Genomic DNA, 72,089 nt, shown 5'->3' with positions numbered 1-72,089 from the left:
CGTATGGGAAATATGGGTTCGAACGTTACATATACGTTCGAACGTTATGTCTGTTTACGTTTGAACGTAAAATGTTTTGGCGCAACCGTTCGAATGTTATTAATTTTACGTTCGAACGTAAAATGTTTACACCAATGTTCGAACGTTAAGTAATAACATTCGAACGTTCATTGTAAATTTAAATTAAATGACTTTAATTTAAAAATTATGTGGTTTTTATTATGCATAATTTGTGAACAAGTCTAAAAAATTGAATTGTATATATTTATATATACAACTTTGTAATATATAAATATATATTATTGATTTATATATATTTGAAATGCAGTGATTTAGTATTAAAGTTGAAAAATATAACATCAAAGAAGATTAAAAATTGAAATTAAAAAACGATAGAAATATTCAATAATATTTTTCGTTACAAATATTAAAAATAAAATACAAAATTTGATAGAATATTGTAAACAACAGTCAGATGATAACGTTATCCGCAAAAGTCAAACTCCGTACCTCCTCAGTCAAGGTATCAACCTTGTCGTTGAGGATAGTTACACGATGGGTGAGTTCGGCAACAGACGCCGATATAGCCTCGAGCGATCGATCGATCTTATGATCGATATGCGCAGTCAGCTGTGAGATGACCGCATCAACCCAAGCAGGCCGCACATCTCCTGCAGATGTACTCGGCGTATGCTGACTACTACTCCCGACATGACCTGGCTCAGGCTGCGTCGGAGGAACTAGATCCTTTACAGGGGGTGGCTGACGTCCCCTCGCATGTCCAATGCTACGTCGATGCGTGGTCATGTCGAGGGGGCTCATCTGATCTTTGACCCGCTCCTCTGGCTCGGTCGGCACTCCCCGTGCAAGTAATAGTCGGCTGATGAGGACACCATATGGGAGATTATCCGTGGAGACGATGCTCGCCTCGTAACTGATCCTCTGAAATATGTGCAATGGCAAATCTATAGGATCTCCACGTGCCACTCGTATAAAAAATTGTGCCCGAAGCCGACTAAATGTGGTTTTATGAGCCACAGGATCGACATTTGTTGCAACAATAAGGTGCAACATGTGGAAGAAATGCAGCAGATGGTTCTGGTTGAAGGCGTTCTTCTGCTCGATCTACATGCGATCCCTCCCGGTGAGGATGTAGAAATCCTCGTCTCGGTCATCATCCCGAGCCTCTACGCCAGTATCCTCAGCCTCTGACTGGCCTGCATCTCTGGCTGATGCTGGCTCACATCCCCGGCCAGTAGATGATGTAGAAGTGCCTACATCCTCACGGGGTGTCGAGTGTGCAAATGTCTCCACTCCTCGACGAATCCCAAGGTGCTCGTCGATGACATCTGCTGATACCTCAATGGAAACACCGCGTACAGTCACGGTGTGAGAGGATGCATCCTGAGGCATGTCACACATCCCCATATAGAATTCTTGAACCATTGAGGGGTATACCTTCCCCCTCAATGTGCAATTATTTCCCCAGCCTCTACTGAGGAAAACATCTCTCAGGTTCGTCTGCTGCCAATAGAGTTCATCGAACTCATTAATTAAGACCTCTCGCTCTACCATGACAGTACGAGCTCCGATACGGGCAGTGTCCGACGTGGCTCCTTCCCTCCCTCGTTTCCTAGTATGCAGTGGAAGAGCCATATCCTGAAAATAGAAAAGGAAAAAAAAATTATTTACAATAATGCATTTTTTTGTATTAATTTTAAGATGCTCTGCCGTAACGTTCGGACGTTTATTTATACGTTCGCATGTAAAATAATGTCAATATATTTACATTCGAACGTAAAACAAATACGTTCGAATGTAACAATGTACGTTCGAACATAAGCAGTAAATAAATATTAGTTGACGTACGTTCGGACGTTAAAACAAATACGTTCGAACATATTTGTTTTACGTGTGAACATAAATATGAACGTCCGAACGTCGAAGCATGAATAATGTAGAAAATCATTACGTTCGGATGTTATAATTAAACGTTCGAACGTGGAAGCCGTAACGGCTCTGTAATTTAAACGTCGTACGTTCGAACGTCTTGGTGAAACGTTCGAACGTTTCGACGCAGAATGGCTGACTCGACTCAGCCATTATTGAAATCTCAAAAATTTCTCTACACGGTTCTAAATACCGAAATGTCACCGTGGAAATGAAGTATACACTTCAAGAAACATTTCTACGGTGACTATTCGGCCAATGACTAGCCGTGGTGGCCGGAAAATGAAGTTGAAAATCCGGCAACCACTTATCCGGTTTTAAACAAAACTCAATCAAAATCTCAATAAAATACATGTTACTTGAATAAAAGATGAATGCCTACCTTTAGTGACGGTTGTGGCGGAGTTGACGGCGGCGGTGAAGGAGGCGTGGCGGCGTGCAACGGAGTAGACGATGATACGTATTGGAAATGTCGTTTCGACGTTCGGTTTTGGCCTTATATACACAGAACGTTCGAACGTACTTATTATTACGTTCGAACGTTTTTCAATTTAATATTATATTATAAATGTTTATGTTATATATTAGGATGTTATATAATATTATTGACAATTAGATTATTGGTTTTTTTGTGAGTGCTTGTTATATTTCTAAAGTTTAGCAATATGTTTAGACATGTTGTTGTGATTTTGTGCTTACTCTTGAAATAATTGTGATTATTGTTTGTGAATTTTGTGAATAGTTTATGAGCTTATGGTGTTTATTGATGATTTAATAATTAGTATATAGTTATAGATATATAAAATGATGTATATATATTATAGTATAAGTTAGTATATAATAAAGAATTTAATAAGTCACAATTTAATATATATTATTGATTTATATATATGGTATAATTTATATATTATATACATTTATGTTCTCATTTAAAGTATTATGCTATCATACGATACAATGTAGTATATAGTTATAGATATATAAAATGTAGTATATATATTATAGTATAAGTTAGTATATAATAAAGAATTTAATAAGTAACAATCTAATATATATTATTGATTTATATATATGGTATAATTTATATATTATATACATTTATGTTCTCATTTAAAGTATTATGCTATCATACGATACAATGTAGTATATAGTTATAGATATATAAAATGTAGTATATATATTATAGTATAAGTTAGTATATAATAAAGAATTTAATAAGTAACAATTTAATATATATTATTGATTTATATATATGGTATAGTTTATATATTAGTTACATTTATGTTCTCATTTAAAGTATTATGCTATCATAATATACAATGTAGTATATAGTTATAAATATATATATATAATGTAGTATATATATTATATTATAAGTTAGTATATAATAAAGAATTTAATAAGTAACAATTTAATATATATTATTGATTTATATATATGGTATAGTTTATATATTAGTTACATTTATGTTCTCATTTAAAGTATTATGCTATCATACTATACAATGTAGTATATAGTTATAAATATATATATATAATGTAGTATATATATTATATTATAAGTTAGTATAGTAGGAATCGTACGTTCGAAAGTTTCAAGTTAACGTTCGAACGTTAAACTAAGAGTGGGAAATTTTCCGCTCGATTAAGGTATATGTGTGATTATTCAGATGTTCGGACGTTTATACTATACGTTCGAACGTTATTTGATGAAAATCACCAGAAAATTATGTACATCCGAACACCAAATATGTTAACGTTCGAACGTTAGTTAAATTAGTGCGGGAAATTTCCCGCTCAAATATGGTAACACTTTGATGAAATGTACGTTCGGACGTTTAAGTTAAATGTTCGAACGTTTATCTGTAAATTTACAAACGTTCGAACGAAAAATTGTGATACATTCGAACATATATGAGGAAAGTGCGGAAACTTTCCCGCTAGATTTTATGTTATAAATAAGAAGGGTACGTTCGAACGTGTACTATAAACGTCCGAACGTTATGGGCGGGAATAATTTTAGAATATAACGTTCGGACGTACAACTTAAACGTTCGAACGTTTAAACTAATAATTTGCGGTATTAATCAGTACGCGCACGAGAGGAAGCGGATCATTTCTTCTTCTCCCGTGCGCACAACAGAGAGAGAGAGAGAGAGAGAGAGAGGGTGTTAGAGTGAGAGAGAGTTGAGTTAGAGAGTTAGAGAGTTAGAGAGAGTTGAGTTTTGGTAAGAAAAAATTTTTATTTCTTGTCTTTATTTGAATTTTATGATATTTATACAATCTGTTTTTGTTATAGAATATTTCTAATAAGTTAGTGTTGTATTTTTTTGAACGATTGCTTGTTTTGGGAAGTTGGAAGATTTTGATTTGTAAGAGGATATTGTGAGTGCTAGGTATATTTCTAAACTTTATCAATATGTTGTTGTGATTTTATGCTTACTCTTGAAATATTGTGATTATTGTTTGTATAGTTTGTAAATAGTTTGTGAGTTATTGTAAATATGTTGTGATATGAATTTGAAATATTGTGTTTATTATTAGAAATATATTTTCATTAGGCTTTGTTAATACATGTTTATTGCTTACTCAACTTTAGAAATATGTTAATACATGTGGCATGTTATTTTGTGAATATATTGTGAGTTATTATGAATATGTTGTGATATAGACTTGAAATATTTAAATTATTATTTGTGAATGACGTTTGAATATGTTTACATTGTTACAAATATATTGTCTTTAAGCTTTATTAATACATGTGGCATGTTATTTTATGCTTACAATTGAAATATTGTGATTATTATTTGTATAGTTTGTAAATAGTTTGTGAGTTATTGTGAATATGTTGTGATATGGATTTGAAAAATTGTGATAATAATATTTCAAATTAAGTAATAACAAATAAAAGTAACTCTTTAAGAATTATAATAATTAAAATTATTGTATAACCATTGAAATTTAAGAATGATAATTAAATATTTATAATAATATTTGAAATTAAGTAATAACAAATAAAACTAACTCTTTAAGAATTATAATATTTAAAATTATATTATACTTCTTTTACAATTTAAGTATAACAATTAAAATTATATTTTAAGAATGATAATAATTAAAATTATAATATAACCTTTAAAATACTCTTCAATAAAAAAGTCTTGAAACTACTAAATAAGTAGAGTTTGAATATGTAAATATACTTATTTATTATAAACTAAAGAGAAAGGAAATAAGGATCAAATAGATTCTTATATAAAAATTATATACTTATTGTCTATATAAGTAAATAACTCACTCAATTAAGTATAACAATTAAGATTATAATTGTGGAATGATAATAATTAAAATTATATAATAACCTTTAAAATTATATATAACAATTATAATCTCTAAATTTTGGTCTAATTGCTTGACTGTCATAGTCTCTTCGGCCTTGAGAGTTGTCAAGGTCGGACAGTTTGTGACAGTTAAGTAATTAGACTAAAATTTAAACATTTCTTCAAGATCATTCTCCCTCGTTGTGTACAAGACACGAAACGTAGGGTCACATAATCTTCCATCCCTCTTTAGTTTAACAATATAGAGATATTGTTGTATGATTTTTTGCTAGATGCGTGTGACATTGCATAAATACCCTTAGACCCCTTTGGGAATCAGTGTACATTTATGTGTCCACTGATTCCTGAATTGTCCAATGTGGACAGTTTGAGATTATATTATCTGTATTGCAAAATTTTGTTACTCGCTACTTTCCACATTTAATATGAAGTTTCGGTGTCTTCTTCAACTGTTCTTCGGGTATACTGTTCGTAGGGTCACAATCTCGATATTTGAACATGTATACTTGGAGAATTATGGGGACATGCTGCCGAAATTTCTACTAACGTAGAAATTAGTAGAGTGACGAGATTTGTGCAATATGGAGAATATAATCTCGAATGGGATAGGACCAACTACCTTATCAAAAAAGTAATGAGAATTGGAGCATGACATGCATGTGAATTTTCAATGTACGTGTTATTAATATATAGATGTTTTTAGAAATGGACAAAAATTGGATGCGTATGGACGATAGACTTGGAAAGGATTACGTACCCTATGCATGTGGAGTAAGAACTTTCATTGATTTTGCACGGGCTTCTGCTGATAGTCGTGGTTACATTAAGTGTCCATGTCGATGGTGTAAAAATTTTTGTGCGATAGGATTGGATGAAGTAGAGCGTCATATATTTGTGAACGGTATGGATCTGGGGTATACGCGATGGATACTGCATGGTGAGCCGTATGAAGGGTCAGCAGATGTATTGGTCGATCATCACAATTATTTGCGGCACATGGATGATGATTATGAGCATGATGAGATGGAGGAGATGTTGGGTGACATTGGAGCTGGGATGTTTATGGATGAGGTTAACGACAATGCCACAACTGGTGGATCAGGGACTGATTGTGAAAATTTCCCTTCACTGTGGGAAGATGCAAAACCAGGTTGTACAAAACATTCCAAAATGTCATTTATTTGCGGTTTCTTCACATTAAATCATTGTGTGGGATGTCGACGAAAGCAATAAACATGGTATTGGACTTATTTAACGAGGTGCTTCCCGAAGGGTCTGCATTGCCTAAGAACTTTTATGAAGCGAAGCAGTTGAGAAAGGGATTAGGATTTGAGTACAAGTCCATACATGCATGCAAGAATGATTGTGTATGGTTCTGGAAGGAGAACGAGGAGAAACAACCATGTCCTGTATGTGGAGAGTCGAGGTGGAAAGGTAAGAAAAATGTCCCGGTTAAGGTGTTGCGGTATTTTCCCTTGAAACCTAGGTTGCAAAGACTATATATGTGTAAGAAAACAGCTCATGATATGAGGTGGCACGAGGAGAAAAGAGTTAAGAATGACAGGTATATGAGGCATCCAACTGATTCACTTGCGTGGCAGTCTTTCGATAATCAGTATCCAGAGTTCGGGTTAGAAGCTTGAAACGTGCGCCTGGGACTCACAACCGATGGATTCAACCCTTTTGGGAATATGAGTACAAGTTATAGCACTTGGCCCGTGGTATTGATTCCGTACAATCTTCCACCATGGAGGTGCATGAAGGCGCCAAACTTTTTGTTAACTTTACTCATCCCTGGCCCTAGATCACCTGGGAATGATATTGACGTATTCATGCAGCCGTTGATTGAAGAGCTGAAAGAGTTATGGGAAACAGGGGTTAGAACTTATGATGCATCTAACTCGACATCTTTTCAGATGCATGTTGCGGTAATGTGGACCATAAATGATTTTCCGGCGTATGGGAATCTTTCCGGCTGGAGTACGAAAGGGAAGTTAGCGTGTCCGACGTGTAATAAAGAAACTGCTAGTGAGTGGCTAAAATTTTCTCAGAAGTTGTGTTTCATGGGTCATCGACGTTATTTACCAGCAAATCATGCATGGAGAAGAGAATGTGCCAAGTTTGATGGGAGAGTAAAGGATAGGATTGCACCAAAAGAGTTGTCTGGAGAAGAGATAGTGGAACAACTGCAACATGTTAGAGCGAACAATTTTGGCAAAGGTCGGGGAAAGAACAAGAGGAAACGAGCCGTACTAGAATTGAATTGGACAAAGCGTAGTATTTTTTTTGACTTGCCGTATTGGTCGTCATGCAAGTTGCGACATAGTTTGGATGTAATGCACATAGAGAAGAATATTTGTGATAATATACTGGGTACATTGATGAGTATTAACAAAAAGATGAAAGACACGATCAAGATGAGGAAAGATCTTGAGAGAATGAGAATTAAACATAATCTGCATTTGCGGGTAGAAGGCAACAGGGTGGTCATGCCGCATGCATGTTTTACGATGACGAGGGAGGAGAGGATGGATTTCTGCAAATGGTTGCAAGGTGTGAAGTTGCCAGATGGTTATGCTTCAAATATTGGTAGATGCGTGAGTCCTGATGATTGGAAAATCAATGGATTGAAAAGTCATGATTGTCACGTATTTTTGCAGAAGTTATTACCTGTGGGAATTCGTGGGAAGCTTACATCTAATGTACGTGTGGCCATATCTGAACTATGTATGTTTTTCAAGGATTTGTGCGCTCGGATAGTAAATCGAGATGTGTTGTCGAAATTGGAAGAAGACATTGCTACTATACTATGTAAATTCGAGCAGATCTTTCCACCATCATTTTTTGATGTCATGGTCCATTTAGCAATACATTTACCGCGAGAGGTACTTCTAGGTGGACCGGTGCAGTTCCGTTGGATGTATCCAGTTGAAAGATATTTGGGTCGATTGAAGCGCACTGTTGGGAATAAAGCCAAAGCTGAGGGTTCAATAGCAGAAGCCTATATACACGATGAATGGTTAACATTTTGCTCTCTATATCTTCGTGGTGTTGAGACATGATTTAATCGTCAAGAGCAAAATGCTGATCTTGCTACTCCGCCTCCTCGTGAGCTATCAGTGTTTTCCCAGAATGTAAGACCCTTGGGTGCACAAACAGGTTACGATTTAATTGATGGAGAGTTGGGTAAAGTTCGGTGGTATGTGCTAAATAACTACCGAGAGATTGATGATTATCTTAGGTATGTCATTTCATTTCTTTGAATAATTATAGTTTTCTTTAAATTAATTAGAATTGTTGTGCTCAAAATATACTTCTTTTGAAACATGTTATAACAGTGACCACATGGACAAACTTAGGACGGAAGGCGTAGAAAATATAGAGGCAAGACACGAGGAAGAATTTTCCGGATGGTTTGAAGAACGTGTATGAACTAAAATTATATATATGTTATATTGTGAAATTTTTAACTCTGGATAATGAAATAATAAATATATACTATTTCAATTTATAGATTTTGGAACAACGTGCTCGTGATCCCGGATCAATTTCTTCTGAATTGTATGCATTGGCCCGTGGTCCCTCAAATAGAGCACTTCGATATACTGCATGCACGGTTCGAGGTTATAGATTCCATACTTTGGACCGTGAACGTAATAGAAAGACTCAAAATTGTGGTGTGTTGGTCGAGGGGAGTCATGGAATAGATGATATTGACTATTATGGTGTCATACGTGATATTATCGGATTGAAATATCTGGGTGGGTCTGTAACATATGTCTTTAAATGTGATTGGTGGGATCTAGGCGGTGGTCGGGTTTCGATACATAGGGATAATCACTTTACGAGTGTCAATACTGCATCTAAATGGTACGAAGATGATCCATTCGTATTGGCTTATCAAGCTACCCAAGTCTATTACTTGATTGATCCAATGAAAAGTGCTGATGAAGATAGTGGGGAGATAACTTGGTGAGTCGTACAAAAATTTGTCCCTCGAAATATATATGAAGCAGGAACGAGTGCAGATTACGAGAATAGTGGAGATGAAGATGACACTCCGATTGTTGAGGCATACCAGGAAGATGGAGAGGGTATTAACTTGTTTGTTGACCTCGGTGCACTCGAGTTGCTCCCCTTGTGTAGAGATGATGTCCCACACGTACATCTCGACCCGTCTGTATTAAATGATCATTCAATTCAAGTCAGTGAGGAGGAAGAAGAAGAAGACGAGTCAGAAGATGAAGACGTATTTCTATCCGGGCAGGAGGTGGATAAAGATGATGAAGAAGAGGTGCATGATGATGATGAAGAAGAGGTGCATGATGATGATGAAGATGTTATTGATGGAGATTCTGAAACAAGCATGGAAAATTCATCTGAAGAATAAAAGTACTAAATATTTTATTCATATAGGTGACTATAAAATATCTTGAATTTTCATAATTTCTTCTAATTAATTTTCTTTGATATAATTAACTATTTTAAAGAATGCCGCCAAAACGACAATGAATAAATGTGCCTCCGCCAAGTCCAAGTCCTGAATCCATTGAGGACTCCCCACTCGAGGAATCCATTCCTGAAGATCAAGCTAACACAGAAGAGAACAACAGCCAGTCGACACCTACCAGTAAGGAAATATTGTCGTTGATAATTATATATATAGTTAATACTTTTTTCTCAATAACTATATAATTATAATTATAGTATATCTATTATCATGTAGTTGATGCATCTGCACGTCGCGGTCGTGGCTATACACGTGGAATCTCTCTTGAAAAAAATAGAAGGCATGGTAAACTGAAGATCACAATTCTTGATAATTCCACTGGAGGAGTGGATGATAGTGCAGCAGCGCTTTCCTCCTATATTGGCACAGTAGTTCGAGCTTATGCTCCATTTTATGTGCGCTCATGGCGAGATGTTCCGAATGAGATTAAGGAGCACATTCGAAGTCGTGTGCTGGTGAGTTTACTTTTCAGTACATTTTTTTCACCTAGATTAATATATTATATTTTTTACCTGATTCCCTTATTAGGATGAATTCGACCTCGACTTTGGCCGTAGCGAGGATTTGAGAACCGTGAACGAGTTGATGGCTACATTATTCTGATGTCATGACCACTTCAAGAAGTTTGAGAAGTTGGAAGAGGCTGCGCAGTCTCCTTTTCAGCAGATGAAGTTAGATAATTGGAGAAAGTGTTGTGATCTTTTCGCATCTCCAGATTATCAGGTATTTTACATTTATATCTTTTAATTATTTACATTCATATTCGTTTTATATATTATATGTATACATATTACAATTAACATTTTTAATATATTTTGTAGCACTTGAGTTCTACAAATGCACAGAATAGATCCGTTCTGACTGTCCACCATCGTGCCGGTTCAAAGTCATTCCACCGTCTTGCTGAAAAAATGGTAATTAAAAAATTATAGAATTCATTTATTTTCCTGATATTATTTCTGATAAGTACTAATATTATCTTTTTAAAATTGCTAAAATTGTCGCTTTGTTAGAAACGTGATGATCCTGAAAACTTTTCCCTCATTCATGTCATGCTGCTGCTCACACTAATGAGCATAGTGAGTGGATGGATCCCGTCGCTGCAGATAATTATGTAAGCAGTGTTAATTTTGTTAAATAAATTATTTATATAATATTTTAATAGTTTATTTCTTATTTCTATTTCTTTTAATACGTTACTAATTATTTACGATCATTACCTTTTAAATTGCAGAGCAAAATGTTGGAGATGCAGTCGGCTTCTGTGACGCACTTTAGGTGACGGTCATGGTGACGGTTTCAAACCGTCACCAAATATGTTTAGTGACGGTTTGCCTTTTTTTTGTGACAGTTTTCTCTGTCACAAAACACACATTCTGTTGTAGTGTAACCTAAAACCCAGCTGCCTAAAAAATGCTTCTTTTATCTTTAATTATAATTTTTGGTGTAATTTACTTTTCTTCCACTATAAAATAACTGTAACTTACTTTTGGTGTGCTGGTGCAAAAGGATACAACTGAATGCTGAACAAAAGATACACAAAACATTTTTACTTGGATCTTCTTCTTCTTGAATTTATTTGAAAAGTTGGATCTTTTTTGTTGGTAGAATACATATAATTTGTTGCTATTTGTCAAAAAGGTATTTTCAATTATAGGTACTATGAAATTTAATATTGATGTTTGTTCTGATAAGTTCGATCTTTTTTTGTTTGTTAGGATGCACTATTTTGTCGTATCATCTATTGTTTAAAGATAAAAGTATCATGGAGGTTCTGGTGTATTTTCAAGTGAAAGTTCATAAATTATTGCTAATTTATTTCTTTAAAAATAAAAATATCATATGTGGTTGTTGAAGTTGAATATGTTATAGCCTGGGAGTAAGACAAAAAGCTGTTGAAATTGTGCTGGAAGCATTCTGCCTTGTGTTTGGATTTTTTTTTTGTTTGTTAGGATGCACTATTTTGTTGTATCATCTATTGTTTAAAGATAAAAGTATCATGGAGATTCTGGTGTATTTTCAAGTGAAAGTTCATAAATCATTGCTAATTTATTTCTTTACTAATAAGTGAATTTGTGCTAGAAGCATTCTGCCTTGTGTGTATTTTGTAGGATGGTAGCAAAGGTTTTGATCACTATAGAATGACCACCTTCTCCAGGTAATTTTTGACCTTTTTTTCCCTCTGTTTTTATACTTATTCCTAAATGGTCCTACGTACTTTGATCACCTAATTTGCCAACATTTGGTTAGTGAGGAGTTGAAATGTAATTAGTAATAATCAGCATTTATAGCATTTCTTGCTCACTTAGGATTGTATGCATCTAATTATCGTACGTTCTAATCCCACTGAAATCATATGGCCAACGTAGGATCCATGTTTCGAACAAAGATTTGAGATGTCACAAAGATAAACTATATATATATATATATATATATATATAAACACACAAAAGGTAGTTACACTGACCTTTTCGATGTTCCTTACAAACTTAGGATCACTGCACTGCTTCCACACACCTGATTTGAGAGAAAACATAATTGAGTTTATAAGGATTGAGTTTTCTGAATTCACCTTTTCGTATTCACTAAGTTTTCAGAATTGAGTTTTCTGAACTGAGTTTTCTAATAGGTTTTTTAATAAGTTTTATGGATTTCTAGGTTTTATGGTATTAGTTGCTTCATTTCTTAGAAATATGAACAAAAATATGTAATACATAGATAAGCTTATACTATAAACACAGAAAAGGAAGTTACACTCACTTTCCAATCTTCCTTGAAAACGTAGCACCACTGCACTGCTTGTAATGGAAGGGTTATTTGAAAAAAGAAGGCAAAAGAAAAAATGAAGTCACATTTCAAAGCTTAGCACCAATGCACTAAAAGTAATAGAAGGATTTTCTTAAACACAGTTCAATGCCTCTAGCCTTCCAACAAAATATGTCTCTTGGTGTTCAAACATTGAACCTGACTACTGCACTACCTGGCCATTCGACTGCCTCATGTGATTATAAATTACATGTGATTAAAATCTGCCTCCACAAATTTAATATTACATGCAATATAATATATTATCTAATTTCTAAAATATTTTTCCTGTTTGCAACTATCATTCCAATGTATGGATTGACAAATTCAATACCTGGGACACGGACGATAATGGGAAATTCCTATTTAAATTCAGTTGCTGTGTTTTTTCAAATTGTAAATTATTATAATATTTTCCTATTATAATGAATACGAAAAGACAAACCGATAGAAATATGTTTTCCTATTATAATGTATTTTCAAATTGGAAATTGCATCCATGATTTATTATTATAATAAATATGTTTTATTAGCAGATTTAAAGATATTAATAATGGAATACAAACAGACGGAAACTACAAAAGTAGCCACAAACGGAATGTATAGGAAAATTGTGAAAATACAATTGTATCCCTGTGTTCTATAATTATTACAAACGGAGGGAAAGTTAATGAAAACCAAAATATTCCGTTAAAACAAGAAAATTTTGTTAAAACAAGAAAATTCCGTTTCACAGGCTCTTTATATATATAGAGATATATATTTATATAAGTGTGTGTATATATATATATATATATAAGAGCACGAATTGATCAACTTTCATATGACCAAAACAATGTATTCAGCCAAAAAAAAATCATGCATGACGAAAACAGTGTGTGGGAGATCTAACTTGCATGGAAAGGATGCCACGTTAGGGAAAAAAAATGAAAAAACAAAAAAACAAAAAACAAAAAACAGAATAAAACAAAACAAAACAAACAAACAAACTTGCCTATTATACATAAAGATAGACGTCGATCGCATTCATATTTCACATCTCTCTTCGACTTATTAAAAGTGTTTTATATGGATGGATTCTAAATTATGTCCGGCGCATCAGTTTCTAATTTTATCCATGAGCGCTGAATTATATGCTAGCTGTACTCAGCTCTTTAACTTCCAAAGAAAATATCAATGTCGTTTTCTATCATCAACTTGAAACCTTATACGTTAAAGAATAGGAAAAGTTTGTGGGCATGTGAACCATGAAAACGATTTTTATTATATATAAATCTTTAGTCTTTCCCGTTTGGATAGTGAAAGTGTTTCATCTCATCTTATCATTACAATTTTTCTAAATTCTCACATAAAATATAATAAATAATTTAACTTTTTCAAAACACAAAACAATAAAAATATTAAAAAATAATATTCCAACAATATTCTATTTAACTTTTATTTCAACTTAACTCATCTCAACTCACTATCTAAACGGCACATACTTCAAGAGCCAATAATCAATGCAACCAATATCGCATTCGATTTCAAGAGGACTACCGATCAAGTTGCATGTTGATCAGTATATGAGTTTCCCTTTTCAGTTTTCAACAACAACCAAATAATATTGCTCCTGTCATAGGACCTACTTATAAAGGAGGGAAAATAAATAAATTAAATCTTATTAATTATTGTTAGATTTATAATTGAGTAATGCTAAATACAGTCGTGAAGCGTGTAAGCGCCATACAATCATTTTGAAAAAGAGTGAGGTCTACTATTAAAAAATTAATTTTCATTTCATGTAGAATATTTCATATTTATTTATTTTTTTCAGAGTGATTGCGCAACGCTTGCACACTTACGACTGTAACTATCATTTCTCTTTATAATTAGAGTCATGATAGTATATAGTCGGTGTACAAATCTCATCTCATTCCCTTTGAAAAAAGTATGCTCTACTATGAAAAAGTTAATCTTTTCGAGTGAGTCTCATGATATTTATCTTATTTTTTAAAGAGAGTGCACAATACTTTTATATATACTCTATGATTGTACGTATATATCATTTTCCTTGTAACTAAATTATATAATTTTTAGTATATTAATGCATTTTACCTTTATAATTTAAGAACCACAATTTTCACTAAATAAATTGAAAACTCAGAATTAATTAATTATGTTTTCCAAGTATCTGACTAGTGTAAAAAAATTGACTTGGCATATTAAATTTTCATGTAACAAAAGTACACTTGAATGACATTTCTTGACATAATTTCTTTTAAGATTTTGTAGAATGAAATATTTTTTATTTAACAAATGGAATTTTTTTTAACTTTATGTGTATATTTCGTAAAAACTCAAAGAAATTTGGTTCTAATTAGTTCAACTAATATTCCGGAATTGAATCAATTCCAATCTGCTTTAATTTATGTGTTTTAACTTTTTAATTGTTTCTTGATCATTCTGTGATTCGTGTGGCTTTACTCCAGCAGGGAGCCACCACCCGCAGCCGTCCGTTTTTAACTAAAAAGATATCGAGTTAATTAAAAAATTCAATTAATGAGAAAAGTGAGTGCAATATCTGCATGTAAAATTATATATGACACAATCTGTGAAATATCTAACATAAACACGATACAAAATAAGTAGATTAATTAGGTTTGATATAAATGTGTTTGAATCAAAATCAGTTGATCTAATAAGACACGATTAACAAACGGATCAATTTCAAGTCAACCCACAAGACCCGCAATCAACTGGCCGTATAGCATGAACAAATTCTATATTTAAATTTTATATATGTTTAGTCTTATGTAACATCCCGTATTTTAGTGTATTTTTACTGAAAGATTATTTTTATTTATTCAAAAATTTATTCTCTTATTTTAAAATTGTTGGAGTTTTAGTTGGTTTATTTTTATGATTTTTAATTTTGTGAAAATTATTTTAAAGTGCTTTCTTATTATTAATTATTGTTATACATTTAAATTTCTCTTTATTCTAAATTAATTTACTGTTGGATTTAATTATTTTATTTTCATTTTATCACTACGTTTAAATTATTTTATTTAACTTGCTGTTTTAAAATCGTTTTCGTTGGATCATTTTTGTGACCCAAGATGTGAGGATTGGACCTCATTTCTTTCCCTCCATTTTCTCTTTCCTCTCTTTTTCTTTTCTTCTTTCTTTTCTTTTTCTTCTCTTTCCGTTTCTCTCCCGCGCGCGACCTCCCTCTCTCTTCTCCCATTCGTTTTTTCTTCTCCAACCACCGCCGCCGTGCGCCGCTCGTGAGCTGTACCACCCCTCCCTCTCACCTCCCTTTCGACCGGCGATCACCCCCTGTAATTTCAGCTCCTCCATCGCCGCCGTTAGCCCCCACGCGCAACACCAAGCTGCGGCACCTCTTGTGCTCACACGCCGCCATCGCGCCACCACCGGCCACCATTTCTTCACCACTTCATCCTCGACCTCCTAGCAACCCAATGGACCCAACCTCAGTTCCGATTCGTCACCGGTGAAGCACATCCAACCCTATTTCCGATTTGGATGTTTTTGGTTTTCAACCACCCTTTGCGCCGCCACCCACGGCAAATCACCACCACCACTAGTTTCACTGACATCCCTAAGCCCTACCCTATCAATTTCGGGTCTTGGATTGTCTCCGTTCAAAAGTGAGTTTTTGAGACCCACGGCCATAGTGTATTTTACACTGTTACGTTGCTGTGTTGCTGTCTCTTGCACCTCCGTGATCCTTCGGAAATCATTATATAGCAATGTAAGTATTTCTCCAAAGAACTATCGTGATTTAAATATATTTTTACACTAACTCATATTATTGTGATCTGGTTGGACATACCGGACTGAGTCCGAGGAGTTCGGGGGTCGGATGGATTGTGGACAGAGTTGTGTGTTTGGTTGGTATTGTGAAATATTGGTTGTTGGTATGGTGTTGTTCATGTACATGGCATATTGCACGCATGATCATGTTTGTAAAGGAAACTGGATTTTCGTGTACATGCATTCATGTTCATGTGTTTATTGAAAATTGAGTTTTCATGTGTTAAAGGATTTTGGGTGCGTGTGTATCACGACCCAAGCCGAGATGGGGCATTATCTCGGTGGAGCTCCTCTAGTCACTCGGGAGTGGAATATAATGATGACGTCCCCTGGGTTGTTGCCAGGAGACAACGGGATCGGACGAGATGGTCTCCTGCCGACTCTGTGGCCCCTCTACTCCCTTTACTGGCGGGGGCTAGAGGATGCTTGGCCACGAACGCGCTGGGCGCGGAACTGGGCATCGCTCGTTGCGTAGTGGGTGCTTGGCAACGAACGCGCTGGGTGCAGAACTGGGCATCGCTACGAAGCCAGAACGTGCGGATGGTCCCTAGGGAAGATCATGGTGCATATGGTTAATGGATTAATGGATTATTTTCTGAGAAAATAACATGTGTTTATTAAAATAATTTTTATGTGATTCGTTTTTTGGGAAAATGATGTGTTATTGATTTGGGTCATTTTCTCAGAAAATGACAGATTACTATTTTTGGGCCAAAATGAGATTTTGGCGTGTGTTGAAAAATATCTATTTTCAGGAAAAATAATATTTTTGGATCTGATGCATATTTCATCATATGCATGCATGTTAGTTGCACTAATATTTTTTATCTCGTGGTTGTTTGGTTTATACTTACTTACGGTACCGTTCTATGATAACGCAGATTTTGATGCAGAGGAGGATGAGGGTGAGCCTGAGGATTCGGCTCCGCCCAAGGAGTGATGATGATCACTCGTTTATGGTTTGAGACTTGTATTATATTTTATTTGGGATGACTGTATAACTCTTTTAATCTTTTTATTTATGTATTTGTATTAAAAAATTCTGGTACTTAGTTGACTTGTTAAATTTATCCCCTGTATTTTTTATTATATACAGTTGCATGTACACACACTTGGCACTATCGTTGGGATGCGTGACCGTGCGTCATCATCCCGAAGTCACGATTCTCGTGTTTTTGTACGTGGGAGTCGGGACGTCACATCTTATATATCTTTTATTGTTGTTGGGGATATGTGATGTGGCGCCCTCGACCCCTACGTGTTATTCTTGTGGAGTTCGTGACACCGGGATGATGACCACACGGATCACGCACCCCAACGACCAGTACTCAAAGTGTGTACAACATGCAATAAATGTACAAAATAATATTCGCAGCGGATAAAATAAAAGGTCTTTCTTTATTAAGTATCAGAATTGTTCAAAAACAGTAAAATAACTTTAAAAGAATTTTACAGTCTTCCAACAGATAATTTAAAGAAAACAAATAACATAAGGGAAACAAATCCCAAAACGCTGAACAACATATCAGTAACTTAAGCTTCTGGCGGAGCCGGTCCTTCAGGTTCATACTCGGGCTCTGCGTCAAACTCTACGGCACCATAAAACGGAACCGTAAGGTAAAACACCACAATGAGATTATGACATCTCAGCAAGTAATTAACCAAAACAACATCCAATGGATTTAAAACACATTTATATAATCACGCGTCCCCATACGGACAAATATTGCAGAAAACGAAACCACATTCTTTTCTCCCAAAAATACCCTTTTTATACTCACACCAAAAATCTCATTTTTGGTCTTGAACATAATTATTACAAAATTACGCATGCAATACAGTCTCCCCTATGGGCCGTCCGCACATCCTGGATCTCTTCATCACATCACGAGTAACGTCCGTGCATGAGATTTCGTAACGAGCGATGCCCAGTTCCGCGCCCAGCGCGTACATGACCAAGCATCTTCTAACCTTGCCAGCCAAAAGGTCACGGAATCAGTACGAGAGCGTTACCATCTCGTCCGTTCCCGTCGTCGCCTTGCGACAACTCAGGGGACGTCATGTCAGTCTGTTACCCTCTCGAGTGACCAGAGGAGCTCCACCGAGATAATACCCCATCATGGCTTGGGGTCATGATACACACGCACTCACACATTCAGTCATATATCCAAACAGACAGCGTGACATCACAACACAATTTATTAAAGACGATAAATATGCATTACAACAGTTTATTGGAATAAATATTAAATATCTCACTTACAATAAAATAATCCTCCGTTTACAATTATACAGTTTCACAAATACACGCATACTCCCAACCTCCAATCCGGCCCAAGGCCCATTTCCAACAACAACACTGTTTACAGCCAACACTTTAACAGCCCATGGCCCAAATCCAACAGATCATTACAATCAACAGTTACAACAGAAATGACAGTTTGCAAAATACGATTACAACAACTTTATTAATAAAAACTGGAAAATTACATACACACGAAGTTAGGAAATCTGAAAGATCAAGCGAAAGAGCGTTTGCTCAAGGTGGCGGCTCAGCGGCAGTAACAGTGTCAAAAGGCCTCTCAACTCACAGGTTGGGTCAATTTACAAGCGGATGGAAATTCAACTTACTACAACCCAACAATTTCTCTAAGAAACCGAGTGATATTTCACAAGTTTAGAATTGAATAGAGCTCGGTAGAACAACACAAGCTCACGGGTTCACTAACAAATATACAGAACAAATCTCAGACACCAAGAAATGCGATAAACTTAAGAAAGAGAGAAGATGAGGATTTTCGGAACATTTAATTTGCTGAAGCCGTGGCCTTTAAATAGGCCCAGAGTGGCGGTTTGAAGCGTCGTGTGTCGTACAGGTAGAAGAAGAGAAAACGGTCGTGGAAGAGATGTGTGATGATGCTTGATGCAGAAAACACCGCAGCTCGACACGGGGAAAGCCATGGTAGAAGGAGGTGGTGGCCGCGTGGAGCAACGGATTAACAACAAGCATTTCAGAGTCCCACTGAACGACACCGAGGGCACCCAATGAAGCTCGAGGTGGAAGTGAAGGTGGTGGTGGCTTGAAGTGGGTGAAATGTGGGCTAAAAATCCGATTGGAGGAGAGGCTGGCGTCGGCAGCAGCTGCTGGAAGAAGTTTGCAGAAAACACAAGAAGAAAAGAAGAAGAAAGGAGAGGAGGCATGCGGCGCAAGAAGGAACATGATGGAACCCTATGGGTTCCTCAAAATGGCGCCGTTCGACACAATAAGGGGCTGGGTTCAACAGAACCGCACGGGCTAGGCCCTGCTGGGCTGGGCTTTCGGGCTTCACACAACACAAACAAGCTGGGTTGGGTCAAAACACACGGGTTGGGCTTGCAGGGCTGGGTTGGGTTAAAATAGAACTCACACACACAGCCCACTAAATAAAATACAACAAAAGCCAAAGGCCCAATCCGAAAATACACCAATAAAATTAAAATAACATAAATAAAATGTCACAAATAAAATAAATAGACAAATAATACAATTAAATAATCAAAAATAAATAAATACTAGGAAAGATAAAACACAAGAAAATTAGGGATCTCACAACCTCCCCCCTTGAAAGAAATTTCGTCCTCCAAATTGACAAGTTCTTTCATTGATTCCAAAACAAGATTTACTACAAAGCTCAAAACAAACTTGAGAAAGAAAACAAACATTCAAAACTACCCAAACAAGTAAGAGTAGAACTTTCTCATGTCTGCCTCTCTCTCCCACGAAAAATCCTGAGCTAAAGGATCTCCCCAAGATACCATAACTAGAGGTATCGAATTGGATCTCAATTGTTGCTCCTTTCTGTCCAAAATCTGAGTTGGCACAACTTCATACGTGAGATCAGGCCGGAGTTGAATGCTCCCTGGATCAACGAAACGTGGCTCTTGCTGACCAAAGCTCTTCTTCAATGACGACACATGGAAAACATCATGAATCTCTCCAAAATATTCTGGCAAGGCAATACGATAAGCAACTGGTCCAACCTTCTCTAGAATCTTAAAAGGGCCAACAAACCTTGGACTAAGTTTCCCTTTCTTACCAAAACGCTTGACGCCTTTCATTGGAGAAACTTTGAGGTATACCCAATCACCTTCCTCAAATAATAGATCTCTTCTCCTCGTGTCTGAATAGCTTTCTGATGACTCTGCGCAGCTTCCATCTTGACTCTTATAATTTGAACCCGATTCCTCATTTCCTGAATAATTTCTGGTCCAAGTAGGTTCCCTTCTCCAATATCATCCCAAAACAAGGGAGATCTGCACTTCCTCCCATAAAGAGCTTCATAAGGGGCCATTTGAATAGTCGCTTGAAAACTATTATTATAAGCAAACTCTATAAGTGACAGATGATTTTCCCAACTCCCCTTACAATCCAAAACACAAGCTTGCAACATATCCTCAATGGTCTAAATAGTGCGTTCTGATTGACCGTCGGTTTGAGGATGATAAGCACTGCTGAATTTCAACTTGGTGCCCAAAGCTGTTTGCAAACTCTTCCAGAAGTGAGACGTGAATCGTGGGTCCCTATCTGACACTATACTCTTGGGTATTCCATGAAGACGCACAATTTCCTTGACATATAACCGAGTCAAACTTCCCAAAGTATCAGTGTTAGAAATAGGTAAGAAATGGGCACTCTTGGTCAACCGATCAATAATAACCCAGATTGAATTCTTCCCATTAGGCATCTTTGGTAGTCCAATTACAAAATCCATTGGGATGTCATCCCATTTCCACTCGGGAATAGGGAGTGGTTGAAGATAGCCAGCGGGCCTCTGATGCTCAGCTTTAACCTGCCAACAAGTTGTACATTTTGCAATAAACAAAGCAATGTCTCTTTTCATACCTTCCCACCAAAAACTCTTCTTCAAGTCTCGGTACATCTTTGTACTTCCAGGATGAACTGAATAAGGCGCTGCATGGGCCTCAGCCAAGATTCTTTCTTTAAATTCTGAATTTGTAGGAATCACCCTACAATTTCGGAATAAAAGAATGTCATCTCTGCTTAGACTGAAATACGCGGGTCCTTGTGACTTCTTGACTCTTTCTTTAATATCTAACAGCTTAGAGTCATTTTCCTGCAGAGACTTCAACTCCTCAAAATCAAGAACTCGGATATCATGAATTAAAGTCAACACCTCTTCCTGCTGTGAACTCTCAGCAAGAAGTCTCTTTATTCCAGAAAGGAGAGAGTTTATCCCTGAAGACTCAGCCTCATCAACTGAATAAGACTTCCGACTTAGTGCATCTGCAACCAGATTTGCTTTTCCTGGGTGGTATTTAATCTCACACTGATAATCACTGATTAACTCTAACCATCTCCTCTGTCTCATGTTAAGATTTTTCTGCGAGAAAAGATGTTTAAGCCTCTTATGATCAGTGTAAATTTCACAAATCTCACCATATAAATAGTACAGCCAAATTTTGAGAGCGAAAACCACAGCTGCTAACTCCAAGTCGTGCGTGGGATAATTCTTCTCATGATCTTTCAGTTGGTGGGATGCATACGCCACAACTCTTCCCTCCTGCATAAGAACACATCCCAAACCAAATTTGGAAGCATCACTAAATACCACAAACGGTTTATGAGGTTCCGGAAGTGCCAACACAGGCACCGTAGTTAACCTCTTCTTCAGCTCTTGAAAACTCTTCTCGCATTTGTCGGAACAAACAAACTCCATATTTTTCCTGGTAAGAGTAGTGAGAGGTCCAGACAATTGAGCAAATCCTTCCACAAACCTGCGATAATAACCGACAAGTCCCAAGAAACTTCGAATTTCATGCACCGTTGAAGGATGTGGCCATGCCAAGACAGCATCGACCTTACTTGGATCAACTGCTACTCCATCACGGGACATAACATGACCAAGAAATTTAATCTCCTCCAACCAAAATTCACACTTGTTCAGATTTGCATAGAGCCGATGATCTCTTAAATTACCCAAAACCAATCAAAGATGACTTGCGTGCTCTTCCGGTTCTCGAGAATAAACCAAAATATCATCAATAAAAACTATCACAAAGAAATCTAGATAGGGTCGGAATACTCTATTCATCATATCCATAAATGCTGCAGGGGTATTGGCTAATCCAAACGGCATCACTTTAAACTCATAATGCCCATACCTAGACCTAAAGGCAATCTTAGGTATATCCTGATCCTTTATCCTCAATTTATAGTATCCCGACTTTAAGTCAATTTTTGAAAAAGTAGTAGCACCTTGGAGTTGATCGAATAAATCAACAATTCGAGGTAGGGGTACTTATTCTTAATGGTTACCTTATTGAGCTCTCAATAATCTATACACATTCTAAGGGTACCATCCTTCTTTTTAACAAATAGCACTGGTGCTCCCCAAGGTGAAAAACTAGGCTGAATAAATCCTTTATCAACTAGTTCCTGCAATTGATTTTTCAGCTCTTTTAATTCCGCTAGCGCCATTCGGTACGGGGCCTTATGAACTGATGCCGCACCAAATTCTAGATCAATGGCGAACTCCAAATCACGAACAGGTGGCAAGCCGGGCAAATCATCCACAAACACATCAGAGAATTCCCTCGCAATCGGAATATCTGCTAAAGATTTCTTCTCCGAAAGTGCAAACACCACATGAACCAAGAAGGCATCTGCCCCATTTGCTAAGTCCCTGCTTGCTTGAATGGCAGATATAACTGTAGGTTTTGTCTTTATCTTACTTCCTGCAAACTCTAAATACTTCCCTCCGGGTAGTTGGAAACTAACTATCCGACTACGACAATTAATACTGGCAAAATACTAATATAACCAATCCATTACTAAAATAATGTCAAATTCAAGTAATTTAAACCTTATCAAATCTGCCTTAAGAGTCATCCCATTAATAACCAGAGGACAACCTAGGGTAACCTTCAAACACCACACAGTTTCCACATTTGGTAACTTCACTACCAAAGACTGCGATAAAGGTTTAAAAACCAGGTTGCACGTCCGTACAAAAGTGGCAGAAATGAACGACTGAGATGCTCCCGAGTCAAACAAAGTGCAAGCATAATAATCATACAGTCGAACTCTACCTAAAAAGATTTAAAACTACTAATTAAATCTAACAAAACAAAACACCTAGTAAAGTAACTTCAAATGATTGGATAGAAATCTATACCTGTGATGACTCCAGTATTTTGGGTTTCCTGAGCTTCATCATCTACCTCACCAGGGGTCACTGCGTAGACCCTAGCTTGAACAGTTGGTCTTTGTGACACCCCGACTCCCACGTACAAAAATATACGGGAATCGTGACGTCGGGATGATGACAACACAGGTCATGCATTCTAACGATAGTGTCAAGTGTGTGCAACATACAAAAGTGCACAATAAAAATCGCAGCGGATAATGTAAATAAGTCATCTAAGTACTAGAAGTTTAAATACAAATATTCAAAACAAAGCATCTTTAAAAAGTTATACAGTCATCCCAAATTATATTACAAAGGCAAATACATAATAATTGATAAAACGAATCTTGATATACGGGAGCAATCCCAGATCACTCCTACAACAGAGCCAAGCTTAAGGCTCGTCATCCACATCTGCATCAAAAGCTGGGATATCATAATATGGTACCACAGGTATTAATAATCCAAACAACCCTCGGAATAAAAATGCATTAATGCAACCAAAAAGCAGATCCCAAAACCTCATTTTCCCTGAAAATGATTTATTTCCAACACACGCTAAAAATTTCATTTTAGCCAAAAATATAATCCGACATTTTCCCAGAAAATGATATACACAAAATCCAACCACTTATCAGACAATGTAGGCGGGAATCACAGGCGGGACTCTACCACTATCCCTGCTTACCACCATCCCTACAATCTCCTTTCCTTTTTCTCAAACCAGTCAATCAATTCGTTTCAAACACACAGAATCATTTCACATGAAAATCCAATTTTCAAATAAACACATGAAAATCCAATTTTCAGTTACAACATGAACATGAATGTATGTACACGAAAACCCAGTTTCATTTACAAACATGATCATACTTGCAATATGTCATATACATGAACAACGTCATAACCAACAACCAACAACTCACAATGCAAACCAAACACACAACAACTCCGTCCACAATCCATCCAACCCCCGAACTCCTCGGACTCAGTCCGGCATAACCAACCAGTTCACAAATAAAATGGGTTAGGGTAAAAATACATTTAAATCACGAAAGTTCTTTGGAAAAAAACTTACAGTGCTATATAATAATTTTTGAAGGATCACGGAGGTGCAAAAGGTGGCGACACAGCAATGTAACTGTGTAAAATACATTGTGGCCATGGGTCTCAAAAACTCACTTTTCAACGAAGACAAACCAAGACCCAAAATTGATAGGGTAGGGCTTAGAGATGTCGGTGAAGCTAGTGGTGGTGGTGGTGGTTTGCCGTGGGTGGCAGCGCAAAGGGTGGTTTTAGGCCAAAGATGTCCAAATCGGAAATGGAGATAGATAAGCTTCACCGGTGACGGATCGGAGCTAAGGATGGGTGCTTTGGGTTGCTAGGAGGTCGAGGATGAAGTTGTGAAGAAATGGTGGCCGGAGCGCGACGGCGGCGCTGGAAAGAAGAGAAGGCATCATCGGCTTTGGACGGTTCATGGAGGCTAACGGCGGCGCGATAGGGGCTGGGATTGATAGAGAGTGGTCGTCGGCCGGTGGGGGAGCGAACGGGAGGGGCGGTGAGGGCCACTGTGGCGCGACGGCGGCGGGCTGGGAGAAGAGGAGAAACGGATGGAGAAGAAAGGAAGGGCTGGTCGCGTGCGGGAGAGGAAGCAGGGGAAGAAAGAAAGAAGAAAGGAAAAGAAGAAAAGAAAAAAGAGAGGAAAGAGAAAATGGAGGGAAAGAAATGAGATCCAATCCTCACATCTTGGGTCACAAAAATTATCCAACGGAAACGATTTTAAAACAGCAAATCAATTAAAATAATTTAAACGTAATGATACAATGAAAATAAAATAATTAAATCCAACAATCAATTAATTTAAAATAAAGAACAATTTAAATGCATCACAATAATAAATATTAAGAAAACATAACAAATTAATTTTCACAATTTAAAAATCATAAAAATAAATCCACTAAAAATTCGATAAACTTAAAATAAGAGAACCAATATTTACATTAATAAAAATAATCCTTCAATTAAAAATACGCTAAAATACGAGGTGTTACAGTCTTGGGGTAGTCCTCCTACCACGGTAACCACCTCGGTTCGCCTGCATCATGGTAGGGCAGTTGCGAGCAAGATGTCCCGTTTGCCCGCATTTGAAACACTGAATCCCAGACATGTGGCACTCGCCTACATGCGACCTATTGCATTTGCCACATACTGGCGCTCGACCCCCCATTCGTACTCCAGTGGCCATCTGCGGTCGGGCCCCAGTCCTGGAAATAAACTTAGGTGCAGACCCCGAACTACTTCCTTCCCTGAAAACTCTTCTCTTTTGCCCGATTGGAGCAGCAACAGATCAATAAACTCCCGCTCTGCAATCGAAGCAACCTCCACTAATTGCTGAAAGGTCAGAATTTGCAAACAAGCAACCTGTCTACGGATCTCTCGCCGTAGACCCTCCTGAAATCGCTCGATCCGCATCTCCTCTGTAGCAATCAAATGTGTAGCAAACTTCCCAAGTTCTATAAACTTCCGAGCATACTGCTCGACCGTCATCTCCCCTTGCACTAAATTGTTAAACTCTCATGCCTTTTGTTTCCTCATAGTGTTTGGGAAGAAACGATCATTGAATTCCTTTTTAAAACGCGACCAAGATACCGCTGCAATTGATCCTAACTCCATTTCCAGAAGCTCCTGCTTGGTCCCCCACCAAGCAGTCGCGTCACCTTGCAGCAGATAACTTGCGTATAACACTTTCTGAGTTTCAGTACACCCACAGATCTCAAACGTCTTTTCGAGAACACTGATCCACCTCCCAGCACGAAGTGCATCCTCTTGTCTAGAAAAAACAGGGGTCCTATGAGCTAAAAAGCGTTCATACGAACAACCGTTCTGTTGCTCCCTTTGCGGCAGAAAATTTTGTTGAAGAAATTCTGTCATACGGGTTAAGGCTCTAGCCATGGCGAGATTCCCATCAGTACGAGACAAGTCGTTCTCAGGTTCCGGATGTGGCATTCCTAATCGGTCCATCTTTCTGATAAAACGCGCCTTTTAAAACTCGATATTTAATAAATGAGTCAAAATACAATAAAATATTCTGGTACTGCACCTAAGTATTTTTACGGTTTTACCCAAAGCCAAACTGCTCTGATACCACATGTGGTGCCCTCGACCCCCAAGTGTTATTTTTGTGGAGTTCGTGACACCGGGAAGATGACCACATGGATCACGCACCCCAACGACCAGTGCTCAAAGTGTGTACAACATGCAATAAATGTACAAAATAATATTCGCAGCGGAGAAAATAAAATGTCTTTCTTTATTAAGTACCAGAATTGTTCAAAAAGCAGTAAAATAACTTTACAAGAATTTTCCAATCTTCCAACAGATAATTTAAAGAAAACAAATAACATAAGGGAAACAAATCTCAAAATTCTGAACAACATATCAGCAACTTAAGCTTCTGGCGGAGCCGGTCCTTCAGGTTCATATTCGGGTTCTGCGTCCAACTCTACGGCACCATAAAACGGAACCGTAAGGTAAAACATCATAATGAGATTATGACATCTCAGCAAGTAATTAACCAAAACAACATCCAATGGATTGAAAACACATTTATATAATCACGCGTCCTCATACGAACAAATATTCCAGAAAACGAAACCACATTCTTTTTTCCTAAAAATGCCCTTTTTATACTCACACCAAAAATCCCATTTTTGGTCCTGATCATAATTATTACAAAATTACGCATGCACCACGGTCTCCCCTATGGACCGTCTGCACACCCTGGTTCTCATCGTCACATCATGGGTAACGTTCGTGCATGAGACTTCGTAACGAGCGATGCACAGTTCCACGCCCAGCGCGTACATGGCAAAGCATCCTCTTACCTCGCCAGCCAAAAGGTCACGGAATCAGTACGAGTGTTACAGTCTCGTCTGTTCCCGTTGTCACCCTGCGACAACTCAGGGGACGTCACGTCAGACTGTTACCCTCCCGAGTGACCAGAGGAGCTCCACCGAGATAATACTCCATCTCGGCTTGGAGTCGTGATACACACGCACCCACACATTTAGTCATACAAACAGACAGCGTGACATCACAGCACAATTTTTTAAAGACGATAAATATGCATTACAACAGTTTATTGGAATAAATATTAAATATCTCACTTACAATAAAATAATCCTCCGTTTACAACTATACAGTTTCACAAATACACGCATACTCCCAACCTCCAATCCGGCCCAAGGCCCATTTCCAACAACAACACTGTTTACAACCAACACTTTAACCGCCCATGGCCAAAATCCAACAGATCATTACAATCAACAGTTACAACAGAAATGACAGTTTACAAAATACGATTACAACAACTTTATTAATAAAAACTGGGAAATTACATACACACGAAGTTAGGAAATCTGAAAGATCAAGCGAAAGAGCGTTTGCTCAAGGTGGCGGCTCAGCGGCGGCAACAGTGTCAAAAGGCCTCTCAACTCACAGGTTGGGTCAATTTACAAGCGGATGGAAATTCAACTTACTACAACCCAACAATTTCTCTAAGAAACCGAGTGATACTAGAATTGAATAGAGCTCGGTAGAACAACACAAGCTCACGGGTTCACTAACAAATATACAGAACAAATCTCAGACACCAAGAAATGCGATAAACTTAAGAAAGAGAGAAGATGAGGATTTTCGGAACATTTAATTTGCTGAAGCCGTGGCCTTTAAATAGGCCAAGAGTGGCGGTTTGAAGCGCCGTGTGTCGTACGGGTAGAAGAAGAGAAAACGGCCGTGGAAGAGACGTGTGATGGTGCTTGATACAGAAAACACCGCAGCTCGACACTGGGTAAGCCATGGAAGAAGGAGGTGGTGGCCGCGTGGAGCAACGGATTGACATTGAGCATTTCGGAGTCCCACTGAACGACACCGAGGGCACCCAATGAAGCTCGAGGTGGAAGTGAAGGTGGTGGTGGCTTGAAGTGGGTGAAATGTGCAGCTAAAAATCCGATTGGAGGAGAGGCTGGCGTCGGCAGCAGCTGCCGGAAGAAGTTTGCAGAAAACACAAGAAGAAAAGAATAAGAAAGGAGAAGAGGCATGCGGCGCAGGAAGGAACACGATGGAACCCTATGGGTTCCTCAAAATGGCGCTGTTTGACACAATGAGGGGCTGGGTTCAACAGAATTGCACGGGCTGGGCCCTGCTGGGCTGGGCTTTCGGGCTTCACACAACACACACAAGGAAGGGTGTGATCGCCGGCCGGAAGGGAAGAGGTTGGGTTGGGCGGTGAGGGCCACGGCGGCACGGCGGCGGCGCAACGGCACAAGGAATGCCGCGGCTTACGTCGTTCGTGGAGGAGAACGACGAAACGAGGGGGGCTGGAATTTGGGAGGTGGGGTCGCCGGTCGATGGGGAAGCGAATGGTAGGGGCGGTGATGGACACGAGCGGCGCACGGAGGCGCTGTGGTTGGAGGAGAAAATGGACGGGGAGGGAGTGCAGGGGCTTCGCGCGCGGGGAGAGAGAAGGAAGAGAAAGAAATGGAGACAAAGAAAAGAAAAAGAAAAGAAAAAGGGGGGAAAGAAAAGTGAATGCAAAGAAATGAGGTACAATCCTCACATCTTGGGTCACAAAAATGATCCAACGAAAATGATTTCAAAACAGCATCTCGATTAAAATAATTTAAACGTAATGATATAATAAAAATAAAATAATTAAATCCAACAATCAATTAATTTAAAATAAAGAACAATTTAAACGCATCACAATAATAAATATTAAGAAAATATATCAAATTTAATTTTCACAATTTAAAGATCATAAAACAAACAATTTTAAAATATCCGACAATTTTAAAATAAGAGAATAAATTTTTGAATAAATAAAAATAATCCTTCAATAAAAATATACTAAAATACGGGGTGTTACATTTGGCTTGCCGAGCTTGGCTCGACTAAAAGAGTTCGAACTCAAGATTTTTATTTAACCTTTGTTCGAGCTCGAGTCGGTAAGCTAAACTCCCAACTCGAGTCCGAGCTCGAGCTCAGCTCAAGTTGTTTATTTTTTTTTTAATTTTTTGAATAAGATTTAATAATTAATAAATTAGATAAATAAAAATATAATATTTTTGTACAACTAACAAGTACAACCTATATTAAATTATAAGATTTTAAACATTTATAAATAACTAATATGTAGCTAGTTGATATTTATCCATAATAATAATATATTATATATATGCCTACATAAATTATTAATATTTACACATAATATGGTAGCATATATCTATTTCATATATGGTTCACACATACTAGTATATGAAATTATTAAATCTTATCTACTAATTATTGTATAAATTATAAAATATAACTATGAAGCATATTCAATATATAGACATAAGTAATTAAGTTACATATTATATATTTATGTATAAAAGTGCTACGCTTATGTTGTTAGCTAATACATATATAAATATATATATCTGTACATATACATAGGTGTATGCGTATATTTACCAATATATGAATGAACTTTAATTGATTTGAGCTAACGAGTCCACTTGAGCATAAACTAGCAAGCCTTAATGAGTCTTAGTCGAGTCGAGTCGAGTTTTGTCAGGTATGTGTAATTTACTAATCAAGTGGGTATCTGCTTTCATGGTCAAGCTTTTTTTTACTAGTCGAGTTTGATTCGACTTTAATCGAACGAGTATTGAGTGGGCTATCAAACATATTGGTTCATTTACAGCCCTAGAGGAAAGTAAAATGCAACTAGAAATTATAAATTTACTGCCAATTATAGTGCTGATGAGATTAGTGTGAATTTATTCAATTTAAACGACATATGTATGAAACCAAAAATGTTATTAATCATCTTGTTACATAGCATCAAATGATTAAAAATTATTATTTTTATTTATCTTGTAATCATATAATGTAATATTACAAGATAATTAAAATAAATAATTAATAAAATAATAAATAATAGTGGGTTTAAAGCTTTGGGATGTTGGTACATCTGAGTTTTACTCTAGATGATTAGGAATGTTAGCCCAACACCATGAAGACACAGAAGTCCATTTTGTTTTTGGTGCCGTGGGTTGGCCACTACTTTTCTATCCAATAGAACATTGACTATGGAACATATTTCATCAAACATTAAGGTCTTGTTGGATGCTTATATTGTTGTATATTTTCAAAAACTTTATTCTTTCTTTAAATATCACTCAAATATAAAACATTAATTTAATTTCTAATTCTCAACTTTTTTATCTAATCATTACTTAACTAGGGTTACGCTTGAATCAGTTTTTCTCCACAGCATGCATGTTTCTTCATCTCATCATTTCCCTTAGAGTTGTCGTCACCTATATATGTACACACATGTATTATCCCATGCTTTTAGAAACTACCCAAACACTAGCCGCCGCACCACCTTAGGGTATTCAATTGCCAGCCAAGCGTAGCCAGCCACGACTTCCCCCTATTGCAGAATCGCAAGCCCCAGCCTCTATCCCCACATGAAACCGACAGCCATCTAGATTTCCCTTCCGTGCTCACAGCCATGCGTGGTCGTCCACCAAGAAAAATCAAACTTTGCACCCCGTTGCCGTCCAAGACCCTCACGGAAGCCCAAACGAGAGCATCCTAAGCTCTTCTCGAGTTTTCCTTGTTGCCGTAAGCAATGGTAGTTCCTCTGCAAGCTACCAGCTTTCGTCGTAGCCATGCACCACCGAGAACCAACACCTCGCAATCGCAGCGCGTTGGGAACTTTCATCATTCGGGCAACCACAGCAACCTCGAGTAGCACACACGCACGGCCAACAGCGAATCAACACCTCCACATAGTTGCCGCCTGGTTCATCCACCCCACGAAAAATCTCTGTCCAGACCCCACCACCATGCCCAGCCACACGACGCCGCTGTCCAACGCCACTCGTAGCCTCCATTGCAAGCCACGAAACTTCCCTATTTTAGACAACCAAAACAGAGCAATCATGGCTCAACCAACTCACTGCCCGTAAGCCACCACCCCACCTGTTGCCGCAGCTACAAGCGACGCGGATGCCCTAGCCACCCGTGATTGGATGCTGCCCTGGTCGACGCCCAGCCCCAAACCGTCGCACGCCTCGCTACATCAAGGTGAGTTTTCGTTCTCTGTCTCTCTCCATCTCTCTCTCACTCACCACTCCCTCTCTTTCGCTCGTGCGCAGCCTAGCTCGACGGAGTCTCCGCCCACTCCCTCTCTTATGTCGTGACACTTCAGTCCCTCCAGCCAGCCCCGTCGCGCCTCACCCCTCCACGTGTATCTCGGTTTCCCTTGGGTAAGCTGCTACCACCGCATACTGGGTGTTAATCCTGTATGTGTATTCATCTCGCTTATTATACATACATAATATATATGATATATATGGATAGTTTTAACCTAGGTTGGGTACTTACCAGTTTTAACCTAATATATATATATATATATATATATATATATATGGAAAGTTCTCAAATTTATGTTTTTGGGTGAGGGTTTTTTTTTTTTTTTTTTTTGGGCTATGTTTAAATGGGTTATGTTTTTAATAAATGGTCTTGGTTTAATTTTGTTTAAGAAAATACATGATTTTTATAATGAGAATAATAAAGATTTGTAATATGGTATTAGTACTATTATATTTTTTTTTAATATATTTCTAGAAATACAATATAGTGCAAGACTTTTTATGAATTCTTTAAAGAGAGACTAATTAAGTCTATTTTAATTAAATGGTATTTTTTATTTGTCTATCTTAATAAATTTTTTTATATAATTATGTTACCCAATTTTATAAATTGATCTCATTAGTAAATAAGTTAGATTTTGTGTTTTGTTCGGACTGATTTTAGAAAGTGATGATTTATAATGTGAGGTTATGAAATTTTAGGTTTTGAGGAATTAAATAGGTTATTTTAGAAACTTAGGATTAAATATAGAAATACGTAATTAATTAGAAATTTGCGAGAATTACTTGATTATTTTATAGGTGACGATTGTTAACTGTTCGACATTTTTGAGGAAAATTCTAAAAAGGCTAAGAAGTCCAGTTAAGCATGGCTCCTATGCTAGACTTTGCATTAAAATAAAATGAGCTGAGGTTGATTTTTGGAAAATATACATATTTGAAAATAAATTTGAACTACCTCAATTATTTGTTCTGCATTACTCATGAGATTCTGTTTTAGAAGAAAGTATTTTCTGTCACGACTGGTGTAAACATGAACTTATTTTTTACATTCTATTTCTGAACTTTGAAAAGAGAGCGAATATGAAATTTGGTGCATAAATTATGCTTTGTCATATAATTTTGTTCTGTTCTGAAGATTTTCTGTACTCTGATATGATATGATATGATTTCTAAAAACCTTTGGCATAACATTCTGTTTCCATTTCTGTTCCGTTCTAACTTCACCACGGGTTTAAAATTGTAGCCTCTGTTCGGGTTGGCACCAATTTTTTTCTTTCTGGTGCACCCACTTTGGAAATAAAGTGGTTTTCTACGTGGTTTTTCCTATGTGCACACTCGGGACTCTGAGAATGAATAAAGGGAAGATTCACATTTGTTTTCTGCTCGGTTAGCTACCAAGATTTGCACAACCCTACCACGGGGTTAAACATGGTATTTGTTCTGATATGATAAGATACGATGTGATGTTTCAGTGCCAAAGGGATTTTGATTATGAATATTTTTGAATTTTTGCTCTGATATTTTTGATAACACGTTCTGACGCTGCATTTTGAAAACATTATTATGATTCTGCATTCTAAACTCGATAAATGCTCATGTTTACACCCTTTATCTCTATATATTTTTCAGGTGATTTTGAATAGTCCAACTAAGGATCAGGATTATGGAGTATCGGTGAGATGATTATTTAAGCATAGTGGATTACTCATAGAAGATTTATGAGAATTGGCAGATTTTAATAAGAGATTTTGTAGTATTCTGATGACTTTATATTTTGGAGTCTGTAAATATATTGATGAATTGTGAGTTTTAAGTTATAGGAAGTAACTCTTTGATCCCTGGGGGGCCGGGGTGTTACATTTCTTCAAATTCAAACAAGTAGTTGAGAGAATCTTGATCCATATAAACTTATTACTATACATAATCACATTTAAAAGTTCTGCCAGTCATATGTAAGGAAAGTAGGGTTGTATTCGAGCCGAGCCAAACTGATCTTTGGCTTGTCCAGCTCAGCTCGACTAAAAAAGTTTGAGTTGGAGATTTTTATTTAACCTTTATTCGAGCTCGACTCAGTAAGCTAAACTCCCAACTCGAGTCGATCTCGAGCTCAGCTCAGGTTGTTTTTTTTTTTTTTTTTAAATAATACTTAATAATTAATAAATTAGATAAATAAAAAATCTAATATTTTTGTACAACTAACAAGTAGAACCTATATTAAATTATAAGATTTTAAACATTTATAAATAACTAATATGTAGCTAGTTGATATTTATCCATTATAACAATATATTATATGCCTACATAAATTATTAATACATACACATAATATGATAGCATATATCTATTTCATATATGGTTCACACATACTAGTATATGAAATTATTAAATCTTATCTACTAATTATTGTATAAATTATAAAAATAGCAATGAATCATGTTCATTATATAGGCATAAGTAATTAGATTACATATTATATATTTAATTATAAAAAGTGTTATGCTTCTGTTATTAGCTAATAAACATATATGTATATATGTATATATACATAGTTGGATGCGTATATTTATCAATATATGAATGAGCTTTAATCGAGTTGAGCTAACGAGTCGACTCGGGCATAAACGAGCGAGCGTTTAGCAAGCCTTAGTCGAATTGAGTAGAGTTTAGTTGGGTATATGTCATTAACTAATCGAGCGGGTATCTGCTTTCACAATCGAGTTTTTTTTTTTTTTACGAGTCGAGTTTGATTCGAGCTTAACCGAGCGAGTATCAAGTGAGCTATCGAATAGATTGGTTCATTTCAGCCCCTAGAGGAAAGTAAAATGCAACTAGAAATCATAAATTTACCAAATTAGTGCCAATTATAGTGCTGACGAGATTAGTGTGAATTTATTCAATTTAAATGGCATATGTATGGAACCAAAAATGTTAATAATCATCTTGTTACATAGCATCGAATGATTAAAAATTATTATTTTTATTTATCTTGTAATCATAAATGTAATATTACAAGATAATTAAAAATAAATAATTAATAAAATAATAAATACTAATGGGTTTAAAGCTCCGGGATGTTGGTACATTTGAGTTTTACACTAGATGATTAGGAATGTTAGCCCAACACCATGAAGACAAAGAAGTCCATTTTGTTTTTGGTGCCGTGGGTTGGCCACTACTTTTCTATCCAATAGAACATTGACTGTGGAACATATTTCACCAAACATTAACGTCTTGCTCGATATAATCTATGTAGCAATTAAAAGAACAGTGAACATTAGATTTAAAATCGGGCCAAGTTAATACTATAATATGATATAAATGTTATCAAGTTGTACACAGGTGCTGGCAGATTATAGAATTAACACGCGATATAATACTCATATAAATGTTAATACTGATACAAGTTGGCCAAGTTAATAATATAATATGATATAAACCGGGCTGCTTAATGCTTCTACCAAGAAAAACCTTAATGTCAAAACATCCAACGTGAACTACTGATCATGCTGCATGAGTTCTGTCCGTGATCACCAGTACTTGTTTATTTTTCCAATCAAATGGTTAAGAATGACTCACAGTTCTACTGGTTTTGCATGAGAGCAATAGAATGATCAAGTCTCTTAACATTTCCTTGTGCATGCAGCTAGCAGATTGAAATTAATGTCGACCATGTTGGAATTTATGCAGGCATCGTACTTGACTGGTACTCCTTTGTTGAATACGCAATTCCTAACACGTACCTTTTCCTTTTGCGCGAAAAATGGGAATCAAGGTATCCTCAAACCAATTTACTTTTCAATGTTATCACCCTCCTTTGGTTGCTGGAGGTGCCACCTAACGCGTCAAAAATGATATTTTGATTATATTGTTCATATTTTAATGTGGAATTCATTGCAAATAATCTAGGGAAAAGATCAAAGCTCAGGATAATGCTAAACTAAGGTGTAGCCACTACTTGATATGGATGAACTTGACGGTAAACAATCAAAGTGGGGCAAGTGTACGGCCTAATGCATACTTAGACACCTGTTTGCCGTGCTTTATGCTCAACTACAATTCTTCACAAGCCCCAACTACAAGTCTCCTCTCTGCACTAGCTTACTGTGGCCAAATGAAAGCTTATGAGACCATTTCTATGCCAAAGCAAGAGGGTATATTGTATTCATGAAATTTGCAATTTTCCCATTGATTTGTGACATCAAGTACTGTAGTCCAATTTTAACATTTAACATTATACAAGGAAGCATGCAAAACTTGGGTCAAAGTTGAAACACATTCATTGAATGACTTTCTTTTGGGGTTTGGTCCAATCCAATGACGCGGTTGAATATATCTTGAAAATTCAGAGGAATCAGGACTATATATACCCCTATTCCTATCTAAGAATGGATCAGCATCTCAACTTACCACTTTTAAGCAAGCTGCTGCCTCTTGAAAGAAACCCGGCCCTCCCCCTCCTTATCTCTCCGTCCCTCGATTTCCCTTATCCCTAATGGAAGCAAAAAATATTGTACCCCTACAGCCACCCACGTATGGAAATGTAATCACTGTTCTCAGCATTGATGGCGGAGGAATAAGAGGGCTTATCCCAGGAACCATCCTTGATTTCTTAGAATCCGAGTTTCAGGTTAGATATATCCTTCGTTGCATTTTTATTCACTTTACAAGCATGCATGCTATATATATATATAAGCAGAATGTTTCAGCATGCATGCATGTAATCTTCTATCATTTACACTGAATTGTTTGTGCGTGGTGCAGAAGCTGGACGGGGAAGATGCAAGAATCGCAGATTATTTTGATGTGATTGCAGGAACAAGCACAGGCGGCCTTGTAACAGCCATGATAACTGCTCCAAATGAAAAGAACAGACCTGTCTTTGCTGCTAAGGATATCAAGGACTTCTACTTGAACCATTGCCCTAAAATATTCCCACAAAACAAGTAAACTTAGAACTCATTTAAGATGAAACTGTACTATTCATGAGAACAAAACTTTCCTATTTGATTATTAGCCTGATTCCATTCATTTTAGTTACTAAAACGAGTTATGTACTTTTTCCAAAATTGCAGTTTTCCGCTATTTCCACTTACTGCAAAGATCTTCAAAGCCCTTTCGGGACCCAAATACGATGGTAAGTATCTGCATAACCTTGTTAGGGAAAAACTGGGAAGTACAAGAATACATCAGACTTTGACTAATGTTGTCATCCCATCATTCGATCTCAAGCGACTGCAGCCAACCGTCTTCTCTAGCTATGAGGTTGAATATCATCTTCTCTTCAAGTAGATCAATCTTCAAGACTGATTGTTACAGACTTGATCTAGCTTTTCTTATCCTCTCAATTAGGAAGTGATTGCAAATGATGGAATACTAAGATTCACTTTGGTTTCCTTCTTTTATGCACCAGGTAAAAAAAAACCCAAGCTTAGATGCCCTACTCTCAGATGTATGCATTGCAACCTCAGCTGCACCAACTTATCTTCCACCTTATTACTTCGAAACCAAAGACCAAGAAGGGAACGTCAGAGAATTCAACCTTACAGATGGTGGGGTTGCTGCTAATAATCCGGTATCTTTCAAGCTGTTTCAGATCCTACCTGATACCAATAATAGTAATTTTAGCATGTTTTTTTTTTCCTGTGAAAAATATAATGCAAAGTACTGGTGTTAACCTGCAAAATTGGTGTCTTTTCCAGGCTTTACTTGCCATTGGTGAAGTGACAAAGGAGATCCTTAGAGGAAGTCCCGACTTCTTCCCTATAAAACCAATGGACTATGGCCGGTTTTTGGTCATATCATTAGGAACTGGCTCAAATAAAGACGAAGAGAAATACAAGGCTCCTGATGCAGCCAAGTGGGGCATACTAGATTGGTTAACCAGAGGTGGTTCCACCCCAATAATTGACGTATTTTCTCAAGCAAGTGCAGATATGGTTGACGTCCATCTCTCTGAGGTTTTCCAAGCCCTTCATTCTGAGGAAAGCTATCTGCGGATTCAGGTATATCATGTTTATTCCAATCCATATATATGTCCATGACGAGTAGGTATGTTTTTATGTACTCGATTAACTTGGGCATGTTTAATATTCGAATCAAAATATATTTTGAATCAAATATTGTAGGACGATACATTGATTGGGGTAGTATCTTCTGTGGACGTTGCCACAACGAAGAACTTGGATGATCTTGTCAAAGTTGGAGATGAATTGCTGAAAAAAAGAGTCTCTAGGGTGAATCTAGATACTGGCCTCTTTGAACCTTCAAATAGCGAAACAAATGCAGAGGCTCTCATAAGGTATATTACATGAGATGAAAATGATTTGTACAGTCTAGAGAGCGTGCAAGTCTTCTTTAAAAAAATAGGTCATAAACGGTGAGATGCACGTAAAAAAAATATTTTTTAATGATGAACTTTACTATTTTTTTTTTATGGTCCGTTTGGTAAAACAATTGTTCTCAAGTATTTTCAGTTCTTTCTTTGTCAAACATCAAAACAAAAAACACTTTTCAAATTCACATTTTAAAATTTGTTATCTAATATGTAATCATTACAATTTTCTCAAACTCCGAAACAAAACACAAAAAATAATACTATTTTTTCAAATTTTCAAACAAAAATTACATTAAAAAATTATATTCAAATAATTTTTTAATTTTATAATATTTTCATTCAATTTTGTTTCCTCTCATTTTCCAAAACCCAATAAAACATCTTAACTTAAATTATTTAACTACTATTAATAGATATACTGAGAGTGCGCAAAATTTATACTCTAAAACTGTATTTAGCTCATTACTCTTTTATATATATTAAACTATTTTTTGTTCGGAGTTTCTATTTTACATTAAGATACATAATAATGGAAAGCATAAAATATGTCTTTTCTGCAGGTTTGCAAAACTTCTTTCCCAAGAGAGGCATCTTCGCCATGCCAGGTCTCCCGTTGGAAAAGTTAAAAGTCATGATCATCACAAATGATGATGTTACTTTTTACTCGGGTTTTGGCTTCCCTTTTCCGGTTTTGGCTTCCCTTTTCCTCTCGTTTCTGGCCTCCCAATCAAACTTTCAGAGTGTCAACGTGCATGCTTACCAAACCAGCAGTGGATTGCTCTTTGATCACCTACCTAGCTAGCTTATAATAAACGCTAGCGCTAAAAACAGCTACAACATATATATACGTACATATATATATATATATATACACACCTTACAGTACTAGAAACATCTTTTATGTTTTAAGCACCCACGATTAATTGAGAGCTTAGAACATATTTTCAGATGTTTTTAATATTATATATCAATGTGTGTCTCAATTAATATTAATGTTCCTTAATTTGGGTTTAATTCTTGTTTTTTTTCTTATTCTCTTAATAATTATTGGTTCTGTTTGTCTCGAATGTTTCTGAAAGCTTTAGCTTTAATTTCTTGGTTTATGTATTCCAGTACTTGTCCGATTGGATCAAATGGATGGTTCTTAATTCCTTTAGTTAGCCTCTTGTTTGGTTGCTAAGAAAGGAAGAAAGTAATTGTAATAAAATAAACTTATATTTGTGTATCTAAAATAGTATGATTAATATATAGCCCAAAGAGCGCGCCTAGCTATTTATAGTTGATCCACAATAATACAATAAATACAAATCTGTCTATAATGCTAATTGATCCACAATAATTACAATAATTAACCTAAATATATATTATTGTAAAGATCAACAATAAATATTACCATAACATGCAAATTTCTATAATAAATATGAAGGTACTTATATATATATATATATATATTCAAACTATGACCAAAATAATGTATTCGTTGCTATATGGAAAGGATGCCACGTTAGCAAAAAAAAAAAAAACTTGGCTATTATATATAAAAAATAAAAACTGATCTATATATAGTCACTTTTGTATTACTCCTCGCACACTCTACTAATGTGATTGGCTGCGTTACTTTTTTTAATATAAAATGACTGCTTTAGTCAATCACATTAGTGGAGTGCATATATAAAGAGTACGTAAAAATAAATGTATGTAGTAAAACTCATATAAAAATAGATCATGACGCGGTTTTAAGATCTACATGTATATATATTACACATCTCTAATTATTGAAGGTGTTTCCAAATTTATCCATGAGCGCTGAATAGGCTAGCTAGCTGTACTCATGAGTCATGAGCTCTTTGACTTCCAAATTAAGAAAATATCAAATGTCGTTTTCTATCATCAACTTGCATGAAACCAGCTTATATATACGACGTTAAAGAATAGGAACAGTTTGTGGGAGTGTGAATCATGAAAACGATTTCGATTATATTTAAATCTTTAGGAATTCAAGAGCCAATAATCAATGCGACCGTCGCATTCGATTTCAAGATCAGTACTACCGATCAAGTTGGTGATCAGTACACTTATGGGTTTCTCTTTTCCACAACAACCAAATAGTATTGCAGAGCACCCGTCATTGGACCTACTAAAATTAAATGCAGATTACTTATAAACTATTGCTGGATTGATAATTACAAATCTATTCATTATCTTTTTTTTTATCAGACCTACTAAAATTAAATGCAGATTACTTATAAATTATTGCTGGATTGATAATTACAAATCTATTCATTATCTTTTTTTTTATCATCATCTCATCATTCAATGATATGACATTAGATTATTATAGTCTCCAATCATCTAATGTCATATCCTGAGATGATGAGAGGATGATAAGTAGCATTACTCTTAAAGTAGTAATGATAGATATAATCGATGTATAAATCTCGTGCCATTTCTTTTGAAAAGAGTACGGTCTATTATGAAAAAGTTGATATTTTTTAAGTGGGTCTTATATTTCTCTTATTTTTTTTAAAGAGTGCACACTGATTGTATATATATATATACTCTATGATTGTATAAATCATTTTCCTTATAGCTAAATTATATAATTTTTAGTATATTAATGCATTTTTCCTTTATAATTTAAGAACCTTAATTTTCACTAAATAAATTGAAAACTCAGAATTAATTAATTATGTTTTCCAAGTAATTGACTAGTGTAAAAAAAATGACTTAGCATATTAAATTTTTATGTAACAAAAGTACACTTGAATGACATTTCTTGACATAATTTCTTTAAAGATTTTGTAGAATTAAATATTTTTTATTTAACAGATGGAATGATTAATTTTGTATTCTACATGAAATATTATATATTAATTCTATAATAAGTGCAGGTAATTAAATATATTAATCTAACACAACCAAAGGGTGATCATCAAGTTTCTCAAAATAAAACTAAAAGCTCAAAAGTCTCCTTATTAAACTTTGATCAGTCTCAATCTATAGTTATATCTTACCTTCACCATTATTAATATATATACATATATATATTTATAAGTGTGTGTGTGTATATATATATATAGCACGAATTGATCAACTTTCATATGACCAAAACAATGTATTCAGCCAAAAAAAAATCATGCATGACGAATATAGTGTGGGGGAGATCGAACTTGCATGGAAAGGATGCCACGTTTGGGAAAAAATAACTAATAAACAAAATTAAAATTTAAAAAAAAAAAAAAAAAAAAAAAAAAAAAACTTGGCTATTATACATAAAAATTGACGTCGATCGTGAGATCTACATGCATATTTCACATCTCTCTTTGAATTATTGAAAGTGTTTTTTGTGGATGGATTCTAAATTCTGTCTGGCATGATCAATTTCTAATTTTATCCTTGAGTGCTGAATATGGAATATGCTAGCTGTACCCAGCTCTTTAACTTCCAAAGAAAATATCAATGTCGTTTTCTATCATCAACTTGAAACCTTATACGTTAAAGAATAAGAAAAGTTTGCGGGGATGGGAACCATGTAAACGATTTCTATTATATATAAATCTTTAGTCTTCCCCATTTAGATAGTGAAAATATTTCATCTCATCTTATCTCATCTCATCATTATAATTTTTTTAAATTTTCACACAATATATAATAAATAATTTAACTTTTTCAAATCACAAAATAATAATAATAATATTTTATTTAACTTTCATTTCAACTCAACTCATCTCAACTCACGTACTTCAAAAGCCAATATTAATCAATGCGACCATCGCATGATTCGATTTCAAGAGGACTACCGATCGAGTTGTTGATCACTATTGTTTTCAACAACCAAATAATATTGCACCTGTCATAGGACCTCCTTATAAATGAGGGAAAAAAATAAATTAAATCTTATTAATTATTGTTGGATTTATAATTGAGTAATGCTGCACACAATCGTGGAATGCGCAAGTGCCATGCAGTCACTTTGAAAAAGAGTAGGGTCTATTATTAAAAAATTAATTTTCTTTTCTTGTAGATCTCGTATTTATTTATTTTCTTCAAAGTGATTTTACGGCTCTTGCACACTCACTACTGTAACTATCATTTCTCTTTATAATTAGAGTAATGATAGATATATAGTCGGTGTACAAATCTCGTCTCATTACCTTTGAAAAAAGTATGATCTACTATGAAAAGTTAATCTTTTCAAATGAGTCTCATAAGAGAAATCTCTTATTTTTTAAAGAGAGTGCACAATACTTTTATATATACTCTAGTATAAATCATTTTCCTTATAACTAAATTATATAATTTTTAGTATATTAATGGATTTTACGTTTATAATTTAAGAACCTCAATTTTCACTAAATGATTTGAAAACTCAGAATTAATTAATTATGTTTTCCAAGTAATTGACTAGTGTAAAAAAAAAAATGACTTAGCATATTAATTTTTTATGTAACAAGAGTACACTTGAATGACATTTCTTGACATAATTTCTTTCAAGATTTTGTAGAATTAAATATTTTTTATTTATCAAATGGAATTTTAACTTTATGTATATATTTAGTAAAAACTCAAAGAAATTTGATTCTAATTAGTTCAACTAATATTCTGGAATTGCACGAGACATTTGACTTATCACGGTGGTCTCTGGACTTGGACTTGGAAAGGACTGATAACTAATGGTCAACTCTACCGATTTATTTTCTGCATGACTATTTTAATAATTTGTACTATTCTTTGTCATTCAGTGATTCGAGTGGCTTTACTCCAACAAGGAGCCACCACCCGCAGCCGTCCGTTTTTAACTAAAAAGATGTCGAGTTAATTAAAAATAAAATTAATGAGAAAAGTGAGTGCAATATCTGCGTGTAAAATTATATATGACACTATCTGTGAAATATCTAACACAAACACGATACATTAATTGGATTTAATATAAATGTGTTTGGATCAAAATTAGTTGATCCAATAAAATACGATTATCAAACGGATCAATTGCATGTCAACCAACGAAACCCGCTATCAATCCGTATAGCACGAACAAATTCTATATTTAAATTTTATAAATGCTTAGTCTTATATATCTTTTATTGTTGTTGGAGATATGTGATATTAATATTAATATTTGACTACATTATATCATAAACTAGTAAACTTTTATTGTTAGTATGTAAATTTATTTTATGAAAATATTAGTTTTCTCATATATTATTGGTTTGAATACTGATAATAAAATATTTTATTATGAATTCAGTTGTAATTGTGAATTATTTATATAGTTATCTTTGTATTATATATAAAATTATATTAATTAGGTTAAAAAATAAATATATCATGAGTTAGCTCAACCAATTTATATGGAACGGGTTGAAATGAGTTAAATGGGTCATGCCCAAGTTAACCTGATAAAAATTAATTACTAAACGAGTTAAGCAGGTCGTCGATCGTATTGTGTCACCCGTTAATTAAAGGCTTAGATTCGGATTGATCCGTATAATTCAATATTCATGACTTGACACCATAAGAATAAGAATAGCCACCCTTAATAGAGATGGAGTATTTCTTTTTTCTTTTTTCAATCATTCTTTCATATAGGTGATAATTAGGTGATCATGTGATTAACAATTTGAAGTTGAGAAAATGAAAAAAAATATTAATTCATGTTATATATCTTGCAATATCGATCATGCTTGTTTTCTTACATAGCCATGATCAAAGCATATGTATATATGGTTTTTGTCTTTTTGATCATCATGTGTGTCTAGCACTTAACATGGGATACACATTACTTAATATTAATGTTTTTCATAACGTAAAATTCTAAGATTAAACATGCAAATTGGAATCTCATATATTGGTACCGACAGCCATAGGATCCATGCTAGTGACATGCCATTGAAGTTTGTTAATGTAAGTGATGGAGTACTTAGGATGGGTTTATTTATTAGAAAAATCTCACAAGTTCGAGCTGTTTAGTATCAAGAAAAAGATGGAAATATAACGTGGGTTCTACAGTTTTTATTAAGTACTTAAATAATTAAATCCACATAAGTAGTAATAAGAACAATACTAGTCTTCCCTTTCGGGGCTCCCATTAGGATTTTTTTTTTTCTATTTTACTTCGTGATTAAGAAAGTGTTTTTTAATAATGTTGTGAATTTTTATTATTTTTTAAAAATATTTAAAAAGTGTTAAAAAATGTATGTAAAAAAAGAGATAAAAAAATAAAACAAATAAAATACACTAGTGGGAGGCTCCCAGCGGAGGCTCTAGTGTTACTCTGATAATAATAGGTAGGCCTGTAACCTGGTCTGTTACAATTGGGTTTGCACCCGACCCAACCGCGCTCATTTATGGCGCCAACCCGACCCAGTTCGACCCAAAGAAAATCAAATCGGGTCGAACATGTGACGCCCCAACTCCCACGTACAAAAATAAGGGAATCGTGACATCACGATGATGACAACACAGGTCACGCATTCCAACGAAATGTGCTCAAGTGTGTGCAACATGTAAAAGTGCACAATAAAAATCACAGCGGATAATATAAATAAGTCATCTAAGTACCAGAAATTTAAATACAAATATTCAAAATAAATTACCATTAAAGAGTTATACAGTCATCCAAAATATATTACAAAGGCAATACATAAATTGATAAAAAAACGAAACACGATAAATATGAGCAATCCTAGATCACTCCACCAACAGAGCCAAGCGAAGGCTCGTTATCCTCATCTGCATCAAAATTTGCGATATCAAAAAATGGAACCACAGGTAAGTATAAACCAAACAACTATTAGAATAAAAACATATTAATGCAACCAATATGCATTCATACGACAAAATCCACTTAGCCATAAAATACCGTTTTTTCCCAAAAATGATTATTTCCAACACACGCCAAAATTCCATTTTGGCCCAAAAACATAGTCTGTCATTTTTCCAGAAAATGATTCACACAAAACAAATCATTTATCAGACACTGTAGGTGGGAATCGCAGGCGGGACTCTACCACCGTCCCTACTTACCACCATCCCTACTGCGTGCACCGTAGGCGAGAATCACAGGCGGGACACAACCACCATCCTTGCTTATCACCATCCCTACCGCATGCACTAGGCAGGAATCACAGGCGGGACTCTACCACCATCCTTGCTTACCACCATCCCTACAGTTCCTTTCCACACAATGAATACTTATCACACAAAATGAATACTTATAACACAAAATGAATACTTATCAGAGCACTGTAGGCGGGAATCACAGGCGGGACTATACCACCATCCCTGCTTCCCACCATTCCTACCGCGTGCACAGTAGGGGGAAATCACAGGCGGGACACAACCACCATCCCTACCACGTGCACCGTAGGCGGAAATCACAGACGGGAAACAACCACCATCCCTGCTTACCACCATCCCTACCCGTGCACCGTAGGTGGGACTCTACCACCATCCCTGCTTACCACCGTCCCTACAGTCTCTTTTCCTTTTTCTCAAACCAGTCAATCTAGTCGTTTCAAACATACTCAAATCATTTCACATGAAAATCTAATTTTCAGATAAATACATGAACATATATACAATCATGTGAAAACCCAGTTTTCATTTACAAACATGAACATGCGTGCAAATATGCCATATACATGAAACAACACCACAACAACCAACAATTCACAATACCAACCAAACACACAACTCCGTTCATAATCCATCTGACCTCCGAACTCCTCGGACTCAATCCGGCATGTCCAACCAGATCACAATAATATGTGTTAGTGTAAAAATACATTTAAATCACGAAAGTTCTTTGGAAAAAATACTTACAGTGCTATATAATAATTTTTGAAGGATCACGAAGCCGCAAGAAGTGGCGGCTCAGCAACGTAACAGTGTAAAATACAATGTGGCCATGGGTCTCAAAAATTCACTTTTCAACGGAGACAAACTAAGAACCAAAATTGATAGGGTAGGGCCTAGAGAGGTCGGTGAAGCCAATGGTGGTGGTGGTTTGCCGTGAGTGGCGGCGCAAATGGTGATTTTAGGCCAAAAATATACAAATCAGAAATGGGGTTAGATGTGCTTCACCGGTGACGGATCGGAGCTGGGGTTGGGTCCATTGGGTTGCTAAGAGGTCAAGGATGAAGTGGTGAAGAGATGGTGGCCGGTGGTGGAGTGACGGTGGCTCTAGAGCTCAAGATGCGCCGCATCTTGGAGGGGCTCGTGGGGGCAAACGGCGGCGCGATAGGAGCTGAGAATGGAGGGAGGTGGTCGCTGGCCGATGGGGAAGCGAACGGCAGGGGCGGTGTCGTGCATAGCGGCACAACGGCGGTGGGTTGGGTGAAAAGAGAGAAGCGCACGGGAGAGAGGGAGGGGAGTGCATCATGCGGGGAAGGAGAAAAGCAGAGGGAGAAAAAGAAAAGGGGAAGAAAGAAAAGAAAGAGAAAAGAAAAAGAGAAAAAGAAAAGTAAAGGGAAAAGAAATGAGATCCAATCCTGACATCTTAGGTCACAAAAAATTATCCAACGAAGATGATTTTAAAATAGCAAATCAATTAAAATAATTTAAACGTAATGATACAATGAAAATAAAATAATTAAATCCCACAATCAATTAATTTAAAAGAAAAATAATTTAAATGTACAACAATAAATAAATATTAAGAAAACATACCAATTTAATTTTCACAATTTAAAGATCATAAAATAACCCATTTAAAATATCTGATAATTATAAATTGAGAGAATAAATTTTTGAATTATTAAAAATAATCCTTCAGTGAAAATACACTAAAATACGGGGTATTACATCCTCCCCCCCTTAAAATAAAATTTCGTCCTCAAAATTTGTGGAGTCAAACATCACACTAAAGCAAGATACAAAATATAACCAGAACACGCTTAAAAAAAATCACACGACCTCCAACACCCAACGTGTATGGGTATGGCTTGCATAACTTTTCCCAAAACTCAAGAATAAACTACACAAGACATCCATTACGAAAGATTAGGTTAGACCCTTACCTGCCATAACTCCAACGTCCTGAGTATCTGGAACTTCATTGCCAGCACTACCAGGGGTCAACGCGTACATCCGAACCTGACCTAATTGCCTCTGACTAGTTCTACCACCTCGATGACCACCCTGATTCACTTGGGTCCGATTAGGACACTCACGAGAAAAGTGTCTCGTCTGACCGCACTCAAAGCACTAGTTCCAACCCTGACGGCACTCGCCCTCGTGAGCTCTATTACATCTGCCACAAACTGGAGCTCGACCCCTAATACGTACACCGGAGGCTGCCTGCGATCGAGACGCGATCCTCTGCACGAACTTCTGCGGCGACCCGGAGCTGCTCCCTTCACCATCAACGTTCAGTCGTTTCTTACCCGGAGGGGAGCCTACCACAGCACCTCGCTCTCGCTCAGCAATACAGGCCACCTCAACCAACCTCTGAAAGTTCTGGATTTGTAGGCATGCGACTTGTTTGCGGATCTGAGAGCGCAACCCTTCTTGAAAACGTTCGGCCCGCAACTCTTCGGTGGCTATCAGATGAGACGCAAATCCCCCAAGCTCTATAAATTTTCTGGTATATTGCTCGACAGTCATATCCCCTTGGACCAAGTTATTGAATTCTCGAGCCTTTTGCCGTCTCACAAAAACAGGGAAGAAGCGATCGTCAAACTCTTTCTTGAAGCGCTGCCAAGACACAGCCGCCAAAGATCCCAACTCCATCTCTAGGAGTTCCCGCTTAGTCTTCCACCAATTAGCTACTTCACCTTGCAACAGGTAACTCCCATACAACACCTTCTAGGCCTCTGTACAACCACAGACTTCGAATGTCCTCTCGAGGTCTTCAATCCACCTCCCAGCTCGAAGTGGATCTTCTTCGCCCGTGAAGGCAGGAGTCCTATGTGCCAAGAAACGCTCATAGGTGCACCCGACTTGCACCACCCTATTCTGCTCTCCTTGCTATGGACGAAAATTCTGTTGAAGGAACTCCGTCATCCTATTCAATGCCCTCGCCATGGCATAATTTCCATCACCCCTCGGTTATTCAACCCCAGGCTCATTAGCTTGCCTTCTTGGTCGTACCATCTTCCTGCCATAGCGTAACTCTTAATCTCACTATCAGCTTAAAACAAACTAAAATATAATTATTGTAAAATAAATTAAAATACAACAATATCACATAAAATAAAATAAAATAAAACCAACAAAATAAAATATTATAGGACAAAAGGAATAAAACAAATGAAATAGTACAAAAGAAAATAATTGAAACAAGTAAAATTACTTGCCATAAAATAAAATAACTAAATAAACTAAAATAACAAAAAATAAAATAAATAAACAAACAAATAACGTACAATAAAATAAATAAAACAATTAAAATAATATACTCCCAACAAAATAATTTCAAATCACAATTTTAAAATTTTCTGGTACTGCACCTATGGGACATGTGGTTTTACCTAGAGTCGAACTGTTCTAATACCACCTGTGACGCCCCGACTCCCTCGTACAAAAACAAGAGAATCGTGATGTCAGGATGATAACAACACGGGTCACACATCCCAACGAAATGTGCTCAAGTGTGTGCAACATGCAAAAGTGCACAATAAAAATCGCAGCGGATAAAATAAATAAGTCATCTAAGTACCAGAAATTTAAATACAAATATTCAAAATAAATTACCTTTAAAGAGTTATACAGACATCCCAAATATATTACAAAGGCAACACATAAATTAATAAAAAACGAAACTCGATAAGCAGGAGAAATCCCAGATCACTCCACCACCGGAGCCAAGCTAAGGCTCGTCATCCTCATCTGCATCAAAACCTGCGATACCATAAAATGGTACCACAGGTAAGTATAAACCAAACAACTCTCGGGATAAAAACATATTAATGCAACCAACATGCATTCATACGACAAAATCCACTTAGCCATAAAATACGGTTTTTCCCCAAAAATGATTATTTCCAACATGCGTCAAAATCTCATTTTGGCCCAAAAACATAGTCTGTCATTTTTCCAAAAAATGATTCACACAAAACAAACTATTTATCGGACACTGTAGGCGGGAATCGCAGGTGGGACTCTACCACCGTCCCTGCTTACCACCATCCCTACTGCGTGCACCGTAGGCGGGAATCACAAGAGGGACACAACCACCATCCCTGCTTACCACCATCCTTACCGCGTGCACCATAGGTGGGAATCACAGGCGGGACTCTACCACCATCCCTACTTACCACCATCCCTACAGTTCCTTTCCACACAATGAATACTTATCACACAAAATGAATACTTATCACACACTATGAATACTTATCAGAGCACTGTAGGCGGGAATTACAGGCAGGACTATACCACCATCCCTACCGCATACAACGTAGGAGGGAATCACAGGCGGGACTCTACCACCATCCCTGCTTACCACCGTCCCTACAGTCTCTTTTCCTTTTTCTCAAACTAGTCAATCTAGTCGTTTCAAACACACTCAAATCATTTCACATGAAAATCTAATTTTCAGATAAACACATGAACATGTATGCAATCATGTGAAAACCCAGTTTTTATTTACAAACATAAACATGCGTGTAAATATACCATATACATGAAACAACACGACAACAACTAACAATTCACAATACCAATCAAACACACAACTCCTTCCAAAATCCATCCGACCCCCAAACTCCTCTGACTCAGTCCAGCATGTCCAACTAGATCACAATAATATGTGTTAGTGCAAAAATACATTTAAATCACGAAAGTTCTTTGGAAAAAATACTTATAGTGCTATATAATAATTTTCGAAGGATCACGAAGCTGCAAGAAGTGGCAGCTCAGCAACGTAACAGTGCAAAATACACTGTGGCAGTGGGTCTCAAAAACTCACTTTTGAACGGAGATATACTAAGACCCGAAATTGATAGAGTAGGGCCTAGAGAGGTCGGTGAAGCCAAAGGTGGTGGTGGTTTGCTGTGAATGGCGGCGCAAATGGTGGTTTTAAGCCAAAAATACCCAAATCGAAAATGGGGTTGGATGTGCTTCACCAGTGACGGATCAGAGTTGGGGTTGGGTCCATTGGGTTGCTAGGAGCTCAAGATGCACCGCGTCTTGGAGGGGCATGTGGGGGCAAACGGCGGCGCGATATGAGCTGAGAATGGAGGGAGGTGGTCGCCGGCCGGTGGGGAAGCGAACGGCAGGGCGATGTCGCGCACGGTGGCACGACGGCGATGGGTTGGGTGGAAAGAGAGAAGTGCACAGGAGAGAGGGAGGGGAGTGCGTCGCGCGGGGAAGGAGAAAAGCAGAGGGAGAAAAATAAAAGGGGAAGAAAGAAAAGAAAGGGAAAAGAAAAAGAGAAAAAGAAAAGTAAGGGAAAAAGAAATGAGGTTCAATCCTCACCTCTTGGGTCACAAAAAATGATCCAACGAAAATGATTTTAAAACAGCAAATCAATTAAAATAATTTAAACGTAATGATATAATGAAAATAGAATAATTAAATCCCACAATCAATTAATTTAGAAGAAAAATAATTTAAATGTACAACAATAAATAAATATTAAGAAAACATAACAATTTAATTTTTACAATTTAAAGATCATAAAATAACTCATTTAAAATATCCGATAATTATAAAATAAGAGAATAAATTTTTAAATTATTAAAAATAATCCTTCAGTGAAAATACACTAAAATACGGGGTGTTACAGAACCTATATGACCCGGACTTTAAGAATAACATTGTTTACTCTTCCTTTCCTTACTTCCAGAAATGACTTATTCACAGAAATTATAGAATCACAGACCAAGGGAGAGGAAGAGCGAGAAATGGTCTTGGACTCTTGGATCGAAGGAGATCTCGAGCTGAGAAGGTGAGACATCCCAAGCTTCGACCTGCCCAGCACCAACTCGTCAATAAGAAAACTACAGAGTACGAAACCCAAAACTGAAAAAAAAAACTCATCCTTTTTTGCTTCTCTTCTCTTCTTTGCATAGCAAACTCAAAAAACCCAAAAAGCACACGGCCCACAACCATCAAAGAACCAAAAACCATTAAAAAAAAACAATAAAACAAAACAAAAAACCAAAACCCTAATCATCAAAGAGTTGCCGACATAGATAGAGAGAAATGGCGAAATTAAAGAACCACACGGCCCACAACCAATCCTACAAAGCCACAATAATGGCATCAAGAAACCCAGAAAGCATAGGCACACTTTCATGAAAGGGATGGGTCCAAAGTTTTTGAGAAACCAGAGGTATGCAAGAAAGCACAACAAGAAGAATGGTGGTTCCACTTCTTCAGGTTTTGGGCTTTAGCACATTACGTGGTTTTTCTCTTCTTTTTTTGAAATAATTGGAACAAATTAAAAATCTAATAAAGCTCACCTTAAATGTACGTTTACACTGCTCCTCATTGACCGCCTTTGCGGACTCCATTAACTAATGCTCTTTCATCCCCAAGCTTTCATGTACACTTTTTTCTTCGCATTTCTTGATCTTCTCTCTCAAGCCCACCTAACCTTCCCCTACAAAAATGGAACGTTAATGGAGGTGTTGCAGTTTTGGGAGAAAAACTATACTGAACACATTCCTCAAGGGCGGCTACTAGCTAGGGTGTAACGCCCCGACCCCGAGGATCCGAAGAGTTAACTCATGTCACCTAAAATCATCTTCAATAATACTTTTAAAATAAACCAAAGTCTCCATAACTTATTAACATATTTATTCAACACAGATATCCATGTTCCTACATAAGGGCACATCAGAAGTGTATCATTAATATACATAAACTTTTCTACAAAGACTAGAAATATCCATTACTCAAAATACCTAAGCTACATAAAATATCAACACTACCAAATGACTCTCCAAAAGTCCTTGTACCCCAAGGCACTTAGTCTTCTATGATCAACAAAACTTGCAAGTACTCTCTATTCCTGATTTCCAGCTGTTGCATCAAAATTATCTGAAACATATTATGAAGATAAGGGGTGAGTTATCAACAACTCAGTAAGCAGAGACCATATACTAGTATGCAAACATGAGCATTTACAATGTTCAGAATGCAAAAAAAACACTTTTTCTTTTCAGAATACAGAGTCAAAACATGTTATCAAAAATATCAGAGCGAAAGTTCAAAAATATTCTTATTCAAAATTCCCTTGGCATAGCATAACTGAAACATCATATCAGAACAGAATTCCATGTTTAACCCTCGTGGTAGGGTTGTGCAAACTCCGGAAGCTAACTGAGCAGAATCAGAATGTGAATCTTCCTCTTATTATTCTCGGAGTACCGAGTGTGCACACAGGAAAGACCACGTAGAAAACTACTTTGCTTCCAAAGTGGGTGCACCAGAAATAGAAAAGTTGGTACCAACCCAAACAGATGCCATAATGTTACACCTGTGGTAAGGTCAGAACAGAAACAGAATGCTATGCCAGAGGTTTCAAAAATCACATCGTATCATATCAGAGTACAAAATATTTTCAGAACAGAACAGAATCTGATCACAAAATTATAATTTATGCAAAAATTTCATATTCGCTCTCTTTTGCACAGTTAAAAAAAAAATGTCAAAATAAGCTCATGTCTACACTAGTCATGTCAGAAAATATTTCCTTCTTATACAGAATTTTGTGAGTAATGCAGAACAAATAATTGAGATCGTGTCCAAAATTTCTTTTCATAACAAAAACATTCATATTTTCTAAAATCAATCTCAAATCATTTTATTTTATGCAAAGTGTAGTATAGGAACCCCGCTTACCTGGACTTCTTAGCTATTTAGAATTTTCTTCAACAATGCCAAACAAATATTAATTGTTACCTATAAAATAAGCACATAGTTTCCGTAAATTTCAATTGAACATGTATTTCAATATTTAAGTCTAAACTTCTTAAATAACCTATTTTAATTTCTCAAAATCTGAAATTCTCATAACCTCAAAATATATCATCACTTTCTAAAATCATCAACGACCCTTTAATAACTTCGACTGAAACATTAAAAATCATGAACGACCCTTTAATAACATATTTACTATCCAAAATGCAACTATAAAATCTAATACTAGATAATATAATTACAAAGATATTTGAGTCCAATTACTCATATTTATAACAGTGAAACTTTAGCATGGTAAAAAAAAATCTCAGCCCAATAAAATTACTAAAACAATTTATTAAGCATAATAAAATCAAGCCAAATAAAAAATACACAAGTCTATCAAAATGATGTATATCTAATTAATCTCAAGTCCAGCCCACTAAAAAGAAGGTAGCTCACTAGATTTAAACATCAACCAGTTAAAACTCAACCCATATGTGTAAGTCATGTAGCTCATTAAAGCAAAACCTTTCCAAAAATTAAAGCATGTTTTAAATAAAAAGGGGTAGAAAGGTAAAAACTAGCACACACCCTCCTTCCTACTAGGTTAACCGATATATAACATATGTTTTCCCTTTTTAAGCAAACTATCAACAAAACATAGGTGAGCTAAAGAGTGAGCGGTGACAGCAGCACTTACAGAGAGATGGAGCCACGATGGCAGCGAGCTGGGTGGATGCAGTGGATGAGGGTTGTCCCGACGAAGGCGCACTGAGTGGGAGAAAGCGATGAGCAAGAGAGAGGGAACGGTATGGGGCACCGTATGGGAGGTGGAGAATGAGGGAAAGGAAAAAAAAAAAGAGAGAAGGAAACCAGGGCTTACAACAGTGAACTAGAAGTGCCTCGTAGCTGAGCTATGGTGCACAACGGTAAAAGAATAGGAAGTTTCATTCGTTGGTTGTGGAGGTGCGACACTTGGCTCTATTTTGGTTGCTGGAAAATAGGGGCTTTTTCGTGAGGTAGGGGGTGGCTCTTGGTTTCGTGTGGCTGAGCAGCAGCTTAGTAGAGGTGTTACGGTGCAACGTTGGGCGGGAGTGAGCCGTGGCAGGTGGCATTGAGGAGTTGGGGTGGCTGCAGGTGTGGCTCTGTTTCGGGTGTCTAAAACAGAGGATTTGAGTGGCTTGCAATGGAGGCATTGGGCGGTGGCTTCGTGTGGCTAAGGTTTCGCGTGGACTGAGTTCGGTGGAGTAGCGACTCATTGGCTTGGCTGTGGGGGGTGGCGGAGCTGCCGAACGCAACTGAGGCTTGCGGTTTGGTGCTTTATAGAAGAGTGAGGACTAGCTGTGTGGCAACGTTTTTGTGTGTGCTGAGGGCGTGAAAAGAGGCAGCGACACTCATTCTAGGTTTGAGAAAAACGTAGCATATATATAAGCTATAAGTAGAAAACAAAACAAACCTAAATAAAAGGAAGGGATGGACGTGCATGGAAAAGAAACGGCTTGACACCGTGCGACGTGAAGTCCGGACTCGTTCTCAAGGCTGGGCTCTTTAGCCTAAAAAAAAAATACACTTGTCCCAAAAATTTTGTAAACCTGCTTGACTGGATTCAGTTGTTACATAGGGTATGAGAACAAAGTAAACTTTTATACTCGGAAAGCTCGGACGGGTTACACCCAAAATACGAACCCACTATTTGCAGGGTTGGAGACCCGCTCAGATTATACCCTGATAAAAGTCGGGTCGGGTCGTGTGAGTCTCATCGAATCCCATGTGTGATCGGGTCACATGCACAACCCTAATAATAGGTATAGAGCTCACAAATTTCTGTACTAAGGTCACATTAAGTTAATGCCTAAATTTGAGGGGCTTTAAGTGTGAGAATTATGCAGATAAAGTGAAACTTAAGACAATTATTGTTGTTTAATGTTGTCTAAATACTCATATATGCATCAATAAATGATGTAGAATATATTTATCTCTCCTCCAATTGAGATCCTCAAATTCAAGTAGGAATTTAAGGAGATATTTTTCTTCAACGATAAACATGGGTTGATCCACTAGGCTAGAACTGACTCGCCCCCAAGAGGCCTAGTAGCCAAAGTGTAACCGACCCACCAATTGAGATAAGAAAAAGGAGGCCTAAGGCTAGCGCGGGAAAAGGTTCAGCGTGGGAAGATGGGACAACATTCGCTCTAACACAACTTTGCACACTTAAACAGCAGTAGAGCCACGCCGCATTGAAGGGTTAGATACGAAACACGAGCTGGAATTCCGAAGGAGCCTTTGTCCCTAACAGAGTGCACAGATGATAGTTGCACTCACCAACCTACCACATAGGCTGTGACCCGTAGAAGCCACGCCACATTAAAGCTGACGATAGCACCCTGGACACAGGAAACGAAGCCCCAACCTCAATAAGAAGTATAAAAGACGAATTCCAGGTTAGAATTGTTTTCACGTATACTTACATACAAAAATCCCCTCTAAGGTTCAAAAGATTTACTTGGGAATCACAGGTGTCTCACCAGCCCCCAAGCCATCACATTTATCGTGTGCCCGAGTATCGAGCCCAGTGTGCGAAACATGTCGTTAATAAAGTTCATGCCTAAATTTGATGGGCTTTATGTGAGAGAATTATGCAGATAAAGTGTAACTTACAATAATTATTGTTGTTTAATGTTGTCTAAAATACTCATATATGCAGCAATAAATGATGTAGAATATATTATCTCTTTTCCACTTAAAATTCTCAAATTCAAGCAAGAATTTAAAGAGATATTTTCTCCAAATTTAAACATGGGCTGGGCCACTGGGCTAGGCTTGACTCCCCCCAAGAGGCCCAGTAGCCAAAGCTTAACCAACCCGCCAAAAGGAAGAATAAGAAGGAGGCCCAAGGCTAGAGTGAGAAAAGGTTCAACATGTGAAGATGAGACAGCATTCACTCTGACAAGACTTTGCACACGTAAACAGCAGCAAAGCTACGTTGCATTAGAGGATGAGATACAGAACGTGGGCTGAGATCCCAGCAAGAACCTCTATCCTTGACAGAGTGCACACATGATGGTCGCACTCACAAACCTGCCACATAGGATGTGACCCAGAGGAGCCACATCACATTAAAATCGACGGCGTGATACCCAGTACAGAGGACGGTACACATACATACAAAAATTCTCTCTAAGGTTTAGATGACTGACTTAGGCATTGGAGGTGTCCCACTACCTCCTGAGCCCTCACATTTCTCGTTTGCAGGAGTATCGAACCCTGTGACCAGTGTGTGAAACATGTCGTTAACAAAATTCATGCCTAAATTTGAGGGGCTTTAAGTGAGAGAATTATGCAGATAATGTGTAACTTACGACAATTATACATTTCTTCAAATTTAAACAAGTAGTTGAGAGAATCTTGATCCATATAAACTTATTACCATACATAATCACATTTAAAAGTTCCGCCAATCATATGTGAGGAAAGTAAGGCTATAATTGAGCCGAGCCAAGCTGATCTTTGGCTTGCTGAGCTCGGCACGACTAAAAAACGTCAAGTTCGAGATTTTTATCTAACCTTCGTTCAAGCTCAACTCGATGAGCTAAACTCCCAACTCGAGTTCGAGTTCGAGCTCAGCTCAAGTTGTTTTTTTTTTAACTTTTTGAATAAGATTTAATAATTAAAAAATTAGGTAAATAAAAAGTCTAATATTTTTGTACAACTAACAAGTAGAACCTATATTATATAAGATTTTAAACATTTATAAATAACTAATATGTAGCTAGTTGATATTTATCTATAATAACAATATATTATATGCCTACATAAATTATTAATATTTACACATAATATGATAGCATATATCTATTTCATCTATGGTTCACATATACTAATATATGAAATTATTAAATCTTATGTACTAATTATTGTATAAATTATAAAATATAACTATAAAGCATATTCAATATATAGGCATAAATAATTAGGTTACATATTATATATTTAATTATAAAAGTGTTATGCTTATGTTATTAGCTAATACATATATATATATATATATGTATATATACATAGGTGTATGTGTATATTTATCAAACAAGTGAGCTTTAAGGAGTCTTAGTTGAGTCGAGTCGAGTTTAGTCGAGTATGTATCATTTACTAATCGAGCGGATATCTACTTTCACGGTTGAACTTCTTTTTTTACGAGTTCAGTTTAACCGAGCGAGTATCGAGCGGGCTATCGAACAAATTGGTTCATTTACAACCCTATAGGAAAGTAAAATGTGACTAGAAATCATAAATTTACTACCAAATTAGTGTCAATTATAGTGCTAACGAGATTGGTGTGAATTTATTCAATTTAAATGGCATATGTATGGAACCAAAAATGTTATTAATCATCTTGTTACATAGCATCAAATGATTAAAAATTATTATTTTTATTTATCTTGTAATCATAAAATATAATATTTCAAGATAATTAAAAATAATTAATTAATAAAATAATAAATACTAATGAGTTTAAAGCTTTGGGATGTTGGTACATCTGAGTTTTACTCTAGATGATTAGGAATGTTGAGCCCAACACCATGAAGACAAAGAAGTCCATTTTGTTTTTGGTGCCGTGGGTTGGCCTCTACTTTTCTCTCCAATAGAACATTGACTGTGGAACATATTTCATCAAACATTAAGGTCTTCCTGGATAGTTATATTGTTGTATATTTTCAAAAAATTTCATAATATTTTCTTAAATATCATTCAAATATAAAATATTAATTTAATTTCTAATTTTTAACTTTTTCATCTAATCATTACCTAATTATTATCCAAACAAAAAATCCAATACAACTTTCTTAAACTTCCAACAACTCAAAAACAATACAATTTTTTCAAATTTCAAAACAAAAATAATATTAAAATTATGTATTCAAACAAGTTTTTAACTTTGTAACATTTTTATTCAACATTTTCTTTCTTATTTATCACAACTTAATAAAACATCTTAACTCAAATCATTTTATTACTCTTCACAAAATTCTGAAACTTCTAAATTTATGAGTGTATGAGTCAAGTTCGAGCCAGAATATATAAATTCATATTTAGAACTGTACATTCATTATTTTTTGAATAAGTTTGAGTTTGTTCACGAGTTACTAATTTTGATGAAGAAAAATTGCTTATATTATATCTTATAACTTTATCAATAAATTTCAATTTCTACATATATACAAAATTTTTATAAATATTTTTTATAAAATTTATTATAAATATATAAATGTTATATTTACTAGGATTCAAACAATATGCTTTATATTATGAACATAGTTATCTTATCTTTATATTAGATTTGATTAATTTATTTCAACTTGATTAACTTGAACAATATAGTTCTAGCAGAATGAATATACAATGTCTGGACATACGAATAGCGCATGGACTTGAAATATTATCTTCCCTTGGTCAAGGAGTCGTAGGGTTGTTAATTTATAATGTAATTTTGGAAATGTATGTGTAATGATCGATACCTTGGGTAGTTTAACAGTTAGGACTGATGTAGCAATTAAAAGATAAACAGTGAACATTAGATTTAAAATCTGGCCAAGTTAATACTATAATATGATATAAATGTTATCAAGTGTGTTAATCACAGCCACAGAAAGTTGTACACAGGTGCTGCTTAATGCTCCTACCAAGAAAAACCTTAATTCAAACATCCAACATGAACTACTTATCATGCTGCATGAGTTCTGTCGGTGTTCAATCAAATGGTTAAGAATGACTCACAGTTCTGCTGGTTTTGCATAAGGCCAATAGAATGATCAAGTCTCTTAATTAACATTTCCTTTGCATGCAGCTAGCAGATTGAAATGTCTACCATGTTGGAATTTATGCAGGCATAGTACTTGACTGGTACTCCTTTGTTGAATACTCAATTCATAACAAGTACATTTTTCCTTTTGCGGCAAAAACCGGAATCAAGTTATCCTCAAACCAATGTTCTTTTCAATGTTATCACCCTCCTTTGGTTGCTGGAGGCCGTGCCGCCTTTCGCGAATCAAAATTAACGTGTCAAAAATATCATAGTTTGATTATATTGTTCATATTTGAATGTGGAATTCATTGCATGTGATCTAGGGAAAAGAAAGTTCAGGATAATGCTAAACTAAGGAGTAGCCACTAATTGATAGGGATTAACTTAATTGAGGGGAATTAAACAATCAAATAGTGAGCAAGTGTTAGGCCTAATTAATGCATAATTAGTCACCTGTTTGGCGTGTATGGTTCTAGCTACTTGTCCATGGTTTATGCTCAACTACAATTCTTCTCAAGTCCCAACTACAATTCTCCTCTCTGCACTAGCTTACTGTGGTCAAATTAAAGCCTATGGGAACATTTCTATGCCAAAGGAAGAGGGTATATCGTATTCATGAACTTTTCAATTTTCCCATTGATTTATGACCTCAAGTGTGTCCAATTTGAACATTATCCAAGGAAGCATGCAAAAGTTGGGTCAAAGTTGAAACACATTCATCGAATGACTTTCTTTTGGGGTTTGATCCAAATCAATGACGTGGTCGAATCTTGAAAATTCAGAGGAATCAGGACTATATATACCCCTATTCCTATCTAAGAATGGATCAAGATCTCAACTTACCACTTTTAAGCAAGCAGCTGCCTCTTGAAAGAATTCACAGTTTCTTTCCAAGTCTCAAAAATCCCCTCCTTATCTGACCCTCGATCTCCCTTATCCCTAATGGAAGCAAAAAATATTGTACCCCTACAGCCACCCACTTATGGAAATCTAATCACTATTCTCAGCATTGATGGCGGAGGCATAAGAGGGCTTATCCCAGGAACCATCCTTGATTTCTTAGAATCTGAGCTTCAGGTTAGATATATACATGAGTAATATAATGTTTCATGCCTAGAGAATCCTCCATCCAATGTATCCTTCTATCATTTACACTGAATTGTTTGTGCATGGTGCAGAAGCTGGACGGGGAAGATGCAAGAATCGCAGATTATTTTGATGTGATTGCAGGAACAAGCACAGGCGGCCTTGTAACTGCCATGCTAACTGCTCCAAATGAAAAGAACAGACCTGTCTTTGCTGCTAAGGATATCAAGGACTTCTACTTGAACCAATGCCCTAAGATATTCCCACAAAACAAGTAAATTTAGAACTCATTTGAGATGAAACTATACTTTTCATGAAGACAAAGCTTTCCTATTTGATTAATAAGCCTGATTCCATTCATTTTAGTTACTAAAACGAGTTATCATGTACTTTTTCCAAAATTGCAGTTTCCCGCTATTTCCACTTACTGCAAAGATCCTCAAAGCCCTTTCCGGACCCAAATACGATGGGAAGTATCTGCATAACCTTGTTAGGGAAAAACTTGGAAGTACAAGAATGCATCAGACTTTGACTAATGTTGTCATCCCAACATTTGATCTCAAGCGACTGCAGCCAACCATCTTCTCTAGCTATGAGGTTGAATATCATCTTCTCTTCAAATAGAATCTTCAAGACTGATTATTATAGACTTGATCTCGCTTTTCTTATCCTCTCAATTAGGAAGTGATTGCAAACGATGGAATACTAAGATTCACTTTGGTTTCCTTCTTTTATACACCAGGTACACAAAAACCAAAGCTTAGATGCCCTACTCTCAGATGTATGCATTGCAACCTCAGCTGCACCAACATATCTTCCACCTTATTACTTCGAAACCAAAGACCCAGAAGGGAACGTCAGAGAATTCAACCTTACAGATGGTGGGGTTGCTGCTAATAATCCGGTATCTTTCAAGCTGTTTCGGATCCTACCTGATACCAATCATATAAATTTTAGCATGTTTTTTTCTTTTTTTTCCCAAGAAAAATATAATGCAAAGTACTGTTGTTAACCTGCTAAATTGGTGTCTTTTCCAGGCTTTACTTGCCATTGGTGAAGTGACAAAGGAGATCCTTAGCGGAAGTCCAGACTTCTTCCCTATAAAGCCGATGGACTATGGCCGGTTTTTGGTCATATCATTAGGAACTGGCTCGCAAAAAGACGAAGAGAAATACAAGGCTCGTGATGCAGCCAAGTGGGGCATACTAGATTGGTTAACCAGAGGTGGTTCCACCCCAATAATTGACGTATTTTCTCAAGCAAGTGCAGATATGGTTGACGTCCATCTCTCTGAGGTTTTCCAAGCCCTTCATTCTGAGGAAAGCTATCTGCGGATTCAGGTATATCATGTTTATTCAAATCCATATTTCCAGGACGAGTAGGCATGTTTTTATGCACTCGATTAACATGGGCATTGGGCATGTTTAATATTTGAATCAAAATAATGCAGGACGATACATTGAGTGGGGTAGTATCTTCTGTGGACGTTGCCACAACGAAGAACTTGGATGATCTTGTCAAAGTTGGAGAAGAATTGCTGAAAAAACGAGTCTCTAGGGTGAATCTGGATACTGGCCTCTGTGAACCTGCAAATAGCGAAACAAATGCAGAGGCTCTCGTAAGGTATATTACAGATGAAAATGATTTGTACAGTCTGGAGTCTAGACTGTGCTAGTCTTCTTAAAATTAAAAATAGATCCTAAACGTGAGATCCAAAATATATATATATATATATATATATATATATATTTTAACGGTGAAGTCTACTTTTATTTCATGGGGTCTGTTTGGTAACATAATTTTTCTTAATTATTTTTAAATATTTTCTGATATTTCTTTCTCAAACATCAAAACAAAAACACTTTTTAATTTCACATTTTCAAATTGTTTATTTAATCATTACAATTTTCTCAAATTCCACAAAAATAATTACTGTTTTTAATTTCAAATTTTCAAACAAAAATTATATTAGAAAATTATATCAAAATAATTTTTTAATTTTTTAATATTTTTATTCAATTTTTTTCTCTCATTTCTCAAAACTCAATAAAATATCTTAACTTAAACTATTTTATTACTATTCACAGATATACTAAAATATTCTAAATATGAATGCGCGAAAGCTGAACACTCTGAGATTGTATCTAGCTAGCATATTCTTATATATATATTAAACATTTTTTTTTTGTTTGTTTGGAGTGTTTTTTCTTTCTTTTTTTTTCTTTTTTTTTTTTTTATACATTAAGATACATAATAATGGAAAGCATAAAATATGTCTTTTCTGCAGGTTTGCAAAACTTCTTTCCCAAGAGAGGCATCTTCGCCATGTCTCCCGTTGGATAAGTTAAAAGTCATGATCATCACAAATGATGATGTTACTTTTTACTAGGGTTTTGGCTTCCCTGTTCCTCTCGTCTCTGGCCTCCCAATGAAACTTTCAGAGTGCCAGCGTGCATGCAGCTTACTAAACCAGCAGTGGATTATTGTTCTTAATATTGTTCCTTAATTTGGGTTTAATTCTTGTATTTTTTCTTCTCTCAATAATTATTGGTTCTGTTTGTCTCGAATGTTTCTGAAAGTTTTAGCTTTAATTTCTTTGTTTATGTATTTCAGTTTTCCGATTCGATCAAATTACTTAGCCTCTTGTTTGGTTGCTAAGAAAGGAAGAAAATTAACAAAGCGATTTATTAGACATTGTGAGCTGCTTTCCGTTGATGGATTAATGTTGTTTTTAGATCTTCTTTTTTATTTTATTTTTTTCTTTTTCATGATTGATAAGTTTTGTGATTAATTCCTTCCAAACAATCATTTAGAAAAAGGAGCAAGAAAGTAATTGTAATAATATAAACTTATATTTATCATGTATCTAAAATTGTGTGATTAATATATATATATATATATAGTAGTTGAATGAGCTAGGTTAAAATAATTACAAGAATATAATAAAAACAAATCTGTCAATAATGCTAATTGATCGATAATAATTAGAAGAATTAACCTTATTATTGTCGAGAGCAATAATTATAACCATAACATGTAATATTATATATTAATCCTAGAATAAATATGCGGGTAATTCTATATATTCTAACACAATCAAAGGGTGATCAAGTTTCTCAAAATAAAACTAAAAGCTCAAAAGTCTCCTCATTAGACTTGCAGTCAGTCTCAATCTAGTTATATCTTACCTTTGTGGCACCCCCAACCCCCATGTAAGGAGACAAGGGAATCGAGACGACAGGATGGTGACAACAGGGTCACACATCCCAACGATAGTGCCAAGTGTGTGTACATGCAACAGTGTACAATAAATAACGCAGCGGATAATTAAGTCAACTAAGTACCAGAATGGTTAATACAATTTAAACAATCAGTAAAAAGGTTTAAAAATTATACAGTCATCCAAAATAAATATTTTACAAGTGTCAAACCAAAACGAGTGATCCTCGGGCGGAGCCGAATCCTCAGGCTCACCCTTAGCCTCATCTGCATCGAAATCTGCATTACCACAAAATGGTACCACAGGTAAGTATAGACCAAACAACTACGAGATAAAAAATACATTAATGCGACCAACATGCATGCATATGATGAAATATGCCTTAGATCCAAAAATATTATTTTTCCTGAAAATAGATATTTTCAACACACACCAAAATCTCATTTTGGCCCAAAAATAATACTCCGTCCTTTTCCCAAAAAATGACCCAAATCAATAAAACCTCATTTTTCCAAAAAATGAATCATATAAAATCCTTTTAATCAACACACGCTATTTTTCCAGAAAACAGCTCATTATTCCATTAACCAATGCACCATGATCACCCCTAGGGATCATCCACACATCCTGGTTTCGTAGCGATGCTCAGTTCCGCGCCCAGCGCGTTCGTGGCCAAGCACCCACTACGCAACGAGCGATGCCCAGTTCCGCACCCAGCGCGTTCGTAGCCAAGCATCCTCTAGCCCCCACCAGCAGAGGGGCCACGGAGTCGGCACGAGACCATCTCGTCCGATCCCGTTGTCGCCCAACGACAACCCAGGGGACGTCACTCAGTATATTCCGCTCCCGATTGACCAGAGGAGCTCCACCGAGATAATACCCCATCTCGGCTTGGGGTCGTGATACACACGCACCCAAAATCTTTTAACACATGAAAACCCAGTTTTTATGAAACACATGAACATGAATGCATGTACACGAAAACCCAGTTTCTTTTACAAACATGATCATGCGTGCAATATGCCATGCACATGAACAACACCATATCAACAACCAACATTTCACAATACCAACCAAATATACAACTCCGTCCACAATCCATCTGACCCCCGAACTCCTCGAACTCAGTCCGGCATGTCCAACCAGATCACAATAATATGAGTTAGTGCAAAAATATATTTAAATCACGATAGTTCTTTGAAAAAATACTTACAATGCTATATAATAATTTTCGAAGGATCATGGAGCTGCATAAGATGGCGACACAACAACGTAACAGTGTAAAATACACTGTGGCCGTGGGTCTCAAATACCCACTTTTCAACGGAGACAAACTAAGACCCGAAATTGATAGGGTATGGCCTAGAGAGGTCGGTGAAGCCAATGGTGGTGGTGGTTTGCCGTGGGTGGCAGCGCAAGTGGTGGTTTTAGGCCAAAAATACCCAAATTGGAAATGGGGTTGGATGTGCTTCACTGGTGACGGATTGGAGCTGGGGTTGGGTCCATTGGGTTGATCAGAGGTCAAGGATGAAGTGGTGAAGAAATGGTGGCCGGAGGTGGCGCGACGGCGACGCTGGAGTGAAGAGAGCGCCGCGGCTTGGTGTGGTGCGTGTGGGCTATCGGCGGCGAGATAGGAGCTGAGAATGGAGGGAGGTGGTCGCCGGCCGGTGGGGAAGCTGATGGGAGGGGCGGTGAGGTGCACGGCGGCTGGGCTGGGAGAAGAGAGAAATGGGCGGGGAGAGAGAGGAGCAAGGCAGCGCGGGAAGAGAGAGAGAGAAGAGAGAAAAGAAAGAGAAAAAGAAAAGAAAAAGAAAAGAAAAGAAAAGGGAAAAAGAAAAATGGAGGGAAAGAAATGAGGTCCAATCCCACATCTTGGGTCACAAAAAATGATCCAACGAAAATGATTTTAAAACAGCATCTCAATTAAAATAATTTAAACGTAATGATAAAATGAAAATAAAATATTTAAATCCAACAATCAATTAATTTAAAATAAAGAGATTCAAATGCATAACAGTAATTAATATTAAGAAAACATATCAAATTTAATTTTTCACAAACTAAAAGTCATAAAAATAAACCCACTAAAAATCTGATAAACTTAAAATAAGAGAATACATTTTTGAAAAAATAAAAATAATCCTTCAGTAAAAATACACTAAAATACAGGGTGTTACAACCTTCACCATTAATATATATATATATATATATATACATACATATACACTCTATTATAATAAGTGGTTTTCTAATTACTATTCTTATTTCCTATTAATTTTTGTTGTTTTCTGTTAATTTTCTTACTTTCCCGTTAAGTCCGCTTGTATTGTAAATGAATCAGATGTGGGATCGGCTGAAAGGGATAAGATGTTAGGTCTTCTATATTTTTCTACATATTCTCATTCGTTTCTCTCTCCAAAACCAAACTCCTTTCCTTCTCTCTCTCTTCATCTTCTCTCTTCTTTGAGTCTTCTCTCTTCTCTTCGTCTTCGTGTTTGCATCTTCAGATTTGTTTTCTTTGGCATTGGTTTTATTTTATTTTTTTTCGTGTCATGGTAGATGTCGCTGAACGACGGCCATCGCCTCCCAATCTCCTCCATCACGCCTTAGATGCTATAGATTTGGACCTTCGGCTCAACACTCATTTCTCCAACAAAAACCAAAGCCCATAGAGAGAGAGAGAGAATGTGAGGCTTCCGACTATATTCCTAGGTTTCGACAAAAACCACCTCTCCACGGTCGACGACAGCTAGCTAGACAGAAACTCTGCTGGCTGGATTTTGTGCTGGCAATTTTTGGCATCTTGTGTTTCGAATTTGATCATGTTTTGGGTTTGGATTTTCGCAATTTCTGCTATGCCTGTGTTTCGTGCATTTGGTTTCTTCTAGATGGTTTTGCATTTTTGGGTTTAGTTTCTTTGATTTTTTTAATCATTTAAACCTTTATTTACTTTATTTTTTCGACATCTGAATCTAGGGTTTACTGATATTTTGGTTTTTAGGGGCGCCAAGTTTTGCCCCTATTTGATTGAGTGTAGCGATTTCAATTTTTGTCTCTTTCATTTCATCCGTTCAGTGGATTCCAAAGAAGTTAATTGTTTTGGGGGTCTAATTAGTCTATAGCGAGGCTTTTTTGAAATGCTTCCATTTTCAAACACTATCTACATATTCCAGAGGTCAATCTCTTCACCTATTTGCATACCATTTTTAGAGCCTTTTTTCATTCGATGTTTATTCAAGACTCTGTTTCTTACACTCTCTGTTGAAAATATTTTTAAAATAATTAATTATATATATTATATTTATTAATAATATTTTTGGGTTAATTTTGGAGGTTGTGAATTACTTTGGAAAGAGAGAAGATGTGGAATGTTTATGAGAGTTATAATATGTTGCATCTATACAAGCTTCACAAGCCATCCACTGGTTGAGTGGTATTTATGTCTTTGGATTACCTAGAGCGGTGGAGTTCGAGTCACCTCCAGGATCAAGATGGGTTTTTTATATATTTATTGCGTGGCAACTGAGGCCATCATGGGTGTGCTTGCGCGCTGCAACACATGGCAAGTGCGTCAAGGGATGCGCACGAGGTGATGCAATGCTTTGGTAAAATAAAACTCGCAAAGCATGCCCACCGTGACTCGAACTGGTGCCAACCGGTTGGAGAAGAAGCAAGGCAACCATTGGACTTATAAATAAATCCAACTGTTATGTCATATGGCAACAGGCACAATATATATACTTATTCCAAACAGTTTTTACAAACACGAAGAATGATAACTTTTCGTTCACAACTTTTGGTCATCTATAAATAAACCCATTGACCTGTTATTTGAGCATCCCAGAATTGAATTTTGAATTATCTCTCTTTCGCAAATTTTTCACTTCTTCAAAACTTGTTAGAATCTATTTGTTCTCGAGAGAACAGATTTCTAATTTCTTAGTTAAATATCAAAATCTGGGGATATTCGGGGTCAAATTTCGTATGTACATAACGCAGTTAGACAAACAGACTTGCTCTAGGCTTCATTATATTTTGGAGATAAATTCACTTGCAACCCGTGTGCATACCGTTATTAGTGGGGGCGAATATTGTCTTAAGGAAAGTGATATCATAATGCTCATTGAAGCAAACTTTTCTCTCACTATTTTATGTTTTGCAGCCCCTTAATTTGTACCAACACTCTCTTTGATCACCGAGCAAGTGTGCGCACTTTTAAGAAATGAAAGTTTGGAGAGATTGGAATCTTAAGGTTTAGGATCATTGAAGATAATGGTCCTCATGCAAAAGAGCCTATTGCAACTGGTTGATCCAATGGAGTTTGGTAGCTTGTTTCTAAAAGGTAAAAAAAAAAAAATGTAGTATGTTACAGTTTATATGCTTTTGTTGTGCTATGTGTTTAAGGTTTTGATAGAATTGTTTCTCTTTATTTACCTCTTTTATAGTTTTCAGGTTTGGCGCGTTTGAAACTTATTTAAGTTGATTTATTTATCTGATTGCTTATCTGTAGCTTTAGAAGAGTCATATTGGGCACTTCTTCTCAGTTTTGTGAATTTTCTACAAGAGGTGCTGAAATTATCTGGCTAGCTTTCTTTTTTGTCATCCAAATGTAGACGTGAGGTAGTACGATCCATGTGTGGATGCCATTTATTTGTACTAAGGCTTAATTGAGAGTGACATTGTTGAGTATCATAAAAATCATATTAAAAATGAGAATCATCAGTGTTTATGAGAGGAAAGTTTGACGAACTGAACTTTATTTTGTGTTGCCTTTGTTTTCTGATGCCCTTTCTCTATCTGTCTCTTAATGAAGAGTCCCAAATTTACAAGAAATCCAAAGAATAGAAAGCAAAGAAAGATGTTATATTGGAGAAGGAAAAGATCATTCAAGAGAAGTCAGATTAAGTAAAGTGTACATGCCTTATTATATTCAAATACCTCTAATTTTAATGAGATTACTAATTTCTTATTCATAATGAAGTCACGTTGTAAATTTAAGGGACTTCCATACGGCTGTTCTCTATAATTTCATAAAAGAAGGGACTTTAGATACGGAGCAGGTTGGTAAGGCTTATGCACGTGATGGTGAATTGGAGAAGTAGGTTAGATATCGAGAAGCAAACGATTTACGATTCTAAAAGCATAGACTTTATGATCTCTCGTTTTCTATACAGGTTGAGAAACTTAAAGCCGAGCTCGAAACTCAAAATAAGGAGAATGCAGCCTTGGAAACCCAGGTAAACGAACCTAAGAGGAAAGTAAACTATTTGACTTTGAATCTAAAGAGAGTTACTTATCTTGCTAGACTTTGTTTGGAAAGTATAACTTATGGTTGTATGTCTCGTTGAAATACATTTTGTTATGGCATACAACATTACAAATGTGGAAGGATGCTTTTTGCTATTTAAACATTATAGCAGTTCAATTCTTCAGATTTTCCAAGTAATTAGCAAGAATACATGGCTTGGCAAAGTAGAAATTGAAGGTTCTACTTCTCTAGCCCACTACAAAAAAATTGTTTATTTTTAGCCAGGTATTTCCTGCGAAAATAACTATTCTTGCTAAAATGAGTCTATTTTCATCATAAATAATTATTCTCGTCGCAAATAATCCTTCACAAATGCTCGTTTTTCTTGTAGTATCTTGCATTCTCACTTGACACTAGAGAAGACTAACTCTGTCTCACAACGGCTCCAACAGATTATTTGCAAGGCCCTAAAGAAACCCAACTAGAAAATACAGTGAGTAAATGCGAGTCTGCGTAGTGTTATTATATCTCTTGCTTGCAGATAATTTGGCGAATCTGCTATTGAGGCATGTCATTGGACGGATGGGTTTCCATTGAACTAATCTTTTCATTTTCTGATCTATACATTAAATTATTCATTAATTATTTTTTTTTTTCGCAAAAAATCATATTATTTTTTCTGTTTGTGCACATTTATTAATCTGCACAAATATATTTCACCCAAACTAGGCAAACGTGCCTAGCTTACACGTTGGTCCTCGCCTAGTGTGTGTGTGGATATATATATATATATATATATATATATATATATATATTATATCTATATATAAGATCAGCACGAATTAATTGATCAACTTTCATATGACCAAAACAATGCATTATTCAGCCAAAAAAAATCATGCATGACGAAAATAGTGTGGGGGAGATCAAACTTGCATGGAAAGGATGCATTATTCAGTTTCTAATATTATCCATGAGCGCTGAATTATATGCTAGCTGTACTCAGCTCTTTAACTTCCAAAGTAAATATCAAATGTCGTTTTCTATCATCAACTTGAAACCTTTTATATATATATAATAGGAAAAGTTTGTGGAGGGTGTCAACCATGGAAACGATTTCTATTATATATAAATTTTTAGTATTTTTTATTTGAATAGTGAAAGTATTTCATTTTATTTCATCTCTTCTCATTATTATAATTTTTTTAAATTTTTATATAAAATATAATAAATTATTTAATTTTTTCAAATTCTAAAATAATAACAATATAAAAAATATTTTAATAATATTTTATTCAAATTTTTATTTTCATTTTAACTTCACCAAAAATATCAAATGTCGTTTTCTATCATCAACTTGAAACTTTAAATATATATATATATATATATATATAAATATATATATATATATATATATATAGTAGGAAAAGTTTATGGACGGTGTCAACCATGAAAACGATTTCTATTATATATAAATCTTTAGTATTTTCTATTTGGATAGTAAAAATATTTCATCTCATTTTATTTCTTTTTATCATTATAATTTTTTTAAATTCTCATATAAAATATAATAAATAATTTAATTTTTTTAAATTCTCATATAATAATAATATAAAAAAATATTTTAATAATATTTTATTTAAATTTTTATTTTCATTTCAACTTGACCAAAAAGGCACATATTTGAATATTTCAAGAGCGCCCAATAATCAATGCGACCATCGCATTCGGTTTCAAGAGCAGGACCACCGATCAAGTCGTTGATGATTGATCAGTATATTTATGGGTTTCCATTTTCCACAACCACCAAATAATATTGCACCTGTCATAGGACCTATTAAAAGAGGGGGAAAAAAATTAAATCTTATCAATTACTGTTGAATTTATAATTAGAATAATTAATGATAGATATAGTTGGTGAACAAATCTCGCCTCATTTCCTTCAAAAAAAAAAAAATACGGTCCACTATGAAAAGATTGATATTTTCAAGTGTCTCATGATATTTTTTTTATATTTTTAAAGAGAGTGTACAGTACTTTTATATATACTCTATGATTGTATAAATCATTTTCCTTATAATTAAATTATATAATTTTTAGTATATTAATGGATTTTACCTTTATAATTTAAGAACCTCAATTTTCACTAAATAAATTGAAAACTCAGAATTAATTAATTATGTTTTCCAAGTAATTGACTAGTGTAAAAAAATGACTTAGCATATTAATTTATTAATTTTTTATGTAACAAAAGTACATAGTACTTGAATGACATTTCTTTAAATATTTTGTAGAACTAAATATTTTTTATTTAAAAGATGGAATGATTAATTATGTAACTAATTTCTTCTATCGTTTGAACATTACCCATAGTACTTGAAATTTGTTTTTTTTTAAACAGCTTTATGTGTATATTTAGTAAAAACTCAAAGAAAGTTGATTCTAATTAGTTCAACTAATATTCTGGAACCCATCAGTAAGATTAGAGCAGCCAACCACCTCTTTCTCTCAGCCATTTCTCTCCAGTGTGTCCATTGCCTCTCCCAGAAAGTCTTTTCGTTTACCAGGAGGAGGGGGTTGATGCTTCGACTCCACCCACCTCCCCTCCTCGTCGGTCATTTCCGCTTATCTATATTTTTTTCTTATTTTTTTAGTTTTTCGATAGTACCGTTTATCTTTGCCAATTTGTTGCTTTTCGGCAATCTAGAGTGGACACGCGCCCCTTCTTCAGCTTCTCCAGGTGCCGATCGTCAAACTGGCGGAAGAAATCCGCCTATTTGTGTGGCTCGTTCGCCTCACGCACCACTGCGCCTCGGAGAGCACTCTGCCACCACGCGTAGCAGTTTCGAGATCTACGGCTTCAAATCTTCTAGATCCAACTATTCTCTTCACTCCAGTTGTGGCGCGTGGCCAGAACGCACTGCCATCACCAATAACGCCCCCTCGTTGGTGATTCGTCATAGTTTTCAATTGTTACACTATGTTCTCATTTTCCCTAACCAAAGATCGAGCGAAAGTAGAAGTGATAGTTCCTTCTAGCCAGTCCAGGCCAATATGTTGCAGCACACCCATTTGAACTACGGTTTCTAACTGTAGTTTTATAGTTTGTTAATCAAACTATTTAAAAACTGTAACATCCCGTATTTTAGTGTATTTTTAATTGAAAGATTATTTGTTATTAATTTAAAAATTTATTCTCTTATTTTAAAATTGGTTGGATTTTTAGTGGGTTTATTTTTATGTTTTTAATTTTAGTGAAAATTATTCTGAAATGCTTTCTTATAATTGATTATTGTAATATATTTAAATTGTTTTTCATATTAAATTAGCTTATTATTGGGTTTAATTATTTGTTTTCTTTTTAATCACTGCGTTTGAATTATTTTATTTCACTTGCTGTTTTAAAATCGTTTCCGTTAGATCATTTTTTGTGACCCAAGATGTGAGGATTGGATCTCATTTCTTTCCATACATTTTCTCTTTCCTCTTTTCTTTTCTTCCTTTTTCTTTTTCTTCTTTTCTTTTCTTTTCTTTTTTTTTTCTTTCTTCTTTCTTCCCTTGGCTCTCCCGCGCGCTGCAACCCCCCTCCCTCTCTCTCTCCGTCCGATCCTCCTTCTCATCTCAGCGCCACCGTGCGCCGGCGATGGTCGACACCGCCCGGCTTCCCAGCACCCCCACCCACCGGCGACCTCCCCCTCCGGTTTCCAACCCCAGCGGCGCCGCCGTTAGC

At 36.0% G+C, this 72,089-nt stretch overlaps 2 protein-coding genes and 1 pseudogene across 3 annotated transcripts; all 3 read left to right on the top strand.

The window, feature by feature from the left end:
- The first annotated feature begins 36,264 nt into the window (after positions 1–36,264).
- On the top strand, positions 36,265–39,169 carry LOC121244504 (patatin-like protein 2). 2 transcript variants are annotated; one of them, XM_041142601.1, is made up of 7 exons: positions 36,265–36,448; positions 36,583–36,764; positions 36,894–37,083; positions 37,232–37,393; positions 37,521–37,823; positions 37,947–38,119; positions 38,716–39,169. In XM_041142601.1, the coding sequence occupies exons 1-7, from the start codon at positions 36,314–36,316 to the stop codon at positions 38,801–38,803; spliced, it is 1,233 nt and encodes a 410-aa protein (XP_040998535.1). In that variant the 5' UTR covers positions 36,265–36,313; the 3' UTR covers positions 38,804–39,169. The 2 variants fall into 2 exon arrangements, with proteins under 2 accessions (XP_040998535.1, XP_040998534.1); XM_041142600.1 differs by having other exon boundaries at positions 37,232–37,449; positions 37,484–37,823.
- Positions 39,170–51,301: 12,132 nt separating this feature from the next.
- LOC121244164 lies at positions 51,302–51,492 on the top strand (annotated as a pseudogene).
- An 8,240-nt stretch (positions 51,493–59,732) lies between these two features.
- On the top strand, positions 59,733–62,239 carry LOC121244163 (patatin-like protein 2). The gene is made up of 7 exons (XM_041142196.1): positions 59,733–59,882; positions 59,984–60,165; positions 60,299–60,488; positions 60,634–60,795; positions 60,929–61,231; positions 61,342–61,514; positions 62,179–62,239. The coding sequence occupies exons 1-7, from the start codon at positions 59,748–59,750 to the stop codon at positions 62,237–62,239; spliced, it is 1,206 nt and encodes a 401-aa protein (XP_040998130.1). The 5' UTR covers positions 59,733–59,747.
- Positions 62,240–72,089: the final 9,850 nt, after the last annotated feature.

The sequence above is a fragment of the Juglans microcarpa x Juglans regia genome, chromosome 8S (genome assembly GCF_004785595.1).
Source record: "Juglans microcarpa x Juglans regia isolate MS1-56 chromosome 8S, Jm3101_v1.0, whole genome shotgun sequence".
Taxonomy (NCBI): Eukaryota; Viridiplantae; Streptophyta; class Magnoliopsida; order Fagales; family Juglandaceae; genus Juglans; species Juglans microcarpa x Juglans regia.
Note: the sequence above shows the minus strand (reverse complement) of the source record. Positions and strands in the feature narration are given on the sequence as shown.

Coding starts and splice junctions, on each gene's coding strand:
- LOC121244504 (XM_041142600.1), top strand. CDS start 36,314: ATGGAAGCAAAAAATATTGTACCCCTACAGCCACCCACGTATGGAAAT. Junction 36,765..36,893: donor AAAATATTCCCACAAAACAA/GTAAACTTAGAA, acceptor CCAAAATTGCAG/TTTTCCGCTATTTCCACTTA. Junction 37,450..37,483: donor AATAATAGTAATTTTAGCAT/GTTTTTTTTTTC, acceptor TATAATGCAAAG/TACTGGTGTTAACCTGCAAA.
- LOC121244163 (XM_041142196.1), top strand. CDS start 59,748: ATGGAAGCAAAAAATATTGTACCCCTACAGCCACCCACTTATGGAAAT. Junction 61,232..61,341: donor AAAGCTATCTGCGGATTCAG/GTATATCATGTT, acceptor AAAATAATGCAG/GACGATACATTGAGTGGGGT. Junction 61,515..62,178: donor AATGCAGAGGCTCTCGTAAG/GTATATTACAGA, acceptor TCTTTTCTGCAG/GTTTGCAAAACTTCTTTCCC.